This window comes from Macrobrachium rosenbergii, chromosome 8, assembly GCF_040412425.1.
Source record: "Macrobrachium rosenbergii isolate ZJJX-2024 chromosome 8, ASM4041242v1, whole genome shotgun sequence".
In the NCBI taxonomy this organism is placed as follows: domain Eukaryota; kingdom Metazoa; phylum Arthropoda; class Malacostraca; order Decapoda; family Palaemonidae; genus Macrobrachium; species Macrobrachium rosenbergii.
The window spans coordinates 8,893,914-8,966,002 of record NC_089748.1 but is presented as its reverse complement, the minus strand read 5'-3'; the positions used below and the strand labels follow the sequence as shown (position 1 = coordinate 8,966,002).

The 72,089-nt window shown below is 37.9% G+C and overlaps 1 protein-coding gene across 4 annotated transcripts; it reads right to left on the bottom strand.

Annotated features, from left to right (window-relative positions):
* Nucleotides 1-34,717: 34,717 nt before the first annotated feature.
* Nucleotides 34,718-66,814, bottom strand: Hph (HIF prolyl hydroxylase). Of its 4 annotated transcripts, none has more exons than XM_067107238.1 (6): nucleotides 65,507-66,814; nucleotides 45,198-45,477; nucleotides 41,199-41,467; nucleotides 40,918-41,037; nucleotides 37,219-37,352; nucleotides 34,718-36,995 (listed from the first exon to the last, which is right to left on the bottom strand). In XM_067107238.1, the coding sequence occupies exons 1-6, from the start codon at nucleotides 66,131-66,133 to the stop codon at nucleotides 36,908-36,910; spliced, it is 1,518 nt and encodes a 505-aa protein (XP_066963339.1). In that variant the 5' UTR covers nucleotides 66,134-66,814; the 3' UTR covers nucleotides 34,718-36,907. The 4 variants fall into 4 exon arrangements, with proteins under 4 accessions (XP_066963339.1, XP_066963340.1, XP_066963341.1 ...); XM_067107239.1 differs by having other exon boundaries at nucleotides 34,718-36,992; nucleotides 65,507-66,770; XM_067107240.1 differs by lacking the exon at nucleotides 65,507-66,814 and having other exon boundaries at nucleotides 45,198-46,030.
* Nucleotides 66,815-72,089: the final 5,275 nt, after the last annotated feature.

The following is a 72,089-nucleotide window of genomic DNA, read 5'->3' as shown; positions in this document are numbered from 1 at the left end:
TAGAGAAAAATGGCTCTGTTCAATGTCCAGAGGTTTTTAAGCAACTCCTTCCATCCAAGAGTTATCTGAATCCAACCTAACTAAGGCACAGTGGATTGCTTTAGCAGTAGCATGTGGGGGGTAATGTGTCTAGTGGTATGATTAAGGCACAGATCAAATATATTGCAATCAAGCATTGATGGACTCTGGTAAAGTAGATGAAGAGTTGGGAGAGGTGCAAGAATTGTTGAATGCAGCTGAGGCAGAATTTACAGATAAACATGAGCAAAAGAAAGAGAAAAGTGATGCAGAAGTAGAGCTTAGACGTATAGAAGCAGAAGAAAATTTGATTAAGCTGAGGATACAGGCTGAAAGAGAGAAAATGCAAGCAGAAAGAGAAAGAGAACATAGAGAGAAAAGAGAAAGAAAGGAAAGAGAAGAAGAAAAAGCAGCAGAAGAAGAAAGAGAAAGAGCAAAAGAGGAGAGAGAAAGAGCAAGACATGAAAGGGAGATGGAGTTAATAAAAGCTCGATCCACATTACCTGTAACACCGTCTAACCCTACTCAAGGTAATTCAGACCCTGTATTTGATGTAGTAAGAGTGCAGAAGTTAATTCCGAAATTTACAGAAGAAGCCCCAGATGAGTTTTTTGATCACTTTGAAAAAGTGGCTTCAGGTATGGGATGGCCAGAAGATAAATGGTCGGTCTTGTTACAGAGTGTTCTCATTGGTAAAGGAAGAAGTGCCTATTTAGCCTTATCAGCTGATCAGTGTAAAGAGTACAAGGTACTTAAACATAATGTGCTGACAAGTTTACCAGATGACCCTGAATATTATAATGAAAAGATTCAGATCTTTGAGAAAGGATGACAAGATAACTTTCTTGGATTATGCTTACAAAGTAAGAAGATGTTTTAAAACGATGGTTGGAGGCTGCTAAAGTTAAATCTATGGACGAACTTGAAGAGAGTTAATAGTCCTTGAACAATATCTTAGAGGAATTCTGAACACATAAGAGCCTATTTAAGAGAGAGAGAGGTTAAAAACTTGACAAAGCTGCTACATTGAGCGAAGATTTTAATATAATTTCTAGCAAAAGAAATTATAATGTCAAGTACCAGAACCAACAACGCACAGGTTTCAGATCTCATCCAAATTTCAGGAACATTACAACTGAAATCCTTCTAGTGGCTATGCCAATACAAAGTCAGGTAACATCCTCAGCAATTAAATGTTAAATCCTCATCACCCAGTCTGTTCTCAAGACAGATACAGAAGACTAATGTTGTCTGCTACAAGTGTGGAAGAGTAGGACACTACAGTCGAGATTGTTATCAGACACAACAGCAGACCAAACCAGTTGGTCAAGTGGTTAAAGGTAACCAGGTGAAGCAAACTACGAAGAGCAGTGTGGGAACGACTGAGACTAAACAAGCAGAGTGTTTAGCAACCAGTGGAAATGTAACTTCAAGCAGTGAGTGGCTGAGCAGCTTGGAGGCTTTTAAGCCATATATCTATGAAGGTATGCTGACAACTCCAGGAGGAAGTGTGCAGGTACCAGTCAAGGTATTACGTGATACGGGGAGTAACCATAGTGTGGTAGTTCGTGGTGCTCACCCACATCTGGAGAAGAATCTCACTGGAGATTCAGTTATTTTGAAGGGTATAGGAGGAGAAGAGGTAACTCCTATATGCCGCTTGCATTTGTCCTGTGAATTGGTGACAGGAAATGTTGATTTTGCTGTAGAGGACTCACTAGCTGTTGAAGGTGTACATGTTTTACTGGGTAATGAAGTTGGTAGTGTACCATTTGTTCCTTGTCCTATAGTGACAGACAAACCGTTAAGGTTAGTCCTACAGTAGCTTTAGAGAAGAAAAACCCCACCTGTTTCCAAGTTGTGTAACTACCAGGAGTATGAAGAGAACTGTGTCTGCAAGTGAAAATACTGAGGATTTACCTGCACCAGAAGAATCAAGTGAAGGATCTTTAAGATTAGAAGAACTGTTCCAGGAAAGTGAAATTTCCCCTAGTGTTAGTAATGAAGAGATTTCCCAAGAAGAAGAGGTTCCTGTTGTTATTGAAGAGACTCCGAGTAGTCAAAGTGTTCCTGAAGATAGTAGTGAAACTACAGAGGCAGAGTTAGCAGATATGGAGAGTTCAGCCCTTGAAGTTGGTCAAGTGACTAGAGAAAAGCTAATGAAACTGCAGAAGAGGGATACAACGTTGGCTGATTTGTTCTTCAGAGTTGTTGATCAAGAAGAGATGCAACAAACCTCCACCTGTTATTATCTAAAGGAAGGATTGCTAATGAGGAAGCATCGACCTGCAGATATACCAGGAAATGCTGAATGGGGTGAATATCATCAAATTTTGATTCCATATCCATTAAGGAAACAAGTTGTAGCAGTAGCACACGAGTCTGGACATATGGGAATCAGGAAGACTGTTGAGAAGATTATGAAGTATTTTTTCTGGCCTGGACTTCACAAGGACGTTAGCAAATTTTGCAGAGTGTGTCACACATGCCAGATAGCTGGAAAACCGAATGAAACCATTCAGAAAGCACCCCTACATCCCATAGAAGTTAGAGGAGAACCCTTTAGCAAGGTAATTATAGATGTGGTTGGGCCACTTCCGAAAACAAAGAAAGGAAATGAATATCTATTAACATTAATGTGTCCAGTGACTAGGTATCCTGAGGCGATTCCTGTAAGAAGTATAAGTGCAAAGGTAATTGCTGAGAAGTTGGTGGAGTTTTTCTCCAAGTTTGGAATACCAGAAATTGTGCAAAGTGATAGAGGAACGAACTTTACTTCAAAATTATTCCAGGATGTGATGAACTTGTTAGGAGTAAAACAACAGTTATCAACTGCTTATCATCCATAGACTCAAGGAGCCTTGGAAAGGTTCCACCAGACATTGAAAAGTATGTTAACTAAGTATTGTAATGAATCAGGAAGAGAATGGGATGCTGGTTTACCTTTAATGTTATTTGAAGTTAGGAATGCTTATCAAGAAAGCATGGGATGTTCACCAAATGAAATGATTTTTGGTCGAGACATTAGAGGTCCATTGAAGATTCTTGCAGAGAATTGGGAAGAAAAAATCAAGAGGAAATCCAAGGAGAATATGTGAAGAACTTGAGGAAAAGGTTAAGAGAAATTAGAAAATTCTCTTTAGAAAATTTGAAAATAAGTCAAGAGAAAATGAAAAGAAAATATGATGCTAAGACTAAGCTAAGAAATTTTGATATTGGACAGCAAGTTCTAGTGTTCTTACCAGTGAAAAGATTTCCCCTTACCAATAAGTTTCAAGGTCCTTATAGGATAACAGAGAAGTTAAATGATCGAACTTATGTGATTGAAACACCAGGAAGAAGGAAAACGACAAAGGAAGATACATGTGAATCTTTTGAAACCTTACTTCTCAGAGACTAAAACTGAAACAGTGTCAATAACACAGACAACTTCATCTATAGAGGACGATGATGGCTACGAATTGGGAGCTGAAAACAAGATGAACAATTCTTCAATATTAGAAAATTTGGAAGATAAACTAAAACATCTGAGTGTTAAGCAAAGTAGTGAATTAAGTGAAGTTATTCAAAGTTTCCCTGAAATTTTTGCAGATGTACCTAGGCGTACCAATCTGACAAAGCATGAGATAAAGATCAGAGAAGATGGAAAACCTTTTAAAATGAGAGCTTATCGCTTATCACCTTTTCATCGAGATGTTTTGAAGAAAGAAGTTGAATATTTGTTGCTGCATGGATTAGCAGAACCCAGTTCAAGTCATTATAGTTCTCCTTGTGTGTTAGTGAAGAAACCAGATGGCTCATTTAGGATGTGTACTGATTATAGGAAACTGAATTCCATCAGTGTGGCTGACAATTATCCCTTGCCTCTTATTGATCAATTACTTGATAACATTGGGCAAGCAAATTTGTTTCAAGATAGACTTGTTGAAAGGATATTATCAAATTCCCTTAGATGAGAATGCTAAGTTGCTGTCAGCTATCATTACTCCTTTTGGACTGTATCAATACACTGTTTTGCCGTTTGGTCTGATGAATGCACCTGCAACATTCCAGCAAGTGATGGATCAACTACTAGGATCAATAGAAGGAGTAGGTGTATACCTTGATGACATTGTGATTTATTCTAATACATGGGAAGAACATCTGAAAATATTAAGAAAAGTGTTCAAGAAATTACGGGAAGCAGGACTAACAATCAACTTACAAAAAAGTGAGTTTGGAAAGGCAACTGTACAGTATCTGGGATTTGAAGTTGGAAAAGGCCTTCTCGCTCCTATTGATGCTAATGTAGAAGGTATCTGTAAGGCTACCCCTCCTGCTACAAGGAAACAGCTACAAAGATTTTTGGGCATGGCTGGATTTTATCATAAATTCTGTCCAAATTTCTCAGCCATAGTAGCTCCCTTAACTGACTTAACCAGTCCTAAAAGAAAGTTTGATTGGACTCCAGAATGTCAAGAATCATTTGAGAAGGTTAAAGCCATATTAACTTCAAGACCAGTGCTTCAAGCTCCAGACTTCAATAAAAGGTTGTGATACAAGTTGATGCATCCGACTGTGGAATTGGAGCTGTTCTACTTCAAGAAGATGACAACAAAATCTTCCATCCAGTATGTTTCATGTCTTTAAAGTTGAAAAAGCACCAGAAAACTTACTCAACAATCGAAAAAGAAACATTAGCATTAATCACAGCATTGAAAAAGTTTGAAGTGTATGTGAACCGACCTAGGAATGTAGAAATTTTAGTGTTGTCGGATCACAACCCCAATCTCATTCATCAATAAGATGAAAAATAATAATATGAGACTGACCAGGTGGTCTTTATGCCTGCAACCATATAATGTAAGTGTTAAACACATTTCAGGAAAAGATAATGTCATAGCAGATTATTTATCCCGTTGTGAATCGTGGGATTCAAACCCAGGATAAGTAATCTTCTGGGGGGAGGAATTTCATGATGTTGCTTTGTAATACGTATATCCTCCTATAATTTTGACATATTTACTTTTTTCATGTGTTATGTTTAATGATAATGATCGTTGAAGTGTCATATTTAGTTTGGCATCAGATCTCAAAAGAACTTTATTAAGTTACTTGATAGCGTAATTTAGAATTGTTATTATAATTTTAATAGTAACGTAATTTAGAACGAATATCTTTCTTGGTAAAAGCGTAGTATGTGAACACGCATGTATCCACCAGGGCTTGTTTCATTTCAGTTGTCATCAGTTGAGATAAGAGGGAACGCTTTGTTTTGGGTTAGCGATGACAGATTTGCAAAACAAACGCCGATTCGTCCCATACGGGCTCAAGACGAGTGATTTCATGTTGTTGCATGTTCAAGTCACGTACGCCACTTGGAGAGAAAGAATACGTGTGTCCTGATCAATTACGTCATGTTTTGTAAGATTGCATTCAAAACGTTTTGCTGGGATGACGTAACTTCCTTCTAGAAGCTACTTTAGTATCTCGCACCCAAAATGCTTTAATGACGTCACTTCCCTGCTTCTAGAAGCTTCTTTAGTATCTCGCACCCAAAATGCTTTAATGACATCACGTAATTGTTTCACTGTTACTGGAATCCTAAAATTTGATTCATTCTGATATCTGAGACCAGTCGATTTGGTTCTATCTCTCTCTCTCTCTCTCTCTCTCTCTCTCTCTCTCTCTCTCTCTCTCTCTCATTCCTAATTAGGAAGAGATTACTTTTAACGTAATTTTTGTGGTCACTTTTAACATTAACTTTTGAGATCTGAATTTAGCAAAGTTATTTAGTTCATGTGACGCCTGGTAAAAAGTGTGTATTGTGTAACGCAGCTGCAGCAAGTGATTTACAGAGGTTTTCACAAGTTGTGTAAGGTAACGTGAAATTTTACTTATTGATACCATGGTATGATAAGTTAGGAAGTTGTGGTATGATAAGTTAGGAAATTTTGAACAAGTGAAATCATTATTGATAAATCTTACGTGTATTTTTGTGTTTTTCTATTTACAATTTCTTTATATTTTCACATTTTTTATGTTTGTGATGTAACATTTATTTACATAGCATTGTAAATATTTCTTGGTAATTTAACATTGCATACATAATTTAACATTGCATACTTAATTTAACATTGCATACTTGATTTCATTTATTGAGATTTTCTTTTGAAATCTTGAGTAATTCTTGATAGTTTAAATTTTGCTTGATTAATTTAAATTCCTGATAAAGTTTTTGTGAATTAATTTTGTTTCATAATTTAATTCAAGAATTGATTAAGTGTTGTGTTATTTTCAACTAATAGTAAATTTTTCAGATTGTGAATTCTAATTAATTGTGAATTCTAGTTGTAAACTTTGAATCTGAAAATAAATTTTTGTATTTAACATTTTTAGAAAAACAGTGTTTCATTTATTGACCATCAGTGAATAGGACTGATTGTGTGTGCAAGGCAAAGTGATAAACATGTTTTGTTCTTTTAGTTTTGCTAAAGTGAATTAAGATCAGGGAGACAGTTAGAGTTTTTTGATGGAGTGATGCCCTTTTACTCTAGAAGATTTCTAGTTTAATTTTTGATACCTCACACATATTCTGATGAACTTAGTTTGATTTTTCAAGTGACTGGTAAATAAGTTTTTTCTTAAGGGATCACTGTTACCTTTAGAGTATTCAGTCGTAACAATTAATGTTATGAGAGTTCAGGTATCTGGCTGAAGTGAGGTATATTTTTGAATCTTGAGATTAGTTGTGTAATAACCAGGTACTTGATACGCATCGTGACAATATATATATATATATATATATATATATATATATATATATATATATATATATATATATATATATATATATGTATATATATATATAGTATATATATTCAGTGTACATATACTGCACAATATATACGAGTATACATATATATACACATACATATACATATATACATATATATACATATATATATATGTATAAGCATTAAGCTACAAACGTCCTTTAATATCCAATTCGCTCTACCTCGGAAATAATATATTTTCATATATGTTACCGAAGGCAAATTTTATTTTTTTTTTTTTAGTTGATAATAAGTCCGTCGTCCCGTGGGCTCGAACCAGCGACCAAGAACTTGTAAGGACTGGGTTATGAGCGACATACTGGCTGGGTGTTAACTGGTTTATTGGTTGTTCCTTACTGAGATAAATGTACAGAATCTTGGAAGATGTTATTGACGCGTCATCGAAAATGGTAATGTAGCGTCTACACACAGACAGGTAAAACGGACATAAAGGTTCAGACATCTGTGTTTGTCGGCAGACAAACAGATGGCGATATCAAGAGACATGATTAACATACGGTGATGAAACATACATCAGTGGAAGGTCAGGAAATTCTACATATGGCCAATTGCATGAGATTCAAGACACATTAATGGATACAATGCAATAGCATAATAAATGTGAAATGGAGAGACCTTTGGCGTCTTCACAAACAGAAACATACACACAGTTTGATACAGAAGATTCGTTGGAACATTATGAGTACATGATTAGAATGCTTGCATGGCAATGCAAGTAGTGGTGATTGTACATACGTTAAGACAACAATGCTTAGGAGAAACAGACGGAAATATTGTATGGTTGAAATCGCGTTCCTGTAGAGAAAGAAAACGACGCTCCTCTTTGTCCTGTCGACTCCGATGATGATGATCGACGAACACACGAACACACACGTGTTTGGAAGAGACAGCGTCGGGGCTCTTACAAGTACTCTCCCCAAGACGTGTGTAACGCCTGATTGTTTGGAAGAGACGGCGTCGGGGCGACGGGCTCTTATAATGTTCCCCACAAGCGAGGCAACGATGCGGAAATTGTCTTGGCGACAATTGTAGTTGGCTCGGGCTTGGGCTAGGGGCGGGTAGGAGGCTGAAGGGGCGGCACCGCCAGCAGGAGCTCGAGGAGGACGGGAGCTGGTTGAAGGGTGACGCCGGATGATCCTTCGGTGGCCGCCTCGAGGGCTGAAGGATGACGGTGGCTGATCCTGGTACCCAGCTCGAGAGGGGCGGCAGCAGGCTGAAGGATGACGTGGCTGGTCCTTCGTTGGTCAGCTCGTCCAGTACGAAAAGCGGGGCGGCTTCAGGTTTCCTGGAGGAGGTATCCAGGGCTCCGGTGGTGGAGTGGGTCATCTCGGAGGGTCGGACTAATACTGAGAACTCAGGAACGGCGGGAAACAGCGAGGCGGCGAAGGTCTATCAGCCGTGGTGTAAATCATCTTGGGTCGGCCGGGTCCTTCGAGTCACTCCGGGGTCACCAGTGTAAGGACTGGGTTATGAGCGACATACTGGCTGGGTGTTAACTGGTTTATTGGTTGTTCCTTACTGAGATAAATGTACAGAATCTTGGAAGATGTTATTGACGCGTTGAGCGGTAATGTAGCCGCTACACACAGACAGGTAAAACGGACATAAAAGGTTCAGACATCTGTGTTTGTCGGCAGACAAACAGATGGCGATATCAAGAGACATGATTAACATACGGTGATGAAACATACATCAGTGGAAGGGTCAGGAAATTCTACATATGGCCAATTGCATGAGATTCAAGACACATTAATGGATACAATGCAATAGCATAATAAATGTGAAATGGAGAGACCTTTGGCGTCTTCACAAACAGAAACATACACACAGTTTGATACAGAAGATTCGTTGGAACATTATGAGTACATGATTAGAATGCTTGCATGGCAATGCAAGTAGTGGTGATTGTACATACGTTAAGACAACAATGCTTAGGAGAAACAGACGGAAATATTGTATGGTTGAAATCGCGTTCCTGTAGAGAAAGAAAACGAGACGCTCCTCTTTTGTCCTGTCGACTCCGATGATGACGATCGACGAACACACGAACACACACGTGTTTGGAAGAGACAGCGTCGGGGCTCTTACAAACTCAGGACTACAGTGACGCCTTAGCCCACAAAGCCAACGCTGGTTCGAGCCTACGGGACGATGAACTTATTATCAACTAAAAAAAAAAAATTCCCCTTCAGTAACATATATGAAAATATATTATTTCCGAGGTAGAGCGAATTGGATATTAAAGGACGTTTGTAGCTTAATGCTTGTATATGAATCACGGTGATGTGATAAAATTTCATTCATATACATGTATATGTATATATATACTATATATATACATGTATATATACTGTATATGTATATATATATGTATGTATGTATATCTATACATATATATATATATATATATATATATATATATATATATATATATATATATATATATATATATATACACACACACACACACAAGTACAAAGTAAACCCCTGTATTTGTGTTCTCATGATTCGTGGACTCATCGATTCATGAGATTTGCTGTGGAACGTATCTATAAATTATTAATGAAAAAATTTGGCAATTCAAGGACTTTTTCGTTAGGAAATATTCACTAATTAGTGTATTTTGATGTTATTTTCTTGACAAAATACTTTTTTTTTTTATAAAAAATGATTTACTAATTTTCAAATATTAAGATTAATAATAATAATAATAATAATAATAATAATAATAATAATAATAATAATAATAATAATAATAATAACAACACTAAGATTAAATAATATGTAACTCTAAGCAAGAGAGAAACTGGTTTTCTCCCCTCAGTTGAGGATGGACCCGACCTCATTAAAGCGAAGCTAGATGCTCAGAATTGATACTATTGAAATATTATAATTATATTAAAGTACTATTGAAATTATATTAAAATGGTATATAAGTTTTTCAGGATGATAGTATAAGCATTTTAGAGGGTACAGTACATACTAATTTTCAAATATTAATATTAAGTTTAATAATATTAAATAATAACATTAAATAAAAATAATAATTCTCTCTGTTATTTAGATGAGAGAGTTTTTCCAACAGGTATTATGTACGCATGCTTCTTTTGTATGATAAATAAATGATTTATCTAAGTGCTAATTTTCAAATATTAAGATTAATAATAATAATAATAATAATAATAATAATAATAATAATAATAATAATAATAATAACAATAGTAATAATAATAATAATAATAATAATTTTTCCATGAATTTATGTAGTAAATTTTTAACATTTTAAATAAACAAATAGTGATTGAGAAAGGAGGAGGGGAGGGTAAATGTCAATTTACTTGACAGTTTGACATGCTGACCAGAGGGGCAGGAGTGTTGCCCTAAAGAAGCTCAAGGATTTCAATCGTTTGATATCGTAAAGGGTTATTCTCTCTCTCTCTCTCTCTCTCTCTCTCTCTCTCTCTCTCTCTCTCTCTCTCTCTCTCTCTCTCTCTCTCTCTCGAAAGATAGTGTTTTTGTTTGTATGTGTGTTCATAGTGTTTTAAAAATGTGTAGTAAAGGTATTACATCTTTAAAAAAAAAGAAAAACATATAAATTTTTTTGTTGTCAGAGAGATTAAAGGATAAACACTCTATGTGGTGAAAAATTATGCATTTCATCACCTTGTTGGGCTCCTGGGCGCCAAAAACCATGTTGTCTTTCCTGATTGCACATGGGGCCGGATGAAAGTACCTCATCTGGATGGCGCTGGTGGCGACTGGCACGTGTCCATTGGCGGGAAAGTAGCAAGTACGCATCATTGAATGCTAATTAATGAAGCACCTGTGAGGTTGAATCTCATTTTTTCTAAGTAATGTCATCAGTAATAAGTAAGTATGTGAAATCTGAGCCTTGTTGGATAAGGCATTCTAATACACAAATTGGCACAGCTGGAGAACCTTCCCGCCCTCTGTGAGCGTCTATATAAAGGGGCAGCCGGCTCAGATAGCTGGCTCTCTGATCCAGGACATCATAGAGATAACTTGCAAAAAGTGTAAGCACTGCGAGGTTCTTTGTTATGTCACCCACCCTATGGTACAGCAAGTAAGGTAGGATAAGTAATTGAATTCTGTAAATGTGTCCACGGAGGTTTAGTTGTAAGTTACTTCAAACCGGTAATAAATATTTAAAGTTTATTTCCTTTCTATTCGAGTGTGGTAATTAATATTTTGATTAACGTAACAAAGTCTGTGTCGGCTTCACATGTGCTGTGTGATTCGTTTTGCTGTTGTGATATTATTTGGCTGGGAGAATCCATTGTGATCATGCATCCATTAGTGATGAGTACTTGTATGTAAATAATTGTGTAAATAAAGTAGTTTTTCAAGTCAACATTTTAAAAAATATAGTCTCATTGAGCCTTCCCTAGATTGTAGACGTTCTCATCATCCTTCGCAATCATATAACTAATAACACCAGCAAGAAACAGTGCATTGTGGTTAAATTTCACAATGATTTTGGTCCCTCGAACTGGATTGCAAGGACGAACTCGATCTTCAACGATTGTGCTAGTGAGACTATGGTATTTAACGTGTTAGTCTTGGAGCATTTGCAATTGCCCAGTAGAATCCCCGATGTTGAAGGGGCTGAAATCGAGTTAATTAGAGAACCTGGTGGACTAATGAGTCATTTTGAATCTGATAGTCTACCCTTTTGGAGACGTAGGTATAATTTAGTAATTCTGTACATAGGCGGTAATGATTTAACAATTGATCCAGTGCTTGATGTCTGGGAATGTTATTGTGCTTTGGTAGAGCGCTTAAGACTAATTGAAATTACTGTTGCTTTATGCAATGCAGAAATTAGAACATAAGAAGAAACGAACTGTTTCAACATTGATCCCGAGCAGTACGATGCTGATGTGAAAAACTTTAATGCTTGTTTGAGAAGGTATTGTGCTAGACGTATGATATATTAGGTTAGGCATTTACTGATGAATGCATGGGTGTACCGATATAACCGGACAGCCGATAATGTTCATTTCATCCGTAGTGTAAGAAGTGCGCTTGCCAATCGCTTTGCAAAACTCGTGCGTAATGAACAAACCCGTCAAACAGTAGAGTAAAAAGCCGAAATTCTAGTCTTGGGCCATCGTTTTGTTTTGTTTGAAAACAATATTGCAATATACATTTCTGTTTTTCCTATACAGATTAAAGTAGTCACACCCTCCTCTTTACACACTGGTAACGTAATTCGATCACCCTTCTTCCATCAGAATGACGAACCACACAGAACCTAAGTTTATAAGAAGTGCAAAAAAACGAGCAGGTAAAAGAGTACTGCTGATTTATTCATGACCTAGGCAGTTTATATAGTGGCAGACTGACGCCACGCCAAAAGAATACAATGGGAGCATAGGTGACCTGAGGTCGATAATAATTAACAATAAATACAGCGAACGAGTACACTTTACAATGTGAAAATAGACAGAATTGAAATTGACTGGCAAACAGGTGTGACGAATTGTAGAGGCAAAGAAAATGGGACGTCACCAAAGAAAACTTGCTCAGCAGAGACTTTACAAATAACATGTTCAGCAGAGACTTTACAAATGACTTTACAAATACTCCTTCAGACGTGGGTAACGTCTGATTAGTCGGCGTATCTGCTGGGGCGCTGAAGGGTGCCACGGCTGGATGAGGACATCGGGGGCGTCCGGTATGGCGGGGTGGCTGACTGCGGGTGTGGACAGTCTTTTCTGGGGGTGGCCACGTGCCCGCTTCTTATGAGGGCCCGGCTACGGCGACAGCAGCCCAGGCGGAGGATGCGATGTGGTGACGTCTGTGTCCTCCTCCAGGAGGGCGGGCTTGACTTGGTCTACTGACACCCAATCGTTCCTCCCGTGAAGTGTGGGTAGGAACGCCTTGTTGTTCCTCTCCAGCACGCGCGAAGGCCCCCTGTAGGGCCTGGTCAGTGGCGGGCGGACGGCGTCGTCCCTGACGAAGACGTGGGTGGTGGAGGCCAGCCCGGGCAGCGTGAAGGTGGCCGACCTGTCGGTATATGTCCGCTTGCAGGGGGCGAACTTGCCGACTGTGTCGCGAAGCCTCTGGACTGATGGGTTGTGGTGATCCTCTGTCACTAGCTCGCCCGGGACCATGAGGGGCTCGCCGTAGGTTTTCTCAGCTGCGGACAGGGCGCCGTCGGCCCTGCAGGTGGTTCTCAACCCGAGGAGGACCCACGGCAGCTGGTACTTCCAGGGCGGACCACAATTCGGACAGGAAGGCGGGACCCCTGTTGGTTGTGATGTGGTCTGGGACGCCGAAGCGGCTGATCCAGCTGGAGAGAAGGGCCTTGGTGCATGCACTGGCGGTGGCTTCATGCATTGGCGTGGCTTCGGGCCACCTCGTTGAGCGGTCTACCACCGTCTGGAGATATCTGGACCCGCCTGACGGGGGAAGGGGCCCAACGACGTTGATGTGAACATGGCTGAAACGCTGCTCTGGCTGCGGGAACTCGCCTACCCCGGACTCGGTGTAACGCCCCACCTTGCTGGTTTGGCACTGCAGGCACTGCCTCGTCCAGGTCCTCGCGTCCTTCTGCACTCCGTGCCAGACGAACTTCTCTGACAGCAGCTTGGCTATTGTCCTGCCAGAGGGGTGTGACAGGCCGTGGATGACGCCGAATACTGGCGGCGGTGGGAGGCTGGCACCAGGGGGCGGGGCTGGCCGGTACTGACGTCGCAGAGGAGATTTGGGCCCCCGGGGGCGAGGGGCACATCCCTCCACTTCAGGGACTTGACGGTGGTGCGGTAGGCTGGGGTCTCTGGGTCGGCGGCCTGCTCCCTGGTGAGGTCTTCGTAGTTGATCCTGAGCTGCACTGCGTTTAGCTCAACTCTGGAGAGGGCGTCCGTCACAGGGTTCTTCCTGCCGGGGAGGTACTTGACGGAGCAGGTGAACTCGGCGATGGCCGAGAGATGCCGCTGCTGGCTGGAAGACCATGTGTCCCCCTGCTTGGTGAAGGCGTGGACCAGCGGGTGGTGGTCTGTGTACAATCTACACTACACAGAGTTCCCTGTCGAAGGTGCTGCAGCGGGCCTCTGCGGGGTTGAACTTCTTGCTGAAGAAGGTGATGGACTGGGGGGCACTGTTGATGACCTGTTCCAGGACAGCACCACAGGTGATGCTGCTGGCCTCCGTTGTCAGCTGGAGGGGGGCGGTGGGACCCTGGTGGGCCAAGGCGGTTGCCTCGGCGAGGACGGCCTTCGTCAGGGAGAAGGCCTGCTGCTGGCTGGGTCCCCACAATAAGGACTTTGGTTGGCCTTTCAGGGTCTCCGTCAGGGGGGCTGTGTTGTGTGCGATCCCAGGGATGAACCTCCTGTAGTAGTTCACCATCCCGAGGAACTCCTGGACGGCCTTGACGGAGGTGGGGACAGGGAACCTGGTGATGGCTGCGACTTTGGATGTGAGCGGGCAGACACCATCCGGGGATACCTCGTGGCCCAGGAAGTCTGTTTTCGGGATGCCAAAGGTGCATTTGTCGAAGCGTACGACGAGGCCGTTCTCCTGCAGGCGCTGCAGGACTGTCCGGATGTGTTTCTGGTGCTCCTTGTGGGACCTGGAAAATATAAGGATATCATCAACGTAGCAGACGCAGAACTTCAGGTCCCCAGTGCCACTTGCGAGCACTGAGCAGTGCCACGCTCCAGCCGTCTCGGACGTTGAGCCACCAATTAAAGAGGACCCTGTGCCAGATCTAGATCATGAGGTGGATCCTCCTCTGGGAGATCCAGGATCCCTCACGGCACTAATCGTAGCAACCAGTGAGCCTCCGGCACCTGACACTTCTTCCCCACCAAATCCGTCCCCAGAGGATGAACCTCTGGTGGACCAATCTGCTACACCTTCTCTGGAAGACCAGGATCTGGCTTCCCCAGATGCAGAGGTCGAGGCCGCTCTTGCTGCGGTTGTCGCAGCAGCCAGAGTGGGGAGCCCTCCTGTAGCCTCAGAGGTTACCCCTGACCTAGCACCCACTAACCCTTCTGGCCTTTCCCCAGAGTTGGTGCCGTCATTACCTCCTAGATCTGACATGGATAGGCCTTGGAGGAACCTGAAGAAGAAGATGAAGGGGCGGAAGAGAGCCAAGTAGTTGCCAGAGCCATGAGCTCATCCTGGCACTGGTGCCCTATTGGCACAGTGCCTTTCTATCTTAGAGTGATCCTGGCTCCTGCCCTGAGGAGGTAGCCAGCATGATCTCTGTCATACTACAGCCTAGACCAGATTGAGTACATCGTAGCAGTAACCTTGTCACTTACACCTTACATCAAGCCACAGTAACCACGTAAGTACATTGTAATTGAAAAACCAGCCATCCTAACTATTGTGAAGAGAGCCAGTGAGCTCATAACACGCATGGCCTAACACCTCAGTGAGGCAAGTATTTATCACATGAGGCAAACCTCATGTACAGAACAGTAACTTAGCTAGTTCATTGTCCTTTACGTTGGTGCTATGGCAGTGTTCTAATAGGTTAGGTCATAGGAGATACCATTGAATGTAACATTTGGCTAGGCCTGAACATCATGATCATAAGAGGTAGCATGTAATAAGCGTAAGCACCTTTAGGTACTGTTAGGCGTCTGAAGAAGTAAGTGATTAAAAGCTCATATCCCTTTCTAGAGTCAAGTAGATCCTTAACTAGTTAGATTGCAAAGGACAAATCTGTTCAGGGGAAAAGAGTAAAGTAATCGAGGCAAACAGCTTGCTTAGTACAGACCTTCACGCCTGAAAGGGAGTGAAGGCCTTTTTAAAGGGTGGAGCTTTTACAAATAGTATGCTCTTCAACCTCTCTCCTTTAACTGCTAGGAACGGAATCAAAACCAAAAGGAAAAGAAAAAGAAACAAGACAAGAAGCACCAAAAACCAAGCTTCCTCCATCAAAAACTGGGGAGAGAGGTGTGCTGCTGTTGTTTTGAAAATCCAACCATCTTAGCAGATTATGAATTTAGCTTAGGGACCTATCCAACACAGATGGTTTCACTAGGGCCACGATTAGTGAGGGTGTCCCTAAGCATCATTTTTCTGTGAACTGTGTATCGGCGATGTTTTTTTGTAATTTTTCAGACTTCCGCAGGCTATGAAGGTCTGGCTGTCCACAACAGACCAAGCCCCAAGCATGCCGTCCCAGGTCAGAGAGAGTCGAGCAGTCATCCAAAGAGCACAATCATTAGTGCTCCTGCTCCTGCCTTTTGTCCTTTTCTAATTTTGTGAAAATGATGTTACACGTTTTTTCTCAGACCTCTGGTGTCAGTTGCAAGTGTGCGCAAGCAGCCTACGTGAAGGTAAGTCTGAAAATGACAGCTATTCACCATCCTTCTGTTATTCCTCCCATTGTATTTCTGTTTTCACTTTCTCCTTTCTCAGCCACTGACTAAAGATCCTGGTGAAACCAGATTTCCTTTATGAAGTTGATTATATGAAGTACAACTAGCGTTGCCTAGTGAGATTGCATAAGGATCCCCCTTGCAGTAATTAAGGGTTAGGGAAAGGACACTTATAAGTAATACTCAGGCAAGCCTTGGAACCTGATCATACCAATGTATGGAAGAGGAATAGTCTTTACTTTGCTAGAAAACCTTACGAGAGCGTTACTAGAACAATCAGCTGTTGCGTCATACTCTAAAAAGTAGGGAAAATATTACTGTGTCCGAAAGGGACAAATTGGGAAGCTGTTATTGGCTCATGTAAATTTCCTCACTGTAACAGCTCATTTCGTTGGACTGGGTGGGTGATCAATGGGAATATTTAATTTATTAGTTCAAGAATAAATCAAAATATTCAGTAACCTAGTTCCAATTAGCGACCTAATCTAATTAAGTTATTTATCTGTCTTTTGGGGTAACTGTTAGCCTAAATTGATGGGATTATGTGGGCCTTTGGTATAGCAAGGCTGCATTAGTCACAGTAATAAATATTTAAACTCATTCACTGAATGACCCTGTAACAATATATATATATATATATATATATATATATATATATATATATATATATATATATATATATATATATATATATATATATATATATATATATATATATATATATATATATATATATATATATATATATATATATATACACACACATACATATATATATACATATGACTTTTTTATCACATCACCGTGATTCATATTCAATCAGTAAGCTACAAACGTCCTTTAATATCCAATTTGCTCTACCTTGGAAATAATATATTTTCATATATGTTACCAAGGGAGTTTTTAGTGATAATAAGTTCGTCGTCTCGTGGGCTCGAACCAGCGAAGACAAGAACTCAGGACTACAGTGGATGCATTTTAACCCACGTGGCCAGCAAGTGAGGTATAAGTGGATATCGTCTTCCCGTATACAAATCGCTCGTCGAACTCAGGTGTTTGTATTTGGAGATGATATTCACCCACCTCTGCCATGCTAACCACGTAGTGCGTTTGTCGCACGCAGCCATATTATGACTTTTTTTATCACATCACCGTGATTCATATTCAATCAGTAAGCTACAAACGTCCTTTAATATCCAGTTCGCTCTACCTCAGAAATAATATATTTTCATATGTGTTACTGAAGGGGAATTTTTTAGTGATAATAAGTTCGTCGTCTTGTGGGCTTGAACCAGCGAAGACAAGAACTCAGGACTACAGTGGACGCATTTTAACCCACGCGCCAGCATATATATATGCATATATATATATATATATATATATATATATATATATATATATATATATATATATATATATATATATATATATATATATATATATATATATATATATATATATATATATATATATATATATATATATATATATATATATATATATATATATATATATATATATATATATATATATATATATATATATATATATATATATATATATATATATATATATATATATATATATATATATATATATATATATATATATATATATATATATATATGTATATGTGTGTGTGTGTGTGTGTGTATACATGTACCTGTAGAATTTGCAGGTCACTTTTCACCTGATACATATATTTATTTATATATATACACAATTATATATATAATATATATATTGTCACAGTGTTCCAAGTAACTGGTTATTGCACAACTAATCACAGAATTCAAAAATTTACCACACTTCAGCCAAGGAACAAAACATGTTTATCACTGTGCCCTGTGCACACAACTAATCCTATTCACTGGTGGTCAACAAATGAAACACTTTTTTTTTTTTTAATTTTTAATACAAAATTTTATTTTTAAATTCAAAATTTATAATTAGAATTCATGATCTGCAAAAATTTACTATTACTTGAAAACAACACAAAGTTTAATTCATTCTTGAGTTAAATTACAAAGGTTAATTTATCAAGAAATTTAATTAATCAAGCAAAATTTAAACTACCAAGAATTACTCAAGATTTGAAAAGAAAATCTTAGTAAATGAAAATTACATCAAGTATGTAATGTTAAATTATCAAGAAATACTTAAAATGTTAAGTAAATAAATGTTAAATCACTGCTATATAAAATATGAAAAAATAAGAACACAAGAACACAAAAATACGCAAAAGAGTTACCAAAAACAATTTCACCCAGGGCAAAAATCCCTTAATACAACTTATTATACCATGGTAATAATAAGTAGAATTCACTTTACCTTACACAAGCTTGTGAAAACTTTTTAAAAATTTACTCCAATTGCAGCTGCTTGAGATTCACAAAACACACTTTTGATAGGTGCCATTACAAATACATATACTTTTCCTACATTCAGAGCCCAAAAGCTAAGACTAATATCAGTGACCACAAAAATATTTTACGTTAATAACTTCTCTCTTTTGAAGAGAGAGAGAGAGAGAGAGAGAGAGAGAGAGAGAGAGAGAGAGAGAGAGAGAGAGAGAGAGGGGGGTGTGGGGGAACCACACGAAAGGTCTCTGAAATCACAAGAGTAAATTTTATGATTCCAGTAGGAAATGAAACAATCAGATGACATCATTATTAAGGCATAGTATTTTGAACTGCAATCTTACAAAACATGACATAATCATTCAAGACATGTGCTTTTACTCTCAAAATGGGGTACGTGACTCGAGCAAAAAATCATATGGGACGCGATCAGAACAATACGTGATCAGAGCAATGTAATCTTAAACATAATGCAATTGCCATGTGCTTCAGTGCAACAACTCATTTGTATTTCTTAAAAAGGTACATGTCTTTACCAGAAAATTGTTTGGGACAAAACTTTTAACGAAATCTTAACACGGCTCGACTGTTGTCTCTCGTCTGTCAATGCATTATCTTTCGTGATGACAATTGAAGCAAAACAAAGCATTCGCAGAACACACGTGGCTGGTGGACAAAATACACGATCATATACTACGTTATTATTAAAAACTTATTATTAATTCTAAACTACGCTGTTAACACCTTAAGCGCCATGCGTACCACCGGTGGTACACTGTGAAAAAGACTTGAAGGCCATATGTACCACCGCTGGTATATTTTTTGTTTCTTTATTTTGTATATTTCTATGTTTTATAGGTTTATAAAAGGGTTAGAAATACCATAGAATGCATTCAAATTAAAGTTTAATTATTGAATTTTATGAAAGTAAAAAAACAAAAGAAATCTTTCAACTATAAAGGAATAAATGTAGGTCTTATTTATGATAATATGATCATGCAAAAAAGTAAGCAAAAAGTTCCATATCTGAAAACCATAAGTATATCTAGCTATATAACACATTTTTCATATATCCCAGTAACATTACAACTCTTCTGAATGGGGTCTTTCAAAGCATGAGGGGCATAAATTTGGTTTGCCTTCGGATTGACCACACAGTCTTTACTCTCCTTGCTTTGCGTGCTGCAATTTGGCTTCCTTCATTATTACTAATTAACTCATAACATCCTCTGTATCTTTTCCTCACTTCTCTACATTTCCCTCCTAACTTTTTCCACCAGTGGGTGAAAATTCCTTTCCAGTCTTTGTATCTTCAGTTGCTCTACCTGTCAAAAGTGACAGTACTACAGATTCATGAAATATTTTTACTGAAATTGGTTTGTTTGTGTGAAACTTGTTGAATAGAATATATGCATTTACAACTGATGTTCCAAGAAGAAGTTCAAAGGCTACTTTCTTGTACCACTTCCTAACTTTTCGTAGAGGAGAGTATTTGAGGACATCTGGTCAGAGTAATCCACTCCTTTTTTGGCTGCATTGTAATCCAAAACACCTTGTGGCTTCTCTCTCTCTATACCATGTCTTATTTTACCAGTTTTGACTATTTCTGTCGTGTACTCAGGGACAGTTGTTAGCATAAGAACATCACGGTGGTCTTTCCTCTTTATAACTTTCATACCTTCATTATGAAATCTAATGATTCGCTCATTTTACGTCATAATTCGTTAATGAGGCTTAATTAACCTTCGAATATGTCGGGACTAGTTAGATTTCATCGTTGGGGACACTTGTATCACCCAAAATTTGGTTGAAATCCATCCAGTGAGGTATAATTGAGGAAAACCTTAACTTGCCTCTTTTAAGCTGGCTTATTTTTTAATTATTTAATTAAATGGCAAAATATACACCATTACACCCTGTGAGATGTTTACGTATGTTTATTCATTTGGGGCTGTTTTTACCTTCTGGATGTTTGGACCCCTTTGCCACATTTAGGAATATTATATATATATATTGATTTATATATATATATATATATATATATATATATATATATATATATATATTTTTTTTTTTTTCCTGTTACAGCTTTAGGGACATACTTTCTGTTACTTCTTAGTGTTCCACATGCATATGTTGATTTTCCTGACAGGCATCTAGACAAAGGCACAGAAGAATAAAAATTGTCAATATAGAGTGTTCTCCCTTCTCTGAGAAGTCCATTCATTAGTGTCCTTGTTATATACTCTGCATGTTCTCTTCCTGGTGCATTATCACCTTTACCTTTGTAGACCATGAATTCCCATGTATATCCATCCACTGAGCACAATTTGTAGACTTTCAAGCCATATTTATGACTTTTACTGGGATTATATTGCCGTAATATAGTCCGCCCTCTAAATAAAACCATGCATTCATCAATTACTACTTTCTCACTGGGTGTAAATTTTTTAAAGTTTCTTGATAAAAGCTGAATCACTGGCTGCAGTTTGAAGAGCCTATCACTTCCATCGCAGAGACTGTTATGTGTATGCATGTATATGTATACATACATACACATATACATATATGTGTGCGTGTGTATCATGCAGTGTATAGACATATGAAATTCTATTCAGTAAGAAGCAGTGACTATGTGAAATAGTGATTATAACTACAGTACAAAGCAAATAAAATAGCATAATGTTAGGTTTCACTTAGTTTTTATTTATTTGTAAAGTTATCATGTAATTCACCAAAATTTTTAGTTGATTTGTTTCTATTCTTTTCTCTCTCTCTCTCTCTCTCTTAGGATACACACACACACACACATATATATGTGTATACATATATGTAGCTTTGTAAAATCACTAACAATTAGAATTGATTTTTATAGTGTGTACCACCGATGTACAAAGTATATGACGAATGAGCAACTTATAACAAGCATCGCCAAATAAACCACCAGTGGCCAATTCATTTTTGATCCACCAATTATACCTTAGTTTTACCAGACCACTGAGGTGATTAACAGCTCTCCTGGGGAAGAAAAAGGGAAGAAGGGAAAAGGAAAGGAAACTGGTAAGAAGGGTAAGGAAGTGGGAAAGGCAGGAAAGAAGGGAGAGGGTAAAAATAGTAGTGACAGTGAGGTGGATGGATAAAAGTGGATAAAAGAAGGGGAAGAAGAGTGTAATGAGTAAGATGAATGTAAGTGCGGAAGTGGACTCTTTGTATTCGGAAGAGGGTATGAAAGGACAGAGTGAAAGTAGCGAAAGTGAGAGTGAAAGTGAGAAAAAGAAGTGAGAAAGGCTATGTATGTGAGGAGGTACCCCGGTGTGAAAGGTATAATGAGTATGGAAGTAGGGATGTGCATGATTTCTTTAGGGAGTATGAAAGGTTTTGTCAGGATAAGTATGGGGAGAGTAAGAGAGTGTGGGCACGAGAATTAGGAGAATATTTGACTGGGTTTTGCTTGATATGTATAGGGTTATTATGAGTGTGGGAGATGTTGAGTATGACAAGGTGAAAGCTAGACTAGTTGAGCAAGCGAGGCGTATGAAAGCAAGTGTTAAGTATAAGAGGAAGAATGGATTTGATGAGGCAAGAATGAAAGCTGGGGAAACCTTGTCACTGTATGCTTGTAGGCTGGAGACATTGGCGAGGAAGAAGTTTGGGGATGATGGGATAGATGAATGTAAGGAGTTAGTACGAAAGTTGTTAGAGACAGTGCCAGATGGAGTGAGAGAATTTGTGAACTTGAAGCGGAAGGAGAAGAAAAGATGGACGAGTGAAAGATTGACTTGGGGAGAAATTTTGGAAATTGTAGAAGATTATGAGCTTGACAGGGTTATAAAAGAGAGCAGAAGTGTGAGTGTAAGGGCTGGGGTAGATGAGAGAGTGCCAGAGTTTGGAAGCTTTAGGGATGCAGTGTTGAGGGGCCCAATGAGAATGGCAGATAGTGTAATAGATAGGAGTGTAAGAGCAAGTAATGTGGAGGTGCCAGTGAAGATGAATGGTGGGTTTGTAAGGGAACAACGGGTTGGACGGGTTAGGGATAGTAGTGTAAAAGGGGAAGGTCGGTGAGTGGAAGTCGAGCGAAGTGTTTTAGATGTGGAAAGGAAGGACATACAAAGAATGAGTGTAGGTGGGCTTTAGGAACGTGTTTCGGGTGTGGGCAATCGGGACATTTGGTAAGTGAGTGTACGAAAGATAGGGGGGTTAAATGCTACAGGTGGGTCATATTGCTAATGGTTGTAGGGGTACCCGAGTGAATGTAATATGTGGCAACTGTGGTAAGAATGGGCATTATGCGAGAATGTGTTCAGAACCGAGAGCGAAGTGTGTTGAATGTGGAATGGAAGGGCATGTATCAAGTGTATGTAGACGAAAGAGGGTGACTGTGACAGCGAATTCGGGAAACTGAGTGTGAAGGGAGTTCAAATGGGTGGATCCTCCAGGATGCAAGCGGTGCGTGTGATGCATGTACGTGAGGGGTTGTTGCATGAGGGAGGTTTTGCTGGAAAGACTGACGAGTGCATGAGTGTGCAAGTGTGTTGTCAGGGAGTAAGATTAATTGCGTTAGTAGATACCGGGTGTAGTATGAATGTCATATTTAAGAATGGATGTGGGAAGTAAGAGGGATTGGAAATTTAGGGGTAGCAGTGGTTGGAAGAGTGTGTGAACGGTTAGAAATTGGAGGTGTAATGATGAAAGAAAGTGATTTTTGTGTGATTGAGAGTACGAATGATAAATATGATATTTTACTGGGATGTGAGTTTATGAGAATGCATGATATCAGTGTGGATGTCGGGAGGGGAATTTTAGGAAAGGGCGGCAGGGAAATAACGAAGGTTAAAGGAGGGGATGTGTCTAAAACTAGTTTTGTAGGTATGGTAGATATTGCAAGGAGTGAAAATGATTTGTTGAGTGAAGAGGAAATTAAGCAGATGCAAAATCAGTGCATGAGAATAAGTATGTTAAGAGAGTGTGTGTTAGAGGGTGTAAGAGTAGGAAATTGGCCGTCTGAGTTAGAAGTCTATAAGCGAAGTGCTAAGAGATTTGTTGTATGTAAAGGTATAGTTTATTTTTTGCATCAGGAAGGAATGTGGGATGGGGAAGTGTATGTGCCAGTGTTTTCGGAAGATGCAGCCGTGGGTATGTGTTTATTAGTGCATGATAGGTATGGGCATCTGGGGAAAAATAAATTATGGGAATGTATGAGAGAGAGATTGTATGTGCCTGGATTGAATAAAATTTGTGCGGATGTAGCGATTACGTGTGCGGACTGTCAGAAGGGTAAGTATCAAAGTGTGCATGTGAATCCACCTGTGTTGCGATTGCAGGTGAAAGAGTTATTTGAGATGGTTGTGATTGATTGTGTGTCGTTGCCTGTGACTGCTAGAGGACATGTGGGAATGGTTGTAATGGTAGATCATTTGAGTAAGTTTGCATATGCAGTAGCGATTCGGAACAAAAAGAGTGAGACTGTAGCGAGAATGGTGGGTCAAGTGATATTGCCAATGTGTGTGTGCAAGCCGACGCGAATGTTGAGTGACAATGGGCCTGAATTTGTTGGATGGGAGTTTGAGCAAATGTTGCGTGATTGGGGCATAGAGCATGTGTACTCTACGCCGTATATGCCCAGTGCGAATGGATTGGCGGAACGAACGGTGAGAACGTTGACGGAGATATTGTGTATGATGAGTGAATGTGATAATGATTGGGATGTAAATGTTGGGCGAGCGTTGTGGGTATACAACGCCACCGTGCATAAGGGTATTGGTATGTCTCCGTGTAAATATGTGTTAAATTTTGAAAAGATAGTGAGACCGAGATTGGGTATATCTGAGAATGATAGGGAGGTATGGAAGAAGGCGCATGAAAAGTTTGAAAGTTACAAGGTGGGCGAGAAAGTGTTGAAAGAAGTAATCGAGAAAGGGCGGTTGAATGTAAATAAAGTGCGTGAAAAATTTGAGGGTCCGTATGAAGTGTTGGAAGTTGGTCCCAGGGGGCTTAGGTATGCTGTAGGGGAAGTATGTGCAGATGGTAGTGTGAGAGAAATACGAGCGCATCATAACCAATTGCGTAGATGGAAGGATGTACCGGAATATGTGAGAGAGAATGGGGTGTATAAATGGTTGAAATCGAATGTGGGTGAACCAAGTATGCATGAGAGCTTGTGTATGGAGGATCAGCAATTGGTTTTGATAGAGTATGGTAGGAAACGTAAGAAAGGGAAGAACGTAAGTGAACGGAATGATCGTAAGTTGTGTGATAGGGGTGTGAGTGCCAAAGTGAAAATGAGTGATAAAGCGTGTAATACGGATGAATGGGATGGTATGAATAGAACGTATAGCATATGCGGGTTTGATATAACTGAGTTGACTGAACGTGTAGGGGTGAGTGAACGGTTGGAGGTGAGCGAAAGTGTAAGAGTAAGAGAGCGTAGCAGTAATATACGAGTGATTGAAAGCATGAATGAATCGTTGCAAGAATTGGAAAGGTCAGTGAGCGAATGGGATGGGTTAGTTGAAGAATTGGGGGAGGTATTTGGGAACGAGTTAGAGGGTATAGATGAGATTGTGGATGAAATTGAGAGTGGTAATAGTGAAGAAGATAGCGTGAATCTGAGAGAGAATGGAGGAGAAAATGTAAATCTGAATGTTGCTGGAAGAGAGAGCGAGTCTGAGAGAATGATTGCGTGCCCGCGAACGCGTTCTAGAGGACCTGCTAGTGAGCATCCGTGGGTGTTGCATAAGGCAATTTGAATGTAGTGTGAAAAGTATTGGTTGGGAAATGCTAAAAGGGGGGAGAACTATAGAGGGATGAATGGATTTTTATTTAGCATTTCCCAACGTTTTGTGAGAGAGAGAGAGAGAGAGAGAGAGAGTGTAATTGTCGTTAGTGAGTGTTTCGGTTGTTGGAAGAGGGATAAGGGTCGTTAGTTGGAGTTTTTTTACGGCGCTGTCTGTCTGTGAGAATGTGAAGGAGGGTTCGTTTTGTTGTTGAGAGTCTTTGGTCAGAGCTAGTGCCGGTCAGTTTTTCTCGTGTTGGACAGTTTTCGTATGCTTTTCCGGGAGTTGTTGGTTTTTATTGTTGGTGTGCTGTTTTATTGTGTGTGTGGTCTGTTTCCCTTTTTTTGTATTTCCTTGTTGTGTTTGTGGTTGTTTGCGGTTGTGGTTGTTACGGCGGCCTTAATCCATCTCCCAGCAACCGAGGATCAGGGTGAGTGTTGTGTGTTGTTTTTTTTGTGTTTTGAATTCCGCCACGTCTTTTGTTTATGAGTATTATCAAGAGATGAATTAGAAAGGACAGGTCTTGACAGGTTTGGTTTATTATCTGTTGATTTACTGGTGTCATTTTGTTTTCCTTTCTTTTCAGTTGTTTAAATTCAGGCTGGGGTTCTTGCATCGAGCTTAGTACTTTGTATATGTTACAGGAACAGAATCAACACTTTTTTGAAAGTGTACGTAACGTGATCTAGCGATCTTACTTCAGGAAAAAAGGCGTATAAAGATTCGACCCATGATAACACTTGCATCCTTTTCCCCCTCTCTCTCTCTCTCTCTCTCTCTCTCTCTCTCTCTCTCTCTCTCTCTCTCTCTCTCTCTCTCTCTCATCGTTTACCAAAGCTCACCCACCCTAACCTCACTCATTCTCACCAAAGCAATTAAATGGACTATTTAAAGAAACACAATTGTTTCTACAAAAATAGGTTTATTATTCAAATAACCCAACAAGAAATGAATAAAACAAAGCAAAGATTAAAATGCATAATAAATGAATTATCGAGTCAGATAACTAAACTCTAAACTGCAAAACACTTCTGATTAAAGAAGTCTCATTATGGCTAATAGCCTGGAAATCCCCAAAATCACATATACTCCCCAAATCAATAACTAAAGTCATGTAAAAAAAAAACAGTCTACCACATAAAGAGATTGTCATTGCAAATGACTTGCATGTCCTTTTCTCAAACTCCCAAGTCCACATGTCATTCCAACATGTCCACAGACATCTGTTGAAAGAATTAAACATGATAGAAAACTCCCAAAAATATATGAAATGCAAAACACAATAATGGAAAGTGTAAAATGCATAGCCAAGATATGGCAAACGTAACATAACAAAATAATAATATAAAAGAGGTATGAATATTCATATTAAATCTCCCACACCAGTTCAAAAGTTCACAATGATCAGAAAGTCATGGTAAAAATCACAAGTTCAATTTCCTCCCATAAAAACAGAGATTTGAAACTCTACCTTATCTGCCGATTTTCAAAGCCTGGAACGACTCCAAAGCTACGACTGGACAATTGCAGTTCTGTCACGTTAATGAACGATCAAACTCACTTTTAGGGCAGATTTTGGCATAATCTAGATCAAAGTAACGCACGTACTCACGAATATACATAACACTTCGGAGATCACCTGACCGGCAATATTGCTGAGGTTCTCACGCAGATAGCTGAGGAATCAAACTATTTGCTGAATACAAAGATTTTGCATCAAGTCTCTCGCCCTAGTTCGCTCTGACTCCAAACCTTCCTTCATCACACCTTAAAGCATTGAAGCTATGAAATGCATATATGTGTCCTTTAAATATATATATTACTAAGTGATGCATGTTTAATTTGAGGAGAGGATGAGGGGGAACGTCTCTTTTGATGCTTTTGCTCCTCAGTCTCCATTAAATCAGGCAGAGACTCTGCCTGAGACAATCCCAAGGTGGTTGGGTTAAGTGCCATCTTATCCTCCTTGGGGGCTTATGCTCTAGCCTCAACAGGCCGAGCACCTGACCCAGATGGCTGGGTCACTACCACAGGGGTTGATGCACCTGCTACTTTAGAGGGTGCTGCCACTGCACCCCTAGAGGTAGATAGGGGTTGTGGCTTAAGAACTTCAGCATAGCTCCTAGGTTGTTGTCCTAATTGTCTTTTTAGAAAACCAATACTTATATGCTCTGCATTGGCTTTATTTAGTGCAGACAGTTCAAATTTGTAAATTTCACAATTTTTGTTATTGGATTTATGTTCCAGTTGACAGTTAACACATGTTGCTTTTCTATTACATTCATCATCATGATGGAAACCAGAGCAGTTTAGACAAATTTTAGCATTTTTGCAGTTTTTGATGGGCGGCCAAACTTTAAAACAATGATAGCACTGCACTGGTCTTTGCTGGAAAGGACGTACTCGTACCCTTTCATTTTCAAATATGACATGAGAAGATACCTCAGAGTCTACAAAGGTTAAAATGATCATGTTGGCAATAGCTGCCTTTTTCACTCTTCAAACTGAAGTGGGACTCTTTTCTAGAATTTCTTCTTCTGTTGTGTCATAAAGGTTTTTATCAAATAGTACTCCTCTCCCATAACTAAAGCTTAAGTTGGGCTTGACCTTCGTAATCATTTCATCCTTTTTTATGTCCAATAAGGTCAGCATATATGCTTGGGTTGTGGATTTGGCATGAATAAGAACGGAGTTCTTCCCAAAACGAGAAATATCACCGCTCTTTATTCCTCGCACCTTTTTCTGAAGAAACCTGCAAAATTCATAGTAGTTATAATTTTTCCCCTTGGCTGAAGCTACCACCCACATAGGAGGTTTAGGAGTCCTTATTTCTGCATTCTGGTTTCTCTCTGGTTTATCTTGAGCCCGTTTAGTTGGCACATAAATGTCCATGTCTTTGGGAACCTTGTCTGTTAAGGCCCCTCGTACTGTAGCTTGACCTGTTTATATGGCACTCATCATACTAGTAGCCTTTACAGCCTCATCATGGCTACTAAAGGTAACCAGTGCTGTTCGTTTTCCGTTTCAAAAACAAGGCTGGTATTGAACACTAAATAGTATCCTTGGAGTAATGATAAAGTCAAGGTTTTTCGTATTTTTTTTTTTTTAGGCTAACTAATCTTAGTAGTTTAGTGCGAATCAGAATCTTTAATTGTATTGGTTTCTTTGTTGTTCAGTAATTTGATCATATTCAGAGGAAATACTAAACAAGTAATAGTATAATTATGGCTTCAGTTTCATCATCATCATCAGAATTTTACATTAGTACATGTTCTCGGGAATCATTTCACAGCAGGATAAATTATCTTGTCATTTAGTGCATGAATAATATTGGTTCTATTTTAAAAATGTGGATGCATGACAATGTAAATAATTTTTCATACATATTGTATTTTATATTGGTTTATTAACATACAATATGGTACGAAATTTTATTTAAGGAAATTTGTTCTACACTTTATGTAGAACTTAGGCCTACAGTACTATGAGCCATTTGATGACCTGTGGTACTAGCACTTGTGGCTGGTCATATATACATACATACATACATATATATATACATACATACATAATATATATATATATATATATATATATATATATATATATATATATATATATATATATATATATATATATATATATATATATATATATATATATATATATATATACATATACATATACATATATATCTTATATATAAAAGTGAATGTTTGTATGTTTGTATACTTGTAGTTTTGTGCGCTATAGAAATCCGAACCGCTTGACCGATCTAGACAAAATTTGGCAGGTGGCCATCATTTAACCCAACTAAGATAACAGGGTAGGTTTCAAAACTGAACCCCCTTCCCCTTCTCCCTTCCCCTTTCCTTTTGTAACTTTTGTGGTAAATAAACTGTACAGGTTTATCATACCTCATTTCATGTACTCGATACCATAGAAATATATTATTGAAAATGCTTTACTTTCCTGTGATTAATAATTCTGTATCAAGGTTTGTTTTGGGTTTTGTGGGGGGGGGATTTAGGTTTAGTGGGTGTGTGTTTAGGTTTAGTGGGGGTGTTTCAGTCAAGTGGGTGTATTTCAATTAAGTGGGGGTGTGTTTAGGTTTAGTGGAGGGTAAATGGGACAGCCACCTCAGTAATGTCTAGATAAAATGGACAGTCAGCACAGTCATACCTAGAAAAAATGGACAGTCAGCACAGTAATACCTGGGTAAAAGGGACAGACAGCAAAGTAATACCTGGGGGACAGTCACTACAGTAATGTCTAGATAACATGGATAGTCACCACAGTAATGACTAGGTAACATGGACAGTCACCACAGTAATACCTGAATAAAAGGGACACTCAGTACAGTAATACCTGGATAAATGGGACAGTCAGTACAGCATTACATGGATAAATGAGACAGTCACTACAGTAGTATCTGGCTAAATGGGACACTCAGAACAGTAATATTTGGATAAAAGGGCCAGTTAGAACAGTAATATCTGGATAAAAGGGACAGTCAGCACAAGGAGGTGCAGGAAAATATTGGGAGTCCTTCAGAGTTTTCCTGGGCAGTATGTGTATGTATATATATGTATATATATATATATATATTATATATATATATATATATATATATATATATATATATATATATGTATATATATATATATATATATATTATATATATATATATATATATATATATATATATATATATATATATATATATATATATATATATATATATAACAGCATATGATGTATAAGAACAGCAATGATGTATGGCACGGAAACAGCAAGCTTAAGAAAGACAGAGGAGAAGAAGATGGATGTGGCAGAAAGGAGAATGCTAAGGTGGGTGGCTGGGGTGACGAGAGAGGATAGGATCCGAAATGATTACATTAGGGGGTCGACTGAGGTGGTGGAAATATGAAAGAAAGTGCAGGAGGGGAGGCTGAGATGGTATGGACACCTGTTGAGGAGAGATGAGGACCACGCTGGTAGACATACTATGGGGATGGAGGTCCAGGGAAGAAGAAGAAGAGGGAGGCCAAGAAAGAGATGGAAGGACTGTGTGAGGGGAGACTTGCGTGAGAAGGGAATTGATGAGGCAGAAGCACAGGATAGAAGTAGATGGAAACGACTCATCCGAAACGGCGACCCCATATAAAAATGGGAACAAACTGGGAAGAAATATATATATATATATATATATATATATATATATATATATATATATATATATATATATATATATATATATATATGCCTAGGAAAACTGAAGGACTCCCAAATATTTTCTTGCGCCTCCTTGCGCTGTGTCCCTTTATCCAGATATTACTGTTCTAACTGTCCCTTTTATCCAAATATTACTGTTTAAAGAAACAGTATATATATATATATATATATATATATATATATATATATATATATATATATATATATATATATATATATATATATATATATATATATATATATATATATATATATATATATATATATATATGTATACATATATATCTTATTCACAAATGGATGACAATATTGTATCTATTCAAAGTAAAGCCCGGATTAATGATGATTAGTGCACTCTCAAGATATTCTTGTTATACCTGAAATTACATGATTTTTTAAGGTTGTTTAATATTTTAAAGTTTATCATATAAACGGAAGAAAGTCCATTTCTGTATTATTAGACCTAGTACTAGTTTTAGGATAGAGCCTAACTGTATTCAAAAGCTATATATACATACATATATATATATATGTATATATATATATATATATATATATATATATATATATATATATATATATATATATATATATATATATATATATATATATATATATATATATATATATATATATATATATACATACATACATACACTTTATTTTTCACTTTCATGTATGCTAAATGTCATTATTAATAATGTATAACTGCAACGGTGCAGAAGTTTAATTGTTATTTTTTCATCATTAATCACCAATAGACTAATGCAAAATTCAACCTAGACTGGTGAGTCAGTACGTAACTGGTATGCAATTATTTTTATATTCTAAATAAGATTTTGCAATATCTAGAAATAAATAGATTTCCTCAACTTGACCATATCAACGACAGAAGTAGCCTATATTCGTTTCGAGTTACGATTTGGCCTAGTGCGACTATAGTCTGCGACGGCATGAGAATCATGAGATTCGAATAAGGCCATATTAATTAATGTACACCATAACCTCCTCACTTTACCCACATGTATTTTCAAAGGACCCCTTTCAAGAAATCTTACTACGTATTCTCACTCTCGCCTTCCTACTTCTGTGCAGTTTTTCGTCGCGGCTGCTGCAATCACTAGAAAACATAGCTCTAGTGGCCTTGTTCGAATCTCTCTCATCCCATCGTAGACCGACTAAAGCTTTAGGATAGAGCCTAAATGTGTTCAAAAGATACGGTACACATTTCATCCAAGCTAAATTCCATTACTAATATTGTTTCGTGCAGAAGGAAAAATGGTCGATATGATTTCGTTGTCAATCGCTGACGAGTGGCTTTCCTCAGAACCGAAATGAACCGAGAAATTTAACTGATATTTAACTAGAATTCACACAAGCGCTACACGATTTGAACCTAAATATCCTATTCACAAAGTACCTGTTCAAATTTGAGACATCACGTAAATTTCTTCCATTATTAATGATGTTTCATAAAGGCTTTTTAATGAATGGGTTAAATATATGAAAGTACGATGCCTATAGAGGTAGGATATCTAAGAAATCGGCCACAGACAACATAGCCTATATAGTTTCTGCCTCGTCAGATTTTCCGCCATTCTCTCCAGGCAGTCAGGGATGGCCCAATTCCAAACGTAATTCATTATCAGTAAACCATTCATAAATGCAGAAACAGTTAAAAGGCAAATACAAAATTTTGGTATAAAATTTTCATTCTACAAGTGCTATTTTCCTTTCTTGCCATGTGAATATACATGACGGAAAAATTTTCCGCCATTTCCATCATCTTCCCATTTAGATTCAACATCAGTAAAGTTCATCCTGATTTCTACAACAGTTCCAAATTATTTCAGAGCTGTCGAGATAATTTCATAATCACAACAGACCGGGAAGTCTTCGATATGGAGCATTCTCAAATTTTTCACACAACCTGGCTATGTTGAGGATTTAATTTTGGATGAAGATTTCTTAGAGAAGTCCGTGTCCTTGCTTGAAGTCGTCATCAATGAAGCATGGCTAGAGGGTCCAGGGGAGGGGAAGTCAGGAGGCGGATTAGGATATTTGTTATTGGTGCTTTTTGTCAATTCATTTTTAGAGAAGTCATCAACATTTGGAGAAATTTCAGTCTCCAAGGTGGGTGTAGAGGTCATCGTCTTGCCAGAACAGCACCATCAGAGGGTCCAGGGGTACTCGAATCCTTATAAATGCTGTCTATACATAAAGATTTGTGAGGGGTAAAAAAAATAATAGTAAACCTGAAAACCTTAAAAAGATATCATCAGCCTTTCATGGGGTTTATTCTTCCACCAATGGCACAAGTGAGAACGGACTCCCAAATGTCAGCGTCCCTACCCTACCCCACAGGAGATGGCACAACATGATTATAGTGGCCAAAGTGTAAGCCAACCGCTTGCTAGGACCGAAGGTATAACGAGAATACTATCATCCCCACTCTAATCGTGTTATGGGCAAACCAGATAGAATGCCAAGATATAGGAACTATCCCCAGAACCGGACCCCCCTGGAATCCGTGGAAAAGAATAGTTCCGATCCGGTCCATTCCTACCAGAGTTCCCATATTTAGCTAAAAACCCAATCCCAGTTATGATATCTTTTCCTGTTTATCAGGTCCAATAAATTTTAGCAAAAGCGGAAAATTCCACAAAAATTAATTCAAAGAAATATACAATGGTACATGGGACTCTTGGACTCAAAAGCCGGGAACGAATTCCTGGGGTTCAAGAGCCCCACCCCCTCGCCACGCCAAGGTGGTCTCAGATCGAGGGGGCCTGATGCCACCAACTCCTTGTGTTATTTTTAACCGGACTCCAGCTGGCGCCAGAAAATTCATCCTTACATTAAGGTTTGTTAGTTATAAAAAATACAAATTGATTTAAAATGTCATTTAAGTGCTCCATTAAGTCGTTTGCTGCTTTACAGTACTAGATTATTTGAACATGAGAATCCTGTGAGACTTCGCGTTCATCATCCCCTCTTTCATAATCACTGATGGCCTGGACATGGGATCGTGTGCTGTCTACGCCTTGGGAAACTGCAATTCATGATGGTATAAAATTTGGCGACTGTCGAATGCGTTATTGAACATATATGATTTTCTCTGCTGAACAAACCAGGGCAAGGTATTCTTTGAGGTAGGTCTCATTCCATTTGGCACATCGAACAACACTTTGAAGGTGCCCTATTTTTTTGTGCGCTTTCATCAAGCCTTAAAAATAAACTCGGATCCATTATCACTTTTTTATATTTTGCGAGATCCTTTAATTAATTGTGCTATTACTTTACTGAAAACTTTTATCTCTTTCTCACAGCTATTATTTAACCATTATCTTGATCTCGTTGATCGATAGTTTTCTTTTACTTTTAGGATTCGAGGAAGAAGGGAATTGGTAGCCAGTGCCTAGGATACCAGACATCTGGGCGGCATCGTTGTTTGTCTTCCGGGGAATGTACGTGTTCAAGGTAGGATTTTACCTTATGTTGCCACAGATTCAATAAATTCAACTTAACGCATTTCGTATTTTTGTCATCTATTTTCGAATATCACTCGTCATAATCATGTTTGGTTAACTTTAACAAACTATCATCCACTGAACACCACCTTTTAAAATTATTTAAGACGGGGTTCCAGTGCCACTGAAAATCATTATTTAAAGGAATGCCTATTTGATCCAGTCATAACCAACACAGCAAAAGCTTTTACTATATCCTTATTTCCTTTGCTACATATACATTAACTAGGTCATCTTTATATTTAGTGCACTGTGTTTTAGGTTAACCATTTCTTCATACTTTTAGATATGCTTGCCACTAGAGAGCCTAAGACCCAAATGAATAAACTTGACTCGCTCTCATTTATCATAAGCTGTTTATAAGTCCATATACCCCTTTACTTACAAACTTCTCGCTTAACTTTTTCAGTTAATCAAGCATTAACATATAAAGCTGTCTTGAATAGTTGTTTCAAGTTAAGGAAATTGGGCTTAGGCCATAAAACTTCAAAAGTTATTACAATACTTGGCCACAGTTATCCATCCATCCAACCACACATCCTCTTGCTTAAATATATATCCCGTGAATTAATTTACCATATAAACAGGAAAAATGAAAAATGAAACTTGCAGTATATCTGTATAATTGCATGGTTGTGAACTTTTGATCTGCCCTAAAATATCCAAATACATGATTCAAGAAAACATCAGTCTTGGCTATTTCTCTACCAGTTGCTGCCTGTCGGAACATCTGACATCACTATAAGGTGCTGTCAAGAAAGGAAACTAAATTTTAGGGAATACATACCAATAATAAAATGGAAGCACAACAATTGTTGTTCAGAACATATGAGAAGAGGTAAAATAATGTTAGTATGTATTGTATTCACATTGCTAACAGTTCTCCAAACAAGATTTCAAAATGCACCCACTTCGTTATGCAATGATGCTCGTCAGTGTAAATACTACCAGATAGCACCAAATGTATATGCAACATACAAAACTTTAGGCACAATCAAGTACACTCTACGTCATTATAGTGCCCCTGTAACACTTTTAAACATATAATAAGAATATTGAGCAATAAGCAGTACTACTTAGCACTGCAAACTCAAATTTGGTCTTCAATTGTTTACAAACTTTCCCTTGCCTGGCATCCGGTACTGGATACTTTGGTCCAATGTAAATTTACATTCTTTCCCAAAATAACACAGAGTAACTTTATGGAATTTATAGTAGATTAAAAAGAAATATCACACAACTTCTCAATGAATACACATGCTTTATGAAACTCAAGACTTTTTACAAAAATGTATAATCTTCCAGAAAATTGCCCATGGATGACTATACACACAATTTTGTCATACGTATATGATAATCGACTATGCAATAATTACTGTACTCATAAATAACACTCAAATTTCTTGCACTTAAAGAACTATCAATCAGGAACAAGTTCACAGCCACTTTGTCTTTAAGAATAAAATCTGAGGTCTTACGACTTCAAATTACTTGTACATTCGTACAATGCACAGTGCCTCATTTTCAATTTCAGAAATGAAGTACATTTATTTAAATGCTGAACATATTCATATGAGCAAATAAAACTTTTAGAGGTTCCAGTTTCCGTAATGGCACACTTTATATCGATAATCAAATAACAAAAGAAAAACCTGAGATATAAAGGACAGAGATTTGTCTGATTCTTAAAATATACTCAACTCGGACCACAACTGGAACATTACAATTTTTCATTTAAGAAATTAGGCAAAGGCAAAATTCTCACAATTTATCAATGAACTATGCAATAAAATACAATGCATAATTATTTTCATAGTAACAAAGCTGTATAATTAATTATATCGATTCACAATGTTTACATCACTATTATAATAATTTGCTGTGACTAACAACATTAATCTGACCTAATGAAGACTTTAGAATTTGTCAAGTTTTTATTATAGTCTTCAGAAAATTCACACATATGGTACAAGACACAATAATTTTAAAAGTACTGCACTGGCACTGCACTTTCTCCAATACTTCCTTTCATTAACAATTCTCTAACAAGAATGTAACTCTCTTCAGGAGCATACAAATTCATGTGTTACTATAACACTAAAATAAGAGTATTTTGTTTGCAATATGCACCTTGCATATGCAAGCCATTGGCACTTACAATTTGATATACTGAATGATGGACTGATTGACTTTGAGGAGAAGGGGGGGGGGGATATTAGAAGCTCGACAACTTGACCTTCATGGAGTTCAATGCCATCTTTTTGGATAGATGGTCATTATGGAATACATAATGTACCACATTGTGATAAGCCTTCCAACGCTATATGGTATGATATACCTTCCAACACTATATGGTATGGTATACCTTCCAACACTATATGGTACAGTATAATTTCCAAATTCTGAAACCAAATGCTACTGGCTGAATAAATAACTAACACAATAAAAAGTATGGTTTCTAAGAGGAAGAAATATTCAATTAAATAAGCCTTAATATTGCATGTGGCAATATTTTTCTTTCAACCTCACTAGGCGCTACTGGAATAGCCTGTTATTTCATTTGTTGGATACATAAGAACTTCAAACTCAGTCACCACTATGGCACTCTATGATGCACTGCAGTCACAACTGCAATATATCCTATAGTAGTTAACAATGTATGCTCGACACCACATCACGCAGTACACTTTGGATGGTACTCCCACAACAGCCTGGGGGGTTACAACGTGCATGGGACAGCAATCACAGTGACTTAACATGTATGGCCAAGTGTTTTATAAACAATGGCGTTCCCTGTCAGGTACTTGCTGTACTTGCAGATGCCCGTGAAAGGTATTCCTCACGTTCCTTTTGGTCGTAGTACCACAATGTGATGGCATATCTGCTGAGAAAGAGCGAGAACAAACAACATTCAATTGCAGGTGTCAAAATTTTTCATTTAAATAATGAGAAATCCAAATATCGATTAATACTGTAGGACCTTCATTAATGTGGTAAGCTGACAAGATTGGTAATATTCTGCATGACTACTATCCCACTGCATGTTCAGGAACTAAATCAATCCAAGAAACTTATTTTCATAATCTTGGTAAAACCTAAATACCCACCTTGTAACATTCGCTGGCAAGACTTCATGAGGGTTCCGTCTATCAGACCAAAAGAAAAGCATGCGATCAAAAAGTGGTTCAATCTCCGCTACTTGGCTGTTACCTTCAGGATAGATACGTAACACCCCACCACCCTGAAAGTAAAATTTCTTTTTAGTTACAAAAAATGAATTGATGTTTATAAATACTGCAGTCTTAAATATGACAAAAGAAAAAACACATACTGGAGATCTTACATTAATTTTGGAATATAAACTGCTACCATTTGTAACTTACTCTGATCACCCCAACCTAATAAAAACTGGAATTTCAACTAATGCACTGCAAGCATTCTGGTTCTCTTTCACAGCCAACAACTAACTGATGAAGCAATCTTTAGGAGAGCAACTTGCAACGACATTCGTCACACTAGGAATTATGAATGAAATTAATGAAGAAAGGAAATTTCATTAATGCAATACCTTTGACTAATGAAATTTGGAAAATTATGGACTCTGAACTACTGGAGTAAAGAAAGAAAAGGATCTGAGTAATAACCATAAAATATGACTGTCAATATACACTAAAAAGTACGATTCACTCTCAAATATTGGCTGAAATCATGTGCCAATCTTCACCCAAACTTGGCGGCATTCCAAAGTTCTCTCTGCTTGAAGTCCTAATAACCAGCCACCATAATCGTGCTTCCAGCTAGATCTAGATCATTCGGATTCATTCCGCAACAATATTAAACAGAAGTGTTGTACAGCTTTAGAAATAATCGGTCAACTAAATTTGGATTTACAACTGGGCAATGTGCAGTGCATTCAAACAATGATCATAATTGTTGAGACAAATTCTGTGTATGGTACTACCAAGTTTTTTTTATCGTCACTTCACCTTGAGACAAATGTACAAGAAAATCACTTTCACTGCAATCAAATACAGGGGAAAAGTACTCCGAATTTCATACAACTAGAGATCATGTGTCCTACAATATCATACAGATAACGGTTTCCTTCGGTATAGCCGCATTATTACCGTAAACTTCAATACAACAGAATAAACAACGCTCTTGTCGCTATTGCTTCCGCTGACCCACTTTCACAAGTCCTACAAAATGAACTAGATTGCATACCTCGCGATACAGGAATGGTCATGATTCACAATAATGCAGAAAACAGTATCAGTTTTGCAACTGTTTGCCCAGCTTTCTTTTAAATAAATTGCTTACGTAACTCAGGGGGAAATTTAGGTTTGCAAGCACACTATATATATGCTATTACAAGGAGAGATGATGCCCAACCCTTCCCCCCCCCACAATTGAGTGAAGACGAGTAATTTACTGTTTTCAGTAACCGTTCTGATTACACTTTACAGCATTAAACTCATGTTGACAAACATCAAACAATCAAGTAAATACTTATGATCACGCTAAAATATTGTGATCGTTATGGAACAGGCACTATTTAGCATTAGTCTAGTCCCATGGCGTACGTGACAAGGCGATCGCCCCTCAACAAGCATTATCAAAGGAAAGAGGCCACCAACGGCGCATAACGGAAGCACACTTAGCACAGGTAGTGGGTGAGTGAATTTACCGGGCTTTTTAATTGCCTTGAGTCTACTACATGATTCTGTATCTATGGCATACATTTATTGGGGCATAAGCGATATGCTTGAAAATTCTGTTATACGGAAATTTAGGCAAAAAATGGCAATACAATCAACGAAACGTTGCCAGATGCAGCTGGCGTTTCTAATGAACCTGTTCATCGCAACCTTTAAGAAAATGAGAATTCGTACAAAATCTTGATAACATAATCTCTTACAAGTTGGTTATCTGGCTATCTGGGGTCACGAGTTACAACTGAACTAGCGGGAAGAGGACTTGACTCGACCACACCGCTGGACTAACAATAATTTTGACGTCATTTCGCAGAAGGTATAAATCGTAGTGTACAAAACAAATTACACATAACATCCATTCGCAAACAAAAGTATGTGTAAGGTAATGTTATTCTATTTGTGCCCAGTGTGTATGTGACGAGTGCACAAGTCAAAACTGTCCATATAAACTACATATTGCATACGGCAATTTTTTTTTGTCACAATACTACGTACATCAATTTCTGTCATTCTCTTAACAATACTACGTACATCAATTTCTGTCATTCTCTTACTTGCATGTGTCATGACCATCTAACACTCGTGATACACTATTAATGCTACACTTTCAAAATGACCTTACCCTAGTTTACAGAACCAACTTCAGTGCGTGCCTGCCTTTTGCGATACCTAGACCATTTTCAAAATATACCTAAATCATCCAGCATTAACTTTTGCATATTTCGATGTTGCCACTTTCACGAACATTCACACCATTTCTACTGGTTCCACTTTATGAAAATTGAGACCATACCCGACTTTGACAGATAAATTCCCATTCTCCTTCTAATACCCATGAATATTAAAAACATACCTATATTATGTCTTCCAAGAAAATAAATTTAAAACCCAACTGTCATCATTTTACGGGTTATGTTTTTGAGCTGCTTATAAACCACATACACCAGCCCGGCATGTGAACCTCACCTATTCTATCTACGGGAGACAAGTAATTCAAGGATCTTTAAGTCGTTCAACTATAATTTTACAGCTGGTTAAAGATTAATGAGCAATTAAGTCTAAATAGGAGAGCAAAACATAAGGATATAAAATCAAGCACCGATGCTCAAGTCAGATGATTACTGTAAATGGTGTAAAACAAACATTGGCAGTAACCTTCCGCAGGCCTAGAAAAAAAAAGCTGTGGTCCTCAACTTCCTAATCACTTCCGGCAATTCTACTCAAAACCTTTTGTACAGCCATTCTTTTGGTTAACCTATAAGTAATCTCTGTCATCTTTAAGTCCTTTGCAACTTTTGTCCAAAACTTCCATTTCTCCACTATGCATAGCGTACTAACATTCATTTAATCTCGCTATAAAAACCACCTCTTCAACGTTTCAAAAACAGTCTTCATGATCCAAGAATAAACGGGTATTTCATATTAGAATACAAACATTTTCTTTTCTCAAAGAGGGTAGCCGATTTACATTTCACCAATTTATTAATGTTTTTATAAGAAGCGCTCGCTGGAAGAGGTGAAAGGAAACATTGCAGACTACGATCTTTCCTTTCACCTTTTCCTGCGAGCGCTTCTTATACTTATATGCCACGGGACCATTGTGGTACTGGATGATTAATTTTTTTTGTTTTTAAATCAAGAGAACTCGAGTGATTATACTTTGTAAAAGGTTCCATGACTACTGCAAGACTACTCAATGGTAACAAAATTTCCTCAAGAAATCTTGGTAAAGGGACCAAAAGCAATATACAATGTATATCAAAATACACACAACTTTAGGAAAACGATTCAAATACTAAAACACAACGGTACAATAATAATATTAACTCATCTGCAATGCAACAGTGGTGTGTGTGCTTTGGACATTACTGTTAGAATTAGTGCAATGAGGTTTTTATACAATGAGCTGGATGAAAGCTTTTGCTTGGAATAACTTAAAAATTAAAACTGAATTAAGTAACAATGTAAATAAGATGCAACAAGGCTTCCTTGTACTTGTGGGATAGCCTACATTCCCTGTTGATATTTCCTCAATGGATACACAAACTCTATTAAGAGTTTCATATGTGAAGATGCCATGGGTACACTTACTTCTGGTGTCCAATCTTTGTTGATGTAATAAATAGCAGTGATACATCGGCCATCTCCATCTGGGTTGTCAACATGTTTAACATATCGTGCCCCTTGACCAGGATAGCAAGCAACCATAGCCTGCAATAACATAAAATATACTTAATAAAAAAATGTATTTATACACATTCCAGTAAAAAATGTATTTATACACATTCCAGTTTTATGGGACCAAACAATTTTTTCAAACCTAAGTGAAAATTTTTCAGATTTTCAACAATACATAAACTTTCTTGACTTACTCTTGATCTCCAAGTAATGCTGTATTTGGCAAGTTGACCAGCATCTTGATGGTGGTTGGCCTTAGCAATAATGCTATCAACTGCCGAGACTAACCGCCTGATGTTTGCACACTGTGGCTCATTACCAGTGACCCAAGTGATTTTATCACCCCTTATGATCCCACGCGCTTGATCCTGAACATTTGGTGATACAACCTGGCCATCTTCGAACAAGCCACGGACATGGAGAGCTTCGACCTCTTGCAAAATTGGTTGAGCTTTATCACTACCTGATGATAAAAAAAAAAGACTAAAAATGGATACAATGCACGAACAATTTATTCTTCAGCCCTTGTTGGGTTACATTCTTGAACCTTTCTATGATATTGTAAGCTTCCAATGCAACATGATATTCAGAAGTATACAGTGTTATATTGAAAATAAAATGGCATTCAGAAGTATACAGTTTTAATATGTTCAAAATGAAAGAACAGAAAAGTGTATAGCATTACTCTAACATTTCATTCTGAAAGTTTTGACTTTCCAATGATCAAAATCTTACAACTGCAAAATACACCATAAATACTTTTATGAATCAACTGACAATCGAGAAGTGGTTATTCTACTTTAAAGTAAAATGAGCTGTCATGAGCATTAAAAACAAGCAAAACAATTACTCCTTTGAGGAAACCCACTACAGTACTCTGCATTTGATGGATTATCAATAAAAACGCCTATAATTTACCTCTACAAAGTCAAGTGTTTAATGATGAAATTTAGGGGGACAGCTTTGTCTGTTTATCTCGAATATGTAAGGAATGACATGTCTAAGTTGATCTTTCAGCAATATAGCCTGAGTTGTATGGCGCAGTTACATGTAATGCTTGAAATCAAACCAATTTCATCTTATTACATAACCACATTTTATGACAACTACTACAGGACATAACTGCTAATTTTGCAGGCACAGGAATCACTCTTGGGTTAAAAGTGGAACTGTGCAGCACACAAAAATAAAGTACATGAAATAAAAAGGAAAATAAACCAGCCACTGCTGCACAGGCAAACCATGTGATCTTTACTTCTCATGTACATTATGCGGCAATCTTAGCAATCACTTTTATATGGAATGTATATATATCAGTCATCACTGCTAATTCATATGAAATTGACATCACAACTATATATTACTAAACATGGTTGTTATTACAATACTGTTATTTTTACAACTGTTATTTTTACAACTCTTTCTTGAAAAGTATATTGTACAGTATACTGTAATCCACTAAAATGAAATAAGAATACACTATAAGCAAGAATAATGCAAGATATTGACCGAGTTAAGTAAGAGCCTCGAAAAATCACGATACACCTTTTAATGCTCGCGTTGTTCCATTCTCTCACTCTTTTCCTTTCTGGACCTGGTTATTTCCTATTGGGATCTTAAACTAATGCTTACACTCTAACACTTGCAGAAGTTTACAACCACTGTGGATGGCAAATTTTCAAAAAGTTGCTTTAATATTAAAAGAAATAACTATTCCCTGGCATTTCAAATTATGAAAAAAAAAAATAAAAAATTTTAATTGCATTACACTATGCACATCTTAACAATCCTAAATAAACCACTGAAATCAATCTTGAACTATCATCCAACTCCCTACCACACCAACATCAATAAGTTCTTTACTGTATACATTCTTAATTGTGACACCTTTTGATCACTAAAAACAATGCAGGGTGAAGAATGTATTTCTAGTAGTTTCTATTGAACTTTAAAGCTGCATTAAACAGGTGTATGCTGATCTACTGATACTGCATATTGATCATAAAAGGCTTGGGTAATTTTAATACAGTGTTTGAGAGCATTCACACAGCCAGGCTGTTTAACATATTTTGCTATTTGCACAGCCCACCATCATACTTCATGTAACATCAGTGTGTGGCTTCGAGATTAACATTTATGGTTATATTTTACTACATAGTGTGATGTGATTATCACTCCACTATGAAAATACTGTAGTCCCAGCCTTCAATTTTTATAACATATACATACAATATTTGGTTACATGACATGATCTTTTCATGCATAAGGCATACATTTTTCTTACAGCTTGTCACACTTTCTGACTACCATTACTGGAGCCCATCACTCTTTTTTTTTTTTTTTTTTCTTTGCCTCAGCCATACAACTAACAGTTATGGGCGGGCTCAAATAGGGAAACTGGGATTTCTGGGTTGAGAATAACAAAAAGGGGGAACAGCACTAAAAGCTACAGTAAAACATACTCTAAGCAACTGATGATAAAAAAAAGGACTATGTATAATTACTAATAATCCCAAGAAAAAAGAAACCCATAAAAATGCAGCAATGTCAAGTACAGTATATGGTTACGTCTACCCCTAATCTAACAGTGCCACATCGTACTGGTCATAACACATGACACTGTGTTCTTCACAACAATCCATTCAATTTGCCTTATACTGCACCATAATTAATAAGCCTATTGTTAATAGCCCCGACCCCGTGACCTTTACATTACACAATGCTTATCATATTTTTTAGGATGCTCTAATCCATGAACAGTCTAAATGATTCATTCTGATTCCTTCAGTGAGGCTATCAAACTTTCTATTGATGACACACATCACCATGATACAGTGACTAAAAGTTATGACTGCCAAAAACTGTTGGTCTATAATATCTCTAATCTTGAGCTAAAAGACTTTTCAATGAAAATGAAAATATTTGGGATTTTAAAATTATTCGCACGAGCCAACATATGCATATGACAAGGGCATTCAAGTTCTTTGGGCCATGTTGAACTTGAAATGTTGGCATTTAGAGCCTTCAAATGTGCAACCCAAGACTGTACACAATAATCTCCCACTTGGTAACAGGAAGAATGAGAAAATCAGGTTTTCCCAAAAATAATTGAGGACTTTCTTATTTTCTGAGTGTTATGAATCCCTGGGTCTCATGGCCTTTGGTGGCATGGGAAAAAAAAGTTTAACTGTAACTGTAAAGACGTGCCACAAGACTCGTCAAGCGCCAAGATGACTAAAAATTTAGGAAACCTTTTTACATTACCCAGAAGGTTAAATAACTAAATTATTATCAACTTGCCCTTTGCATTTCACTTGGGAAACACCACAATTAACAACTGACCACTGACATTTCATTCTATCTAAAGAAATTTTGTCATACCTAACTCCAGTAATCTAACAAAATAAGTTGGTAATTTTAAAAATAATCATTTTTGGGACACATCAAATTAGCATATCTTTGCCAAAGCTTCCAATGAAAATAATAATTCTGTCTTTTTAATTAAAATAATGTAAATATTTACATTACAACTGTAAGGCATCTGCAGAATTCCGAGTTAGTCAGCTATGTTCTCAATTAAGGCATTTGCTCCCATAAACTTAGATATCTCAAAACTTTGTGCTGTAAATAAAAACCAAATCTTTCTTACAACACTACTATCTTGATATGGGCCAGTTAATTCTAGTATTTCATTACAAAAGAAATCCACAGTGCAAGATTCTTTGGGAACATCTCTACTATATTTTGTATCTTGTTTAAATATAAAATTATCTCATAATGAGACATATCAAGAAGAAGACAGTAATGTAGCCGAGGCCTTAAGGCATTTTGTACACCACACTTGGGTTAGGGTTATAACAAGTGATGAACTTTTTTGATACAATATATTAGACATCAGTAACATGTCCGTGGCTTTCAACATGCAGCCTAGACAATAACATGTTAAGTGCATTAGGAGTTTTGCAAACATTTGGCACAGGAACTTGACACTCAAGAATAAGCTACTTTACATTATACTCAACATAACTTGAGAAGAAAATCTTAAAGTTTTCTAAATATAAGGCAATAACTCCTCAGTCCTAATGCCAGCTGATAGTTCAGGAATCTCATGGTTCTGTCGAGTCTCTCATCAATCTAGGTTAAAATGACTTACACAAAACAAATGTTACTTACGAAACTCTTGGGTGGCTTACCTAAAAAGTTATCGACGACGCAGACACCATATCTGTTGAGGTCTTGCATCACCAATGGCAAGATATCTGTTATCCAAGTGGGACCTAACCCGCTCTCCTCCAATGACTGGGAATCAGGGCAAACTTGTACTAGGGATGACGTACTTGACCTCGGATGAGGGTGGTGGTGGTGGTGGTGATGATGATACGCTTCTAAATTAGTTCCCAAATCAAATGAAGGGGTGAGTTCTGTATCATTGAGCGATGTCCTTCGTCCACCTCCAAAGCCTACATCGCTACCCTGGAAATGTATGGGGTGGTCACTGGCTGCCTGACTCATGACTTCATCTAAAACATTACGGTCCATAGCATACGTGTTTGGTGGCACATGATGCCTCGCATAATCAATCCTACTCCTACCATTAGCACCTAGGCCCACACCATTGACTCCCTGCTGATTGGCTCGCGCTCTCTCTTTGCAAAACGCCTTATGTTGTCTATAATGTTCCCTTTGATGAGCAACACTGCAATACCACATGGCCTTACACCGGTTGCACATCTTGAGGTTGTCAACAGTATTGCACAAACCACAAACTGGGACACCCGGCGGCGGATTCATGTTTATGGAGGCATTTAAACGTTCGTAGATTCCGTGATCGTCGACCCTAAAACTACAAACACCTTGTCTGGAGACAGCTGTCATCAGGCCGACGGCACCTTGGATGTCCCAAGAGATCTTCTGCGATCACCCTCTGCTTCGGACCATATTCCCCTACACCCAACATAGGCTAGGAGGCTACAGGTTACCCGGCTCCTAGCGAAAGAGACCCAGGTTACTGGTACCAACGCGTCATCCAAATATCATCATCCAGCACCGACTGACGTATTCAGTGACGACTGTTTCGTTCTCCTGAATGCAATAAATGACACTAAGCTTAAGTCAGGAAGGCCTAATGCCTAGTGTGGGGTCGACAGTGGCCTCCTACCTTCATCGACAAGCCTCAACCAACAGACGCCCAGTCACTCTCTCATTCTGGCTAAACAACGTATTGTCACGGGAAGCAATGCTATTTAAAACATAAATCAACTACTCAAGTCACTATTCACACTGTGTAAATAGTATGAGAAAACGACAAACGACCAACAACAAATGACGACGAAGGGACGTCGAACGCGGTCCGTTCCCTTCCACCTTCGCACTATTATTGATAGAGCGAGTCGGAGTGGCAGAGAGCCTCACCCTCAGCGCTGTACAGTTGACAGTGTTGCCATATACCATATTTTCAGACAGAATCTTCCTTCCGCTCTCCCTCCCATCTAAATAGAAATTCATATGCGAGCGTTTGTTGTTCATCTGATATTCAGCGGGTTACTATATCATTCTTTCCTGCAGTGTTTATCAAGCTCATTTCTCTGGCATACATGTGTTCAACTTATAAAAGTGAGGAGTGTTAACTGTGTTACATTGTAAGATCGTTATCTTTAATGTCTAGAATCTACGGTACTTTCGAAGATCGTTGTCTAAATAAACACCAAACACCATTATCAGATAAAACAATTAACTGCTGCGATAATTTTAATGCATAAGTCAGCATTACTCCTTCCATCGCTGTAACTTATGCTTGTATACAACTACTCTGCTTTTGTGTTACAGTTAACACCTATCCTTAGATAAGCATCACACATTTTCGCAAATGTCTCAACATGCAGTGATTTTTAGAAAAGCAAATGTTAAGTGCCAATTACAAAATACACGTAAGAGTACAAAAGACCGTGTGCCTAAATGTTAAAATAACTGGCATGAGGTAAATGTACTGCTCACGTAGAATGCATGCAGTTTTTTTTCAGCAAGAGGCAATTGCAAGTGACAACAAAATAGTTCAACAGGGCCAATATTATTTCGCCTTAATGCTACTCCAATATGGGACCACGCCAGTGTAAGAAGGAAATTTTGGGCAGATGATTTCTCATGCTTATGTCAAGATATATAGTATAAGGTTGCAATGAAAACGAAGAATAGACAAAATTTCCGATTGGACTCAAGAATCTCGAAGGTTTTTCGCGGACATGGAACTACTGTCTCAGCTGTTAACCCACTACCTGTGCTGCAAGAGGCTCTTCCATTGCCATCACCGATAAATCGTAAATAATGATGACAATAATCGTTGGTTAGTTACCTTTCAAATAATTCTTAATTGTGCAAATGATATATAATATGCATTGCGTACCTTTTACTGGAATAAATTGCTAACTGGTGAATGGGAAAAATAGACATATCTAAACAACGTTGCCAAGATAGCAGAAAAGGCTAATTTTAGCGCAACTGGGGACCTCATTGACGGATTTCAAACTTCACTGCGGACAGCAGGACATGGTTGTTTCCATGTTAGCGGATTTTTGGTGGATTTCATCTCAAAGCAATGTAATATTACAAGTGAACAAGTTACTGAAATACATTTGTAAAAGTATTTTCCTGCGTAGGAACGCATACTTTTCCTAACCTCAATCAAATAAATACGACGAAGGGGTAATTCAGCCAACTCGATGCGGTAAAGACTACATTAAGAAACAGACTTAACTTTGAATCTGTTAATACCGCTCTCACTATAAAAAAGACTAAAACAAATGAGGGGAAAAATTAGGAACAATGACAACATACAGTTCAACTACTGAGGAAGCAAGAAAATAAACGTCACCTTTATCTTCAGATGATTAGGGAATACGAAAAATTATGACACTATCACTGGAGGATTACTTCGGCTAGATTTTTGGGCACACACACAGTAAAAATGACGATAAAGGCATATTTTCACATATATTAAGACAATATTGCATCAGTTTAGCAACAAATTAAAACCTAGCGATTTTGCGTCAAAATAGCGGATTTTCAGCTTGTTTGGCGAATTTCAACGTTTTACATTTGGCAACACTGCTAAACATGTATGTCGTGACATTAGATGCAAATCTTGTTTTATCATTTTTAGCTCGCAGTAATTGCACACTGAATGACTTCTTGCGTCAGGAAACAAAAACGTCGTCATTTACTTTCCATTTTTCGGACGTTCAGGAACACGGCATGAAAATGAGTGAGGGAGGTTGTTCGTCCAGCCATATTCACTCAGTGGTTAATCGGGATTGAAACGTGCTTTCGCAAAGTCATGGTACTTGGCTGACATCTTCTGAACCCATATAACCGTTTCTACCAACACACCCACGCTCAGTTTATTAACGTTCACAACTCGATTTTCAATAGTTTGATCTAGGGACAAAAACGGGACAATTTGAAAGGAAAGCAAACCATATTCGCTGTCGGGTGACTTTGGGAAAGCTTGAATATGAGAAGGTAACAGACAAGATTCGTCTGACAGAAATTTCACCAGCAACATTTATAAGGAAAAACTTTACAGTAAGGGGAGGATAAGTTACGAGAATAAAAGCAAACTGAACAGCTTGAACATTTGAGTCTTAAGAAGTGCAATTTACAGAGCAGTGGCAATTTTCTTTGTAAATAACACATTTCATTACAGCAAATGTATTACCAAGCAACAGCTGATAAATATAGGACACCCAATTTACCATTCTACAGCATGGAAATGCCGCCAGATTCAAGCGAAAAGTATAAGGATACGAAAAACAATATTAGACAGCTTAAACAAATAAAAGCTCAAACAGAAACTTCTTGTAATATCTATTTAAACCGGAATCGCTTGCCGCAAGACTAGCATACAGACTCTTGGGTAGAAGCAGGGAAAGTAGGTTAGGTTGGGTCACTGGGGTCTTCTAAATTCTCAGCTGATATGCCACTAATGTCACGTTGTCATAACAACGTATTAAAATTTACCGATTCATATGTGGAAAAGTCTGCCAGAGAAGCGATGCACCCTTTTTATAAAGGTAGACCCAAAACTACCAGCCACCGAGAACAGTCCACAAAATAGTACTGATGGCACCAGGGTATTAATTACACTGAAGGAGAGATATCGTCATTGAACAGAATAAACACGAGAACAAAATTACTGTTTTGAATTAGATTCTGAAGGAAAACGAAAAGTCCAGTGAATAATTTTCCTCTTGTTACTCAAGACAAACAGAAAACCAAAGTGGCAAAAACGATCGTCATACTTAAAGATGAGTTTGAATTTGAAGGGACTTTGAAATGCCAAAACAAAACTCCTAAAAAGAAGAAATAAACGGGTCTGTACATGCGGAAACAGGCAATTTAAAATAGGAGCACTTGGACCATGCATAATATATGTAAGGGAAAAATAAAATTCTTATATAGAAGAAAGTATTCGAAAATGTCATGGACTCTGCTGTTCCCTTCAGTTGACTTGTGAGCTGAGGAAAAGAATAACTCAAGCAGTAATTTTCACCTTGCAAGAAAGAAGAGGAACCCTTTGAAAATGTTCGTAGGAATGGGGAGAAGGTGAGAGTACTAGAACTAAGAGTACTTACTGCACATGAAATTTAATCCTGAAGCAAGGGCTTATAACCTATCTTTTCCAGATCGACGAAAAAATAAAGACAGCAAAGAAAAAAGAAGTAATGTATAATATTATTTACATTATGTCGATTAAAATGAAGCAAGTGCCACAAAAATAAAAATAAAATACTATGCGGTTACCGTTGCTATTACCACTCCCTCACACCACCTCTACAGCAGGATCTTGCTCTACACTAAATTTCAGTTAATGGATTCGTTTTAATGTCTAGATTTCGTGGGTTATAGTGAATATTCCACCTTTATATTCTCCTTTAATGATAAATCTAATATTGTGAGAAAAATTGTAAAATAATATAATTTTGCTGAGATCTAGCGAATAAAATATAGTTATCTTAAGTAAATTACTTTTAATGTAAATATAAACGGTATATAAAAACTTTAACGCTTTTATCACAAAATTCTTAAGTGTAATAATTTAATAATATACATTATAAATGTGAAAAAATCAACTCTTATTACCAACTTGTTTCGAATTTGTGATACGCATTAAAAATACAAAAACAAGTACTAGCAAGCTTCTTTATAAATGTACGGCTAATAATAATTTTCCGGTAAAGTCGTAGTAGTAGGAATAAACAAAGAACTTGATTTACGTCTTGAGATATCATCCCACGAAGAGTCACCGGAAACGTGTGTGAATCGAATTGAATGTAGAATTTAGGCCAAAGGCCAAGCACTGGGACCTATGAAGTCATTCACTGCTGAAACAGAAATTGACCGGAAGACGTTTGAAAGGTGTAACAGGATGAAAATGTCGCAGTTGCACTATGAATCAATTGTTAGGAGAGGGTGGAAAGTGAGGTGGAAGAAAGAGAATATGAAAGGAGGTACAGTAAAAGGAACGAAAGGGGATGCAGCTAGGGGCCGAAGGCACGCTGCAAAGAACCTTAAGTAATGCCTACAGTGCACCGCATGAGGTGCACTGACGGCACTAACCCCCTACGGAAAGGAAACGTGTGCGCTGTAAGCTGTCAGGAACCACTTGCTAACAATTTTTGTTCTGCAATAAGTACCAGCATTGATGACCATGGCCGTTGCGATGCCAGATCACCTAAACAAAGATGATCTTTTGAGCAATGTGCGTGCAATTGTGGAGGTGAAGTATAGGAGGTGTTTACAAGATTGGAATGAAGCGAAATGCTAACAAAATGACTGTTTAATTCGTCTGCGTATCTTCTTTTGTATAATCTGTCGTCGTCAAATGACGACGGATAAGGTGTTTATATATATATATATATATATATATATATATATATATATATATATATATATATATATATATATATATATATAATATACTGTATATATATATACACATATATTGACAAATTCAAGTTCTTATGATAATGGGGAACAATTTGCAGCAATACCGGGAGAGGAGCAATCACTGACACAAGGAAAATGACTTGCAACTGACGTCACAACCGTTGTTGACTTTGGCTTCTATCGTGACTCCTCAACCACCCTCACTTTCTTCATGAATAGTTCTTTCTAATTTTAGCTCCCGTTTGTTTTCCCTGGCTATGCTGACGTCATGCAGCCCCTAAATAATGCTGACCAGCTGCTCATGTTTCTCTTTCTCTCAAGTAGAGTCAACTGGGCGAAGGAAATTCAGAGTTTGTTTTAGCTATTTTCAGCGTAAGACCATTAACCATTCATGGTTTGTCAACAGAATGCTTATAAACTGTACGAATGCAGCGGTCCAGCTGTATTGGTAAAATATAAAGTAATTTTCAGTGTTAACTTACTGAATGTAATGCATTTAATTGCCTAAACAGCCTTATCTATCTATTTCTAATGTTATTCCTGTAAATCCTTAGTTAAATCAACTGGCAAAAAGTTACATTTCACTTCCGTTTACACAGCAAATGAATGAAAAATTACCTGTAACATCAATGGTATAAACAGTAAACAATCTTCAAGACATTCATAAGGTCGTGGCAACACTTGAACTTGGCCAAGGCGCATACGACTTTGTCTTTTCAAGTAGGCGTACGTGCACTTGCTCGTGCCGAGGTGGTAGTGAGCCATTATCTGCCTGGCAAATCCGGAGCCTCGGTATTTACCTTATCTGCTCGTGTAACATCACGTCGGGCAGAAATGAATGCTTAAGACGGGACCGATGGAGCCACCTCACGTAGACCGATAGGCTTGAATGAAGAGGGTGAAGAAATGAGCCTGGGAGAAGTCGAGACGCCAGTTCTCTTAAGGGTCAAATATTTCGAGGGTTACCCTCTCGTAACTTACCCACTGAGGCCGGGTGCCGGACACAAGAGTGACTACAGACTATTCCATCGTTGTTTTCTTTTCGTTAAAAGGACAAAAATAACCGAGACAATGGATTCTCAGTCATTTGATGAACAAATATTACGGTAGACAGTATGCTGTAACTTCTCAAAGAACGAGTTTTGTTTTCTAATGAATTGTTTTCCTCAGAAAAAGACAGAGAAAGAAAATGTTTTTAAATCCGTCTTTAAAGAAAAAAGAAAGAAAAAAATGTTTTTAAATCCATCTTTAAAGTTTACAGTGATAACCGAACCCGCTGTGTCCTAAACTAAATTAATTTTGAGCATCACTTGCAAGAGATGTCCAACCGTCAAGCCACATCAAAATTTCCTGTGAAATTTTACTGTCATATTGCTTCAACTACAACATAAGTCACGGCAGTTTCGTGGAGAGAGTGTCTAAAAAGTGGTTAATCCTGGGAATGTTGGCACTTTGAGATTAACACCAAAGGGATGCTGTTTACAGCACCAACGCCAAGGCTTAGTTTTTTTTATCTTTTGGTAGATGCTGCTACAACAGTTTTGGCGGTAAATTTCGAAGAGGGTATTTACACACCCTGAGATACACGAATAAGGGCCAAAGCTTATCGTCTTTTACTAGAGATTTTTTTGGGCGAAGTTGAAGGCGTTTGCAAACACTGAACGAAGGAGCGGTTTACTCAGAAAAGAATTTGCTCCCATGCCATAATAACTGATTTTTAAAATGGGATCATTAATAAGACCTGGTAGGTCGCAAGTGAAGCATGAGATGGCAAAGGAACCTAAGCGAACGAGTTTATAAGGGGAAATGAGTGACCAACTACATCACACACGCGTAATGAAGGATAAGTCGTAAAATTTCTTCACATACTCCAGCAATGCAACTGGGATTTGTCGACAAAATACTCCCTCTCTTGAGACTCCAGGGTTAGCTATATTGTTATTTAAACTGACAGGGTTTTTGATAATCCAGTGTAGCACGAGGAAAATTAGAGGAGGAATACGAAGGAGAGGGGGAAGGGATTCGTTTAGATATTCTCAGTCTGACACAGATAAATATGCGATGAATATATTGCCGATAATGAAATAATTAAGCGTTTAAACTTTACCTACCCAGAAAAATACAACACTAATCTCCAAATCTGTTTCTTTGCAAGCAACAGCATGTCGAGGCAACATCTATTAGCGCAAGCCAACAGCTATTTCCATCCTTTCTGTCTCTCTCAGCCTATCACCGATATCACGTTCCCACTAATAAGCAATCGACTCCCTCTCCATGTAAGATTTATGGACGCGTCAAACACCGCGGGAAGCACGTAGGCAACGCGTCATGCAAGGTCCAGAGCAATGTATACAGTACATACATACGTGCACTGAATGGGCCCGGTATGCAGAGGACCTCCTAGGGCCCGACTGCGGGAGTGGTAGGAAGGGGAGGAGGGGAGACAAAATGGAGCGGAATTCAGACGCGATACTTGATGAGAGTTTGATTGACGAAGGTCGCTGGGAACGTCTTGATTCTTGAACGCCTTCCCTCCACAGGATAAGCCAATTTGCCTTGAGCTGCAACTCGGCTAAGGTTGAGGAAACCGAGTGGATTCCTCTAAGGCAAGAGTAAGGGAGGTCTTATTTAATGAATGGTGATCCTTCAGCAGTACCGAAAGGCTGTAAAGGAATTGCCTTTGTGTTGCTGATATTTAGATGAGAGAGAGAGAGAGAGAGAGAGAGAGAGAGAGAGAGAGAGAGAGAGAGAGAGAGAGAGAGAGATTGCAAGATCTTTCTTTTGTAATGGTATCGTATACTCGGAGCTAATCTTGACAATAAAAATGATTAGTAAACAACATAGGTGCAGAGTTGTGGGATACAAAAGTAGTTCGGGAATGTAATGTGAAATGGTTGCCTCTAAATGATCCGGTACTGATTTAGATGCAGAGACAATACGGAAAAGAAAAAAAAAACGAGAGTAAATGCGAGCAAGAGTTAGGCTACAAGGGTAAATGGAAACCAGGACGATGGAGCAATAAATGTTGCTACAGAGGGAGGAAAAATGGAGATTTTTCATTCGCACATGTGTTTAGGAGTAAGAAATGGCAGCAGAATGAGAGAAGAGGTGAGTCACAGCTGAGGAAAAGCAAGGAAAGTAAAAGGGTATGAGCAACAGATGGGAAAGAAACATTTTGTTGAACAAACATTTTGAAAAAGTGAAATGTGGATGTTAAATGCGAATGTAAGAAATGATACAGAAGTTGTTTTGCGCGTAAATGTTTGCCTAGTAGATGTTTAGTAATAAGAATTCAAAGAGTGGAAAATGGAGAGAATTAATAGTAGTAAAACTGTTCGCATAGATGAAAGGATTGATCAGTGTTTCAAGATGGTCTGATCAAGTGGAAAGAATGAAGGACGGTAACTTGTTGAAAAATGTGTATAACCCGGTACTATTAGAAGGGAAGAGGAGAGGAGAACAGAAAATACGTGACAGATGATGTGAGAGAGGTACTGGAAAGGATCAGTGGGAGTGGCTGGGTTCAACATAATGATGACGAGTCCCTGATGTAGGAATATAAATCTGTCATGAAAATTTTCGGCACAGGGTTCATCCACGTTCCATTAGCCGAATTATGAATGTGGCAATGACCGTTCTTGGTTACCAATGATCCTACCATGACACGCGCACACACACACACACACATACACACACACATATAGATATATATATATATATATATATATATATATATATATATATATATATATATATATATATATATATATATATATATATATATATATATATATATATATATATATATATATAATCTCACTAACACTGAGGCCATCTTGTTTACTGGGCGGAGAACGGGAACCTTCTTTACCAACACCTACATTATGTGAACACCTCTGTCATTCACTTCTCACAATGGTTTCCAATTTTCGAAATATTTTCATTCTAAAATCTTATGGATATTATGTCAATAAGAAAATGCTTTGCGACTGATTTAGACCTCATCTAACCTGCCGGGTAGGAACTAATGTCTTTCTTCTACTGGCTAACAGGCCGTGGGTGTTTCACGCCAGTGCATTCTATTGACATTTCTGTTTAGAGGTAAAAAAAAAAACACTCTTCTTCCGGTATTCTGATTTACAAAAATTAAAAACGTTATACATGTGTGTTTGTATGTGAAAGTGTGTCTGTATATATAAATGGACATTAAATGAACGAGTTATTAGTGTTCAACTGGACGCTTGTACACGACAGAAGCTTCTACCTCCTCCAGGTCTGGGAGCAGTGACTGTCCCCTCCCCATTCTCCATACGAAACTATAAAAAGATTGCAAAGCAACATCTTGTCCACGTTACTAAACAGAAATATTAACACGTTTAAAAATGCTCTTCAAGAGGCATGAAGAGACTGCCAGAGTCAGCACGTTTATTAGCAAAGAAAATGACACTGCAGCAGAGAAGCCAATTGGCTGCGAGTGGAAGTAACCTTGCACAGATCACGCAGCCTGACTTTCACGAGTTCGTAGGCAACAGTTTTAACCAGTATAAAAAAAAAATACTAGGATACATTTTCCGTATTTATGTTTCCTTTTAAATCTACTACTGAACAGTTTCGGGAAGACCAGAACAGAACAGAAATGACCGTCACACGAAGACTCCCAGAACCTGCTGTTTCCTTTTGTGCTGTTCAAGTTTTAATAGAATGTTTCTCTTTACGTGAGGGTAATCGGATAATTTTTAGCACCGGATTTGAAAAAAAAAAAAAAAAAAATTATATAAAAATATATAATATAATATATATATATAATTATATATATATATATATATATATATATATATATATATATATATATATATATATATATATATATATATATATATATATATATATATATCAGGTAAATCTGGGAGAAACTGTACACTTTTTCGAACTCAAGAACATCATGAAATTGCCAACTGATACAGTAGTCTGTCTCTCTCTCTCTCACCAGTCCTCTAGATGCTAGTTTTAACTTTAATCTATTCCTGTTGAAGGGCACCTCTCCTCTTCAGCGCGGCTGGAGGAGAATGTGACTGCGCGCTAAGCCGTTGTTAACAAGGGAATATCCAACATTTAGCGGAGGAAAAAAAAAAAAAAAAAAAAAAAACTGTCTATTGAGTGCACTTGGGTGTTTTATCATGTGCAAAAATAAAAGGTAAATGCTCACACACGCGCACACATATTTATATATGACTATAGAACATTTTGTTAAAACAAAATTCCATCTAACAAAAGTAGCCTATAAAAACACCAAAAGGGTAGATTTTATAGCGTTATATTTCGAAGACAACTGTCTCCCTTAACGGACAGGTAATCCTGTCCGTTGAGAGAGGCAGTTGACTTTGAAATATATAAAGATATAATGCTGTAAAATCTACTCTTTTGGTGTTTTTATAGGCTACCTTTGTTATATATATATACACAGTAATATATGTGTGTGTGTAACTGTAATAACCACCATATATATATATATATATATATATATATATATATATATATGTATGTATATATGTGTGTGTGTGTGTGTGTGTGTGTGTGTGTGTGCGAAATTGGAAAGATAGTGCCAGAAATGAATGGAGTTTTGGTTCTGGTGGAGCAAGTATTTTGAAGATTTGTAAACGCAGACGATTTTAGACAGGCAGAACTGAACGATGCAAGTGGAAGAGGTCAGTGCAAGTTTGAGAATTCTTCTGAAGGTGACTGAGGAGGATGCCATGAAGCTATTCAAGAGATTGGAGAACTGGAATACGCCAAGAGTTGATGGTAGTACACTATCACAGTACAGCTGTGATAATGTGATGAATAGCAGACTACTAGGCTATTTGTAAGATGTCTGTAAAGGAAAGGCTCCAGAGGAATGGCCGAGGGGCTTAATTATTCCACTCTATACAGATGACAGAGAGGACTGGGAAAATTACAGGAGCATAATATCACTTATCATATGAGGAAAGGTGTATAGTTTACTTATTATTTTTTTTTGAGAGAGAGTAGACAGTTGACAGCATGACTGGACAGTGAGGAGGGCGTGTGGACCAAGCGCTTTTCATGAAACAGTTATGCAAGAAGTTTGAAAGTGACGGGAAAAAACTGTGCGTGGCGTATATATATAGACCTGGAATAAGTTCAGTGACAGAAGGGATGGAGAATACGCGGAGGATACTGAATATGTGATACCTTGTCGAAAGCGATGATAAGTTTTTGTGATGGAAGGGAAGCGTCATTTAGAACATTTGACGGCTGAATGACAATGTGTGTGTGTGTGTGTGTGTGTGTGTGTGTGAACAAGTGGGTCTGGGAAAAGTGTGTGGTATGTCTCCGTGACTTTAATCTATTCGTGGTAGAATGGTGTGAGAAGAAAGAACAGAAATTAGATGTGGACGAGGGCATAGTCAAGAATTTTCTTTTGGGGTACCAAATACTCCTGGCTAACCTACACATGAGACTTGACGCAAGGACTTAACAATTGCTAAAATAATAATAATAATAATAATAATAAAGTGATATGCTAAATGTAGTTATGCCTTAATGGGATTTCAGTCTTCTTGATCTGCGCCAGGAATCGTCCCCTGGAATACCGGTAAACCATAAATCTAATAGTGAAAGATTATGAGAATGAAAGAAACAAGAAATGTAGGGAAAATTCATCATTTGAATACTCTGGTCAATTACACTTGAAATATTTCACAGGTGGTGCCAGTACCTATTTTAAACTAGACTGTCCAAGTTGTAAACTAACGAACAGAAAAATGTTACTAAAATGCCACTTTACTTGAATCTAGTATGTAAAATATGACTGTAAGTCGTACTTTGTCATATTACGCCGACCAGAAATTACAAGGACTTAGTAGAGCCAGGCACACTTTTCAGTGGCCAAGTCAATTTCCAGAAAGTGCAGATTTTTTTCAGCTCACTACTAGTGCTATTTTACTTTCATGGCAAAATGTGTGGTGATATATAAAATCAAGTGTTTTGAAATTATTGTTTATTTTTCAAATGAATGAACGAATGTGGCCAAGGTCAGGACAAATTAGGACTATTATAAAGGAGTGAAACGTAGTTTTCTTCACAGTAATTCAACAATTTGCTCAGCATACAACACAGCTAGCCTCAAAAAGCAGTGATAGTTTATAATTAACTTGTATCGTGACAAAATACCATCTGCATATTTGTATATCGAAGCGAAATTATTGTGCTTGAATTCACGAATGCTTCGGCGATATATTTCCAAGCGTCATTCTAAAATCCCAAAGAGGTAAAAGCGCAGTGTGCACTCAAATGTGAATAGGAGAGTGTACCACACCGTGAAGACTTGTAGTACGGGGGTAGGCAAAAATAAAAAGGCGTTCTTCTCCTTTTCTTAATGGACACACCACGTACACAAAAGTTCCAAACACTGTTCAAAACAAATCATATGACCCAGATACCAACGCCCATCCCTTATACAAAATACTCAGGTGTTATTCCTTTGTGGTTGTTGCTGGAAAATTATTGAAAACGTTCAAAATAGTGGGTGCGCCGTACGATACGCTGTCACATGATATTTTCTTTCCATCCATTTTTAAAAGCAGGCATTCGGTTATCACCGTCCGTTCTTCCAGTTTTAAACTATTTAAATCTGTGATATAGGATACTACCTTGTTTAAAATATTCGCAGGCGTAAACGTCGTAATGTAAAAATTAAGGACAAAAGTTTCTATGCCTATTTTATTTCTATTTATCTAAGATGAGGTTCATTTTGAAAATTCCTACATGTTATATGACTTTGCCTATTTCTCGGTTTCTTGAGCGCATTGCTTGACCACACTGAAAGAATGGATTTCACTTAACCCAAACCGAACTATGTTCTACAGTACAAAAGCTTCACCCACATCATGTAACAGAATCAGACGTCATAAGGATTAGAGGAGCATTTCACAAGAAAACCTTTTTTTTACAACTAGTATACTTCAGGCAGTTGCTAAAAGGAGTGTTATCTTGCAAATCTTTACAACCCTTTCTCAAATTATCACACCACAAATAACTGAATTTCAGTTGGGGGACGGATGGGACAAAGGCCAGAGTGGCTTTCGCTTAGCTGCGCTTATGGAAGTGGAACACAGTTGTGGGATAAGAAAATGGATCATAAACAGCGCGTGAAATGACTGAGGTTTATTAATGATGCAGTTTATTTGGGCTTTTAAAGAGGGACTGCAGGGATTAGCACATGACTTGAAGTGTCGATGTACCTATGGATGTTCACTCGTCTTTGCAGGCATTCCATGGAAGCCAAGGTAGGAACACATGAAAGGAATGCTCAGCCAACTCTTCTTTATGAACGGAAGCATAAAGGTTCGATGCTAATAAGAGTAAAGTGTTAAAATTGTTGAAATGGGCTGTCTGCACAGTATACGTGGGGCAAAGAGAACTGAAAGGATGAGAGTTGTGGCGATAAACAGAAAAGGTGGTACAAAGGTTTTGTGCAGGTCGAAGGATGCATCTACTGTACGTGTTTGGAGATGGCTGGTCTTCTGGAAGGAGTACAGGACAATATAATGGCAAAATGTGTGTGTAATTCGGAAATACTAGAAAGGAGGAGAGGAAGATCGAAGGAAGACAGGATAGGCGAATTGAAATAGATATTGGAAAGGCATAGTTTGTGTGTGTGTGTGTGCGCTACAGGTATTCGATACACTGTTGATGTGCTTTCTGTGTAAATGGTGAAACATCTAATTTTGTGGATGTTTTTGCTCAGGGTGGTTCATCCACATTTCAGGAATTCAAGTATGAATATAGCAGTGAACCTTGCATTGCTTTTATCTATAGCCACACCCTGTTAAAGAAAATGGCTTATATAATATATATATATATATATATATATATACATACATATATATATATATATATATATATATATATATATATATATATATATATATATATATATATATATATATATATATATATATATATATAAATATAAATATAATTTCCTTCAAATTCTAATTTCTCACGAGCCATAAGGACATCTAGAGGTCTTCTGAATTCTTTCGTTATTATTACTACATCTCAAAATCTAAGATATCTTGTCAAAGCTCCTATCAGTCCTATGTCGTGAATCTGAAAGCTTTCTCCTATTGTCGCTCCCTGTCTCTTCCTCAGCCGTTCGTTGCGGACAAGTAATGAGCGAAGGTTGCCTTCTCCGAATGGCTAATATTTTCGAAGTTGTCGTTGATTCGTCAGTTATGAACTTGCGTTGGGGAAGAGGACTTCGGGGAGAGGGATGGTTGAGGGGGAAGAGGGGAGGGGAATAGTCGCCGAGTACGTGAGACTTTGCACATCCAGAGTTTTTGGCCCCGCCCAACTTCCCCCCTGTATTTCTCCCCACCCCGTTTTAGAATAAGATGCTCCGCTCTCCCCTGCTTCCGTCACTCCTGCCTTCAACCGACTTCACACACCTGAGCTTACCATGCCCTGCCCTCCCCAACTCCCTTACGTCACCCTACTGTCTTGACATATATATCTCGTACGTACACACACACACACACATATATTATATATATATATATATATATATATATATATATATATATATATATATATATATATATATATATATACACACACACACACACACACATATATATATATATATATATATATATATATATATATATATATATATATATATATATATATAATGCTGCTAAATATCACTACAAATTCTAGTGCCCTCTAGTACAGCTAAAAAAAATTTTAATCTAATGACGCTACAGTCGGGAAAACTCTTACCGGTCTAGACAAACCCCATTACAAATGTTACGCTAAAATCATAGGTATGCAATGGTGCATCGAATTTACACCGTTACGCCAGAACCTAATGCATTCGAATTTCCTTCATTATGGTCATTTTCATTCAGCAAACATCCATAGCGCGTCACAATTACGCCATCATGAGGATTATTCAGATGCTGCTTGTAGCATACTCGCGCACGCGCAAGCGCGTACACCCACACACATGACTGAATGTGTGAACGTGCAAATGGCTGTGTCCGAAAGGAAATTCCAGCAAAAGGGAGAGAAAAAAAAAAGTTCTGTAACCTTATTAACTCGAAGGTCCTCTTAATATTTCTGCATTATATTCATTACCGTACCGTTTAAAAGATTTTAAAAAGGTATAATAAATAAAAAAAAATCAGCAAGTGCAAACGATACAAACTGCTTCACTTCACAAGAAGTTTAAATTCTGCAAAGGCGCTTACTAAGGTTACAGATTATACACGGTACGCATATAACACCTATAACTGTCTCCGTTGCAAGCAAGAAGGGTTTCCTTAACAGATCTTGGATGATATAAGCTCATTACTCCTCTATTCCAGAGGACCTCTGTGCATTTTCTAGATGCAAAATTAAAATAAACACAACATAGTTTTATCTATTTGCCTCTCACCGAATTCTGCCGAAAAAGCCAACAAGATGATGCAATTTCACGCGGTTTTAATCTTTGGTTTGAAGTCGCATCGAACACACAACAGGTGGCGGTAGTGACTAGGCTTGATTTGATAAGTGGGCGGGGAGGGAAGGGAAGGGCGTAGGAGAACAGGAGGAAAAAAAGGTGGTGGTGAGGGAAGCGGGTAGTGGTGGTCGTTGGGGGAGGGCGGTTGGATAGGTGATGGCACGAGGAGGCAGGAGCGTTAGATGATACTGGGTTGGGGAAAATGCTGTTCTGTCACGTACACGCCTCAGCGCTGGTTATTTGGCCTTCGATGAATGCAGTGCTCCAACCTCAAAGAAAATGTTTGCATCTCATTAACATTAACAACAATTACTTACCTAGACAACTTAATCCGCATTAAGATACAAAATGCTACTTTGAATGCAAATGATTCATAATTGCCAAAGCACTAGCTGTGAGGAATGGAATCCACTTCCGCTACAAAGGACCGTTTCTATTTTTAACAACTGAATCACCTTGGTCATGGGAACATAAGGCTCGGGAGCTTGGACTTGATATTTAAAGACAGCGCCTCGCAGCACCCGAAGACAAACTATGCAACCCGAAATGAAAAGGGTGATTTCCTAAACATTATTAAAAGATTACTGAAAGAGCAAGGTGGTTTTCATACGCTTCAATATTCCAAGGTAACAAGATATCGAGTTTCTATAGCATCTGTCAGACTTGAATGATGGAATGTTGACTGCCTTCATGCCCCGTCGAAAGAAGATCGTCCGTTTAGCAACGTCTGGGCCAAGATAATCAGCTAACAACAGAAAAGCTTTACAAAATAACTAAGTCCACATCAAATGAAATAAAGTTATTTCCTAGTAGCTTCGGCAACTTGGATTTGGGTACTACTACCAGGCCTCGTTCTTGACTGGTCTGAATGAAAATTAAAACAATATATAAGCAGTAGATCACAAGGCTTTTTCATGCCTTGAATCTTTCTGCTTCTGCTGAACCATACCCCTCGCCTCAGTCCTGTTTCACTATCAGTACTCTCAAAGCCTCTTGAATGCATACCTGTGATTTTCCCCTACCACAACAGCGCCAAATTCCAGCCTTAGTGACCTGTCTGATACGACAACGTCAACATATTCAGGATTAACTTATATTTCCTATCTCACTCTTCATTTCTAACTACCGAAGAGACTACCTACGTTTCACTTCTCGATTAACGAACTTTTCAAATCTACAGACATCTCACGAGAGGATAAGTTTATCGGTAGTATTCTCCCACTGTCTGTTTCTTCTTATATTTACATATGCGATATACATGCTCTAAATAAAAAAAAATGATAAAAGCGACCCACAATGACCACAGAAAATGGCATCTCACGATGTGACAGGCATACCAGACAAGTAAGCTAAGTCCGATCTCTTGAATATGGTAAAGCCAGCAAGAGCAATGATCATTCCGGTTCCTTTGCATGGCTTCAGCATAACAAATTATTGGTGTTCAGGATAATAAATGGAGTACGGAGGTGTTCCATATTAAACATATAAATATCTTTATAGCTTGCATGAAGCATACAGGGCGTCTACAGCTGGCGATTCACTGATTAGATTCCTACATGACCCTACATGCGTTAAGGTGCCTCGAGCCAGTGGCACGTTAGCATTGAACAGGTTGGCATTATTTGTTAAACTTATTACGGGCTTAATAAGAATTTTTTGGCATCACGTACGATTCCTAATTAACCTTACACGAATTTCAGTGTACGGCGCATTCTATAATCAGAACAGGTCAGCCAGAGCGCACCTGGGTTTATGTTCATTCACGGTTTAGAGGGTTAGTGACGTCACGGTTCCTATACACACACACACACATGGTGAACCAAAACAAAGCATTAGTCCAGTGCTTTCTCTAAGTGGGGTCGACACCAGAACGCACTGTTTGCTTGTGTAATCTTCCTTTTCTTCACCGATTCATCAGCTGAAATGCCAAACAACTGCTTTGTATTTGGGTGGTTCAACACTCGTAAAAACAAAAGGATCAATCGTAAAATATCAGTTTTCCAAAGGAAAAATGTTATAGAGACCAGTGGATACAAGCTTCTCGTAGAGCAGATACAATCAACACAGTATGCAGCACTTATTTGCTCTATTCATTTTAAACCACAAGATTACAAAAATGATATGAAGTCACGATTACTAGGAATCCAAAATCTTAAAAGTCTTCGGCTACTGAAGGAAGATGCTGTGCCAACCGAATGGTGAGTATGATGTCGTAAGTCATTATGTTTTCACTGTAGTGTTATAGTTTGAGAATTAATATTACATAAAAACTAAATAGGTTGCAATAACAACAAGTGTAGTAGGTGTAGAGGTATAACGATGACGGCATTTGCATTAATAATTTGCAAACATCAGATAATTCACTTGTGATATTGTTGCAGGAACATTATAGTCGGAAAATGTCAATTCACGGCGAGAAAGAATTAAAAAACGGAGCTGCCGAAGATTGGTTAGTGAGCTGTCAGGCGATGTGGATGTTGAATGCAGCATCAGCAATGCTGATGCATGTAGTGATCTTCAGACAGTGTCTTTAGGGGATGTAGGTTTGTTGGACGACAAAATTAAGTATTTGTAAAAAAAAAAAAATATATATATAAACTTAAAAAATGATTAAACGAGTGAAAATATGTCAAATTTATTTGAAAGCGAAATGCGTCAGAGTAGAAAATCTATCAAGTTCTTTTTTCTGTAAAACTCAAATAAAGGTCATGTTATGCAAAAACATATATACATATATATATATATATATATGTATATATATATGTATATATATATAAATTTATATATATATATATATATATATATATATATATATATATATATATATATATATATATATATATATATATATATATATATATATATATAAATAAACACATGAATGGAGCAGTGAAGATACAGCCAATGCTTTTCCTCTTAAAAGTTTGTTTTAAGTGCTATAGGTATTTGAGGACCAAAAAAAGGATTGGCTGGGAAATTGATGAAACTTGCAACTTAATGAAACTGGTTTCAAAAGGCAATACTGTTAAATGAACAACCTGCAATGTCACAATATCAGCAATTTTCTTGTAAATGATGATAGAAATCATATGACATTAATCAGGTGTCACTGAGACTTCTGATGAGAGAGAGAGAGAGAGAGAGAGAGAGAGAGAGAGAGAGAGAGAGAGAGAGAGAGAGAGAGAGAGAGAGAGAGAGAGAGAGAAGAGCCTTAATCTGGGACTGTCTGGCAGACCTGTTCCTTCCTGGTGTACGGACACATAACATGAGTTACTAAAAGGACCTCATTCAAACTGGATGGTATCTAACGGAGTTTTTTTTATTCAGAGAAAGTTACAAGCTTTCATGAAACTTGTAACTTTTTCTGAATAAAAAACTCCGTTAGATACCATCCATTTTTGAATGAGGTCCTTTTAGTAATTCTACTAATGCACAGAACAATTGTGTATGTGATAAAGTTAATAACATGAGTTATCCAACGGGTGCTTAATACATTCATTAGCGTATTGCATTTTGGGAATGCATGTTAATGAGAGAGAGAGAGAGAGAGAGAGAGAGAGAGAGAGAGAGAGAGAGAGAGAGAGAGAGAGAGAGAGAGAGAACAGGGTACGAGTGAAGCCCGAGGCTCATATCACTCAGTATATTGCACAGCTGCCTTCCACCCAGCACACCATTTCCTAGTACGGGAAGAAAGTGCTTACGTGAGGATCCCCTTGTAAGCTATGGTAGTCTTAGTATTTCCCATTGCATAAGAGCGCAGTACATCATGTGCCATGTCAATGTCTTGTGAAGCCATGAGACGTAAAGCATATTATCAACTATACTGTACGGTAATGATTAAATACCACTAAGGCAACTTCATACCAATAAAAAAAAATTAGGTTTATAAAAAAAATAAACTACGACATCGTCTAAGGTCTATAGATTAAAAGTGATTTCAAGGGCAATCAAAACCAATAACGCGAGAATCGTAACATGCATGATACTATAAGTTACAGGACTAAATAAAAGAAAATAAACACAACTTACCCATTTGTACTTTGGAATAAGAAGCAGATCCCCATACAAATAAAAGAGAGGAACATTATTTCTTTGTGCTAGATTACTTAATAATCTCTTTCTCGTCAACAAAAGCCTTTTGTATTTTTCTATATTGATATGGCAGTGCGTTAAAACGTCCGACTCTTCTTCTGCACTTTCTATGAATTTCCTTTTCCTCGAGTTCGACAGCTGGCTGCCGCGACACAAAGCACAAGGAGGATCCTTCGCGTCGCCTTCTCCCGATTCGCAATCACAGGCCAACGAACTATTTGTACCATGGCAGGTTGTCTGGTGGCGGTGAAGACATTCTGGACGGACTGGAGTCTCTGTCGAGGGCGGGTGTCGGTTTTCCTGGTCCTTGGAAACCGAGGTTCTGGTTGTTGCTGTCGTTGTTGCTGTTGCGGTGGTGGTGGTGGTGGCGGTGGTCGTCGATATAACGGCGGTGACGATGTGAGGTACAGGTGACGACGGAGGTGACATCCTACCGATATTCGAGGCGCCTGCCCCTGAGGGAAAGTCGGCCTGTCTTTGAGATCTCGGGTAAAGGGCCACTTCCTCGAAAGGGGCAACTCCACCTTCCGTAGCAACGCCGTAATCTGGAGAGATCAGTTGCATCGTCACAAAACACCGATACGAAAGTAGTTTGCCTTGAAATCCTTACAAATAAAGTTCTCACAACCGAGAGATATAACTGAATTGTCATCCAGATAGTTGCATGAATATCACGCAAAATCTTTGGTAAACTTTTGTACTGTAAACACCACTTGCGGCTTTATAACGGGGCTCGTAGTATAAATGTCTACAATTAATCACATTAGCAATATGTTACGAATGCACTGGGCTCTTCACTGAAAACTGTCTTGGTATATGCAACTATTCAGCAAGTACCATTAAATAAATAAACCCGTTTAGGAAAGGAGGGAACACATGGAGTGCTGCTATCCCTAGCCACAAGAGAAATGGCCTGCAACTGGTGCTGCACAGGCACGATATAACTACTTTAAACCTCCCGCCCTCCAAGGTACACTGGCTCAGCCCAAGACACCTGGCGCATGCGCGGCCAGCTTTCATGTTTTCACTCAGACAAACGTTTTTAATTTCACACGTGCACCTAGAATATTTTAGCGCAATTCTCTTCGGCGATGAAAGACGATTGCTTGGATATAAAAATGAATATGAATGGGTTTCTAAATAACAAAATAGAACAAAATGTCAACTTTCTACATGTGGTGCATGTTGACATTTGGCGACTGGAGCAAAGCGGGTGTGAGGAAGTGCCTACGTGACTAGAGTGGTGTCTCACCATACCGACCGAAAATGACCCCATTGTAAAAACGCGCAACGCATTCTCTCGAAATCCAACTTCATTGCGATATCATGACAAAGATATAACGTTTTTTATATCAGTCAGATGGACCACGATAAACGAAAAGAAAGTAAGCAGGATCTAATACTTGCTTGGCAACTATTCATACAACTTACAAAAATGTCTTTTAACAATAAGCACAAGTGAGCTTAGCAACTTGGATCTTGTATCTATACATACACACACACACACACGCATATGCTGTATATTATATATATATATATATATATATATATATATATATATATATATATATATATATGCGTGTCCAAAATAATCTAGTGACTGCAGAAAAAAAAAGGAATAACTGTTCCTGGCTGCTTCATGATTCAACTACTGATTCACTGGTCATCTTGCTGAAAACTTCAAGAGTACCAACATATGCATACCGGCGCGCGAGCTTGTGTAAATGAGTTTGTGTACGTGCGTTAGAGTTCAATTGAAATGAGAAAAGACAGCAAACTTGAAATATTGTAGCTAAGTTACTCGTAATCGAGATATGAAACATTCGACCATGGGTGAATTGATATTAATAGAACCCTCTCCCTTTTCTTGACATACTCATAAGCCGATAAGGAGCGCCCATTAATCTCTCCCTCTCTCCCCCTCTCGTGGGTCAGTACCGTCAGTGCACCTCACGTGGAGCACTGTACTTTTTCAATCTCTCTCTTCTGCCCTTGCTCACGAAATGTCTTAAGGAGAAAAACGTGCAAGTGTCAGTGATTGAAATATACCTCACATGCGGATACTGAAAACTGATTTCATTAAGACAGCTAATGGAATCTGTTTACCTTATTCGCAACAGTAAAATGTGTTGTTCCTCTGTCTATTAGACCCTATCAAATGAATGGAGCTGAAACAAGAAGTTTTAAGATGTACCAGTAAAGAGAGAAAATTTGCCGTTGAGATAAGAGAAATACTTTATAAGCAAATGAGTCAGAGCAAACAAACTCTGCCCAGAAAAACTAAAAAAAGACTGATGAATGCAGTAACATACTTCATTATTATTATAACCATTACTATTGCGTACCTAGCGTAGATTCTGACTGTTACTACTATAATATTAGTTCAAATCAACACAGAGATAGCTTTTTCTACTCATTTCTCTTCCTCTTACCGTTAAGCGACCTTTAACCTTGAAAGATTCGATAGTTGTGAAAATAGTGCACTGAAATTCGCAACGCAATCGCACCATGAAAGTGGGGAGAATGTTTCAAAGTGTTACTTTTGTTACATGGGCGTCCACCCCATGCCTTAAAGAGACAAAGGCAGCCAAAAAACGTGTCGTCCAGGAGAGCTCCCTGAATAGATTACGTTCAACTTCCAAGCCAATATTCGAGTTGAAATCGAACGTATCTGTGGCAGTAGATTTCTGTCTGACCAGTAACTGAAATATCCGCAATATTTAGAGGGGAATTATTAGCAATTCTGATATTTCTTTTGGAATTCCCTCTTGAATAACTCCCACAATTTTCAAGACGGAGCTTCTGACTGGCAGCCAAAAAGAACCCCTCCCTACCATACAACGTAATATCTGTATGGGAAAAATCATAAAATGGATTTTTTTTTTATTTTCCCCTTTCATCATATCATCATTTGAGTTCTAGTTTACCTGGGCCAGAAGATCTGAGAAGCAGTTCGTTTAAAGTGAATATTTTCTAATTTGAAAGTGGCTGTGGCTCAGAAAAACTTCTGAGAATTGAGCAAATTCTTGCTAAAAGTTAATACTTGTTTCAAATAAGTGTAAAATAATTCTTTCTTTTCAGTTTTCTGTAACTTTTTTTCTAATTATTAGCAATATTGTTGTAAAGTCAAACTCTTAAAAGTTACATTGTTCGTGCTCATACACACATTATTATTCATATTCTCTTGTGGGATTTGACCTTGAAAAAACTTTGACAGTTCCTATGTTGGAGCTTCGAAATTTAGAACATGGGAGACCCATGCTGGAGGAACAAAAGTTCTAGCCACCCCCACTCAACACACAAAAACAATATGAATGAACGAATAAATATAATAAAGACTGTTTACACTTTGGTACATGAAAAGTCCCACGAAACGGATTGCTTTAAGACTCTGTGCCAGTTTTTCTAAAGCTAAGTTCTGATGAGCCTGGGACAGTTATATTCCACTGATCTATTGATTATGAAATTTAGGTCTTGGAGACCAAACGCCGGAACCCATCAGGATTATTCAGCGCCGTAATGAAGGTGAAATACATAAATTAATGATATGATTGATTATGAATAGGTGAGTGATGACATACTAGTAAAAATCAGTGTTAAAATATGAACGTAAAAAATGAAGAATGATATTAGATAAAACCAACAAAAACTACATATACATTAAACTTTTATATTCCCTTTATTAATATTATTATCATTAAGCAGAATCAATTCTGCAAAAGAAGCATTTGGACGTAATTTAAGAAAGGAAGTCTGTCTACTTACCTGTGGGTCAAAGTGTGTGTAATCGAAGACTTTTCTGTGTCGTGTCTGAATGTGTAGGCCAAGTACGAGATATCTGAGAACCTTAGAATTGACTATTTCTTGACATTCACTTCTAAAAGGGGCTTCTCTCTGCATGCAGCTGCTTATCAATGATAACATGATCAGCCTTTTTTGAAGAGGGAGGTCTGTCATCAAGTTATAAGGGGGATCCATTGGCCCATTTCCCTTGCAACGATAATCCCCATGGGGTGATTGTTACTAATTCTCTTTCCCGTAACAAACATGTTCAGCTTAAAAGGTTTATACATTGTAAAGAGTGGAGTACCAAGAAAAAAAAAAAACATCTTTTGAGTGCGGGGCTTAGCCCGGCGTCTTACAGTAGATCTATCTTGCTGTCATAAATATATTTTGAATTCCAGTCTGCTTGCCGCACCCAAAAACTGGTTCTGACAACAGGGTTCCAAAGGTCTAAGTGCAGGATAAGGACATGATGCTGGCAACACTTAAAACAAAAATGTCCGAAGCATCTTCAAAGTCAGCTGATTTCACTTTCCCACGTAGCCAGCTAGTTTGAAATCACTCATTACCACGAAGGATTACAGCGTCATTTTTTAGGTCTAAATATGTAGTAAATTAATAATAAGATTCAGGTGGCAAACACTATCTGCAAGATAAGGTCACTCTCTTTCTTGACTGTCACATGGAAGCGCAGACCTCGGCACGTACACACATATCATCATCATCAAATGAATATTTGACGTTCATTCTCCGGAAGAGTTGGTGCACTGCATCATGAAAGTTCTAACGTCTTTATGGAAAGCACAGTATTCAGACTGTGCCTTCGTTATGTTACTTAGAACGCTCCCATTGTTCCATAATATGGTATGAAGGTTGCATGTGACAACTACTCGTATCTCCTAGCAAGGAGATGTACAGTCATAAACTAGGGCGTGTATGAAATCACGTATCTATTTTTGGTTCAGGAATACGTGCCACGAAGCCATACGTCATTGTAACGTAATGCTATATTGTTGTTATTATCATATCATTATTATTACCATGCTTGACTGGACCGCATGGCTGTCCTCTGCAACTTTGTTTAAACATCAGTACCATGCGTATCCTCATGCAATAATACTTCACATCATTATTTTCACTTCTTGGCAGCTCCGCTCCCACTATCGAAAGGATATTGACGAAAGGATCTTCATTTTTAATGTTGGTACTTGTCACATTCAAAACGACGCTCACCTGCATTATTTCAGCTTGAGCGGTCAATTAGTTACCTACCAGATTACAGAAGAAAATCTGTCATGCAAACGTCTTCTTATACTTCCTAACACTGTTGGAATGAAATGCAGAATTTTTTATGAAGGCTATCAATCAAAGCACACAATATATATATATATATATATATATATATATATATATATATATATATATATATATATATATATATATATATATATATATATATATATATATATATATATATATATATATATATATATATATATATATATAATGTTTGTGTATTACAGTTATACATTGTTTTGTTTCAGCCGTATTTATACACTAGTATACCATTATCTTGGTCTCCTCTCAACTCCGTTATGCTTCCTTGTTTACATACGAGCAATCTGTTCAGTGGAAGTTGCTAGGCAAGTTAATGGCCTTAGTGACATGTTTCTTAAGATGTGAGCACATTGTGAATAACAATAACTTATTGCCGTTAGCGACAAGATTCGCACAGCAGTACCGCAAATAACAAGTTTAAAGCTGGCGTTCCACTGTTCTGTGCAGGCTGTATTACATTTTCCTCATTACTTTTTCAGCCATTCCATTCTCCTTCCAAATCAGTAATTTACTAGAGATCAATACTACGTAACTCTCAGTGTCAAGATTGAATTGCTTAATGGAAGTTTGATTGTGATGCATGAAATCTGGAAGACGCGATTATCTCTTTCTCTTTCTCTCTCTCTCTCTGTACCTTGTCTGGCAACTGATGGTGCTTTCAGCTCGCAGATAAGAAGGATGACCAGCGTTCGATTCCTGAACCGGGCGAGAAGGAATAAGATAGGCGAGTTCTTTAAAAATCTAGAAGTCTGTGCCCATTTTGAAGAATTCAGGTGAGTAAGATCCCGTTATTAGTCGACTGTTTTGGGTCGCAGCTGCGGTAGAGAGAGAGATAGTATAGGGGGAGAGACATGAGTGCTCGCTCAGTACTCCGTCAAAATAAATTATATACCATCATGTAATTGTACACGAGGCATTCGTAGCCACACCTGAGTAGACTTCCTCTCTCTCTCCCTCTGGGTTTTGTGTTCAGCAGGTGTTAAGAGTCCTCTGACTAGTTGTACCATACGCGCTGCTGCTGAAATTCGCGACTCATTTTCTCTTTTGAAGACGAACTGCGATTTCATATGTTGTCTTCATTTAGTAAAAATTATTATTTTCGTATGTATCTGAAAATCCGGTGAAATCTGATCCGCTGAAAAACCCCAGTGTGAGGTTTTTATAATAAGCTGGAAATTCTAAAATAAGTAAAAACCTGGCATAACAGGGCTCAATTTCGAAACTATGACAGAGATTTTAAAAATTCGAGTAAAATACGAGGCTCTCCAAAAATAGATAAAAAGCTTAAAACGAAATTGAATTAAACAAATATATGTCTGTATGTATGCACGTATATTACAGTAGTTTAGTAACTCAAGTCGAGGAGCACGGATGAGATTATAATTTTTTTTCAAAAAGT

Excerpts from the sequence above, each read along its gene's own strand:
- Hph (XM_067107238.1), bottom strand. The coding sequence starts at position 66,133 with ATGCAACTGATCTCTCCAGATTACGGCGTTGCTACGGAAGGTGGAGTT. Across the intron at positions 41,468-45,197 it reads CGTCGTCGATAACTTTTTAG|GTAGTGATAAAGCTCAACCA; the intron begins GTAAGCCACCCA and ends TTTTATCATCAG. Across the intron at positions 37,353-40,917 it reads ACAAAGATTGGACACCAGAA|GGTGGTGGGGTGTTACGTAT; the intron begins GTAAGTGTACCC and ends TTTTACTTTCAG.